At 39.4% G+C, this 70,000-nt stretch overlaps 3 protein-coding genes, 1 long non-coding RNA gene and 1 pseudogene across 7 annotated transcripts; all 5 read right to left on the reverse strand.

Moving 5' to 3' along the window:
- Window positions 1-20,458: 20,458 nt before the first annotated feature.
- On the reverse strand, window positions 20,459-21,259 carry LOC148724903 (uncharacterized; annotated as a pseudogene).
- Window positions 21,260-23,779: 2,520 nt separating this feature from the next.
- LOC148724904 (uncharacterized) lies at window positions 23,780-31,178 on the reverse strand. 4 transcript variants are annotated; one of them, XM_088731254.1, is made up of 9 exons: window positions 30,905-31,178; window positions 27,508-27,540; window positions 27,186-27,227; window positions 27,044-27,100; window positions 26,359-26,396; window positions 26,040-26,073; window positions 25,677-25,718; window positions 25,470-25,554; window positions 23,780-24,998 (listed from the first exon to the last, which is right to left on the reverse strand). In XM_088731254.1, exons 1-9 carry the CDS (start codon window positions 31,161-31,163, stop codon window positions 24,992-24,994), a joined length of 597 nt encoding a protein of 198 aa, XP_088587380.1. In that variant the 5' UTR covers window positions 31,164-31,178; the 3' UTR covers window positions 23,780-24,991. The 4 variants fall into 4 exon arrangements, with proteins under 4 accessions (XP_088587380.1, XP_088587381.1, XP_088587383.1 ...); XM_088731255.1 differs by lacking the exon at window positions 27,186-27,227; XM_088731257.1 differs by lacking the exon at window positions 25,470-25,554 and having other exon boundaries at window positions 25,706-25,718.
- Window positions 31,179-31,821: 643 nt separating this feature from the next.
- On the reverse strand, window positions 31,822-39,376 carry LOC148724905 (uncharacterized). The gene is made up of 10 exons (XM_088731407.1): window positions 39,370-39,376; window positions 38,587-38,661; window positions 38,439-38,492; window positions 37,372-37,409; window positions 37,069-37,195; window positions 36,016-36,228; window positions 33,483-33,557; window positions 33,335-33,388; window positions 32,268-32,305; window positions 31,822-32,091 (listed from the first exon to the last, which is right to left on the reverse strand). Exons 1-10 carry the CDS (start codon window positions 39,374-39,376, stop codon window positions 31,822-31,824), a joined length of 951 nt encoding a protein of 316 aa, XP_088587533.1.
- Window positions 39,377-40,368: 992 nt separating this feature from the next.
- LOC148724906 (uncharacterized) lies at window positions 40,369-42,926 on the reverse strand. The gene is made up of 3 exons (XR_015991029.1): window positions 42,892-42,926; window positions 42,526-42,625; window positions 40,369-41,332 (listed from the first exon to the last, which is right to left on the reverse strand). It is a non-coding gene; the product is annotated as an uncharacterized LOC148724906 (long non-coding RNA).
- Window positions 42,927-43,228: 302 nt separating this feature from the next.
- On the reverse strand, window positions 43,229-53,689 carry LOC148724907 (uncharacterized). Its single transcript, XM_088731408.1, has 8 exons — window positions 53,448-53,689; window positions 50,134-50,408; window positions 49,496-49,619; window positions 48,573-48,632; window positions 47,691-47,748; window positions 45,148-45,466; window positions 44,188-44,314; window positions 43,229-43,555 (listed from the first exon to the last, which is right to left on the reverse strand). Exons 1-8 carry the CDS (start codon window positions 53,448-53,450, stop codon window positions 43,472-43,474), a joined length of 1,050 nt encoding a protein of 349 aa, XP_088587534.1. The 5' UTR covers window positions 53,451-53,689; the 3' UTR covers window positions 43,229-43,471.
- Between the last annotated feature and the right edge of the window lie 16,311 nt (window positions 53,690-70,000).

Genomic DNA, 70,000 nt, shown 5'->3' on the forward strand with positions numbered 1-70,000 from the left:
TCTTGAAATGGTATCATTTATACCTCTCCACGTTTCTTTGGAGTTGTTAATATTTTCTTCAAAATATAACGTTCATAATAAAGGTAAAGGTCTCTATTTCTCTAAACAACATACGCGTTTTAGTTACAACTTTTTTTTTTAAGGTTGAAATCAGACAGGCGCCTCTGGCAGCCGTGTTTAGTCCGTAGCGATTTCACCTAACCAACCCAACCCACCCCAGGGAGGACGTCCATCACACAGTAATCTCGTGCGTGGGAAATTAACGTCTCCTACCCCAACCCTGCAGGAGACGGGACCTCCATTTATTCGTCCCTATCCGAGAAGACTAGAATATCTAACCATTTCTTGATGTTAAAGAAAGGAAGCATATTCTTCTCAATTAATTTTAAGACCCTGAATGTTGGTCCGGCCGGTATTGAACTCTCGACCTCCCGCACAGCAGTCCGGCGCTCTCCCGATTGAGCTAACCAGGCGGCGGTTAAACTAGGCGGCGGTTAATAGTTCTTCTTGCTTAAACGCATTAGGCTAGTTAATTTGTTTCGGTATAATTTATAGTTCTCCCAGTCAGCATTAAAAAATAAATTATTTTTTATTCGTATTGAAGTTCGAATTCCTTTGGTGATCCATGGTTTTGATAATATTTTTTCCCTGCGCCTGGAGAGAGTTTTCATCGGAGCATGCTTATTTACCAAGGAGTTTATTTTTTTGTAAAAAGTTGTGAATGATTTGTTTGCGTCAATGTTTGAAAGAATATCCCATTCTGTTTCTTGTAGTTCATAAAGAAACCTATTAGCATTGAAATTGGAGTAGTCGCGAACTTTTTTCCTTTGTTTCGAGTGGTTCAATAAATAAGGTTGTGTTGTCACAATACAGACCTTGGTAACTGGTCCGTAGTGTCGGTTACTATGTTGCCGCATAAAAAGCTGTTTTATAAATTATTTGAAAAAATATTATCGATTAACATAGCTGACTTTCCATAAACCTTCGTGGGCTTATCGACAGCTGGCAATAGCGAAAAGCTTTGCGTTAATTCTAGCAGTTCTTTAGAGTATTGTTCGGCTCAATCCCCCCGCGTGTTCATTGACTCGACCTAGGCTTCACAAAATAGTGCTCCTTCGACAAAGAAAGATGTCCATGTTCATTAGACTGATTAGAGATCACGATATTTGACAGTTATGTGTTTAGCTGCCAAATTTTTCAGCAGGGCGACTTTTATTCAATGATTGATAGACCAGGGAAAATACCGCGCAGCTTTCAAAAAGCCAGGTCACCTTCAGACTCCTGTTCAAAGGCTTGGCAACTAAGTAGTGAACTGAAGTGGACATCACCACCGGTGCATTGAGTTGGACAAAGTACTAACAAGCTTACAAATAATGAACTAAAACTGATAAACTGAACTGAAAAAAAAAGTTCATTTGAAATATAACAAATTCAACTCACCTCGTCACTTGACATAATTTCATAGACGAAATTGTTGCTAAAGAAATCAACATATATTTGTAAACTGTTTTAGATGTAGATGTCACAATAAAACAAAACAGCAAAGCTGATTGAATTCAAAAGCTCACCAGTCATCCATGGTTGCACCAAGAGAAAGAACGTAGAGAAGAGAAGGAATTGTATTGTGGAAGACTAGGACGAGTCAATTAACACGCGGGAGAATGAGCCGTAAAAAATGGCGAAGGCAATTAGTGGCAGCGAATGCAAAAAGATGTATATGCACAAGTCAGCTAAGTTATCGGTATTTTCCTTCTTTTTTTTTTTTAACTTTTTAGTCGGCTTTTTTCCTCCTTTCATTGCCAAGGTAATATTTGGAATATTAACATTAAAACTTTTGCCACCACGAACAAAAAAACAACGGTAGGTCCAGTTGTCATTGTATTATTGTCTTTTCATGGAGGGTCCGTAGACCGGTTCGTACAGGGGTCCGTGGACCAGGTGCGAAGGGGGTCCATGGACTGGGGGTCAGTGTTTTCGGGTTACCCGTCTCGATTTGTGTTCTCAGCCTCATCCAGCGGCTTCGGCTGATAACACTTACCTCGACCTTGATTATTCCGGATATCACAAATGCCTCATCCAATAATTGTTTATTATCATGTGCTCGCTCTTCGTAACCAACATAATTCTCAGAGTGCTGTGTTGTGAAAACCGCGTTGCAAAGATTCTTGTCGTATACGCTCACCCCATATGCAAACGCACACGCCGTTCGTGGTAGGCCCACGCTAAATAATGTCGAGTGTTTTCGGAATGAACCGGTCCACGAACTTCATAGCTTGAAAGCTAGCAAAATGTGCAAAGTTCATACTAGTTCTCACGAGATAACAAATGAGCCATATGTGAGTTCAAACTATGAAAATACTGGCAAAACTGTGACGGCCGATTTAACAACAAATTATGATTCTGAGAAGAACACCTCACGTGCAGAAGAAATCAAGAATGTTCGTGAACACAACTTCGAAGGTGGCGCTAACAACAGCGAATTGGATTAAGGATACTGACATAATAGTAAGGTTAAATCTATAAGTTTTGCTCTTCCGTTAAATATGTAACAGATGAACTGTCGGGGGACTGGACACGAACTGGTCGAGCGGAGTGCTGAAGAAATTTGCAGGCATGTTATTGACGCTTTTGCGTTAAATGTTTCTGACGAGCTCACGTGGTCTAGTGGTGATAAAAGGTTGAAGTGGGGCTCTCAGATTCGGCAATGCATCGCGTTTCTGTTGCCACTTCACATATTTCGTGCACCAATCTTTCACGTCTGTGGACATTCCTGGTCAGAAATATCGATCTTTCACCTTGTTCAGAGTTTTCGTCTCACAAAAGTGACCAGACTCATCGTGTAACGGGTAAATGGCATTTTCACGCATCGTCTTTGGAAGGACTACTTGCCACTGCCATTCAACTTTGTTTGTAGGCTTCCATCTCCGGTAAACTACCCCATCCCTCAAACTGCAACGGCCATAATGGTTCTGCCATAATCCCTACAATCCTCACTAAATAAATTACTGAACTCCAAGAGTAATTCTTGATCGAACTTGATCCACCTGCTCCGTTGTTAACTCTGATTCGGACAAATCAATATCCGGCAACTTCCGATTACTTGCTTCACCAGGTAGCACCGTAACCTCGCCGACCACTTCCGGTGATATCAACTCCTCAAGTTCAAACATAAATATCGCTGCACACTCCATCTGTAAATCTGGTCTCATGGGGTATCCAACCCCCAATGGTACCCTAGCTTCAATTGTCAAGTCAGTGTTGGCCACATTAACAATTTGCACTGTACAACACCCCTTTTCTACTGCTGATACGGTTCTTGCAACTGCCAATCCATCTTCATTAGCAAACACATTTTGAGGGTCCACTAAGACATTGTACTGCCATCCCACTGTACCATCAGTCTGCCCCACAACAAGTTTCTCTGATCTGGATGGTATTTGTGTTTGGTCACATAATCGCACCATACCCGGTTCTGGGGCTAGTTCCTCTCTGCTCAACAAAGGAGCTGATCCGCCGTTAAAACGCAAAATACCCGCTCTTATATCCACGACAGCTCTATGTACTAAACAAAAAGTCCATCCAAGAATCATTTGCTGGGTCATCCCGCGTACCACAAACATCTCCTGCTGTATTAATTCATCATTAAGGACGAAATCCGAAACAATCTCTCCCAATATGTCCAATGTTTGTCCAGCCACAGTTGTAAGTCTACGAGTGTTTGGTGTAATCCTTTTTCCTACTTTGCGACGCCATCGACTGCACACATCTTCATTGATCAAACTCACCCCCATGCCCATGCCACCCGAGCCAGTGTCGCACAGAGCAACTATATCCTCGCCGACAAGGTGAACTTCCACAGACGCCGTAGGCATTGACTTGTTCCCCTTCGCAAAGTTGCTCAACGTTGGTTTGTTTACGTAATGTTCTTCGCCTGGGTCAGATGGGGGTGGCTGGGAGGCGAGTCGACCCTCACTCACTTCCCCACTCTGTTTCCCCGGTTCCCGCGCGACACTTAATAGAGCCCTGCATATGCCCTCGACGGCCACATCCAAAGCAAGTAGTCTCCGGGCATTCTCTCATGCAGTGGCCCAGCTTATGGCAATTTCTGCATTCGATTGATCTGGTTGCCCTTCCCCGTGGAAGGGGTATCCTGCCTTGAGAGGCCTCCAGTCGTGCAATTCGTTCCTCCAGTGGCATCTTATTCTCATTACAAGTGGCGCCCATTTCTCTTTCCAGATTAGCAACACGCTCATGCAAAGCTGCAACTTGTGCCTCCTGTTTAACCTACATAAATTCCGGCTCCTGTTTTTATGTCCACTCCAATGGTCTTTGCTAGAGATCTTACTTGTTCTTTCTCCAGGACTAGTATACCCAGTTGCTCTAAAGTAAGTGTATCCCCGGTTTCTGTTATTGATTTTTATTGGGTTCAATACTTGTAAAGTAAGACTTGGTGTTTCGTACATAATCACAATTATTACTGTACAAGCGATCGTGAGTGTTGGTTTGCACTTCGCATGGAGTTGTATGTGCTTAGTAGAAGACATGATGAACACTGTGATCTACTAGAAATAGTTGTCAACATGACTAATGCACATGAACATAATGATGTTACAGTGTCAATAAAAGTACAACAATTCAGATCTCGTCATGCAAATTATGTATGTTATAATTGTACTCGTGTTTTGGGTGAATGTCATGGCTATAAACGAAGCCCGAGTGAACGCTCCTCGAGCGTCTAGTTTCCTTTCCTTTTTTCTCAACACACTTCTATAAATACAAAAGTCTGTACACTAAATGTAAAAAGGAATATTTACTGAGATGTCATTGCTGTTATCGCTTGGAAAGAAAAAAGGAAAGAAAAAATTTCATCCACATACCTTTATAACAATAAAGTAATTTTTTTGGTCTGGATTAAAAATAAAAATCATTAAACTTTGAAAAGTTAACTACCCAGAAAATTAAGTTTGCGCAATTTACACAATTGCGTCTGAACATCCCACAGACATCAGTCATTAATTGTGAAATACCATTTTTTATTTTTTCTGTGAGCCAGAGCAATACTGAGGGTTAGTGATTGTTTAGTCTTCTCAGATACACCTAGTACATCCAGCCATATATAAAATTAGTTCAAAGGAAATCAAAACTGATGTTCATAGAAGCATCATTGTTTTCTTTTGCTAAATGCCCCTCTTGGATTAATTAGGCCTTAGTATTGAAAACCACTCATTGATATTTGTGACTTTAGTAAGTGAATTTATCTTGGTTTGAACCATTTGTTGTTACATTCTTCATTCTGTTACATTTTTCCTCTTAAGTTTATACTCTCACCTAAAGGCTGAATAGTGAACTAAGAAAATTAAAATGAGTCATAAGACGTTCATCAATATGAAGTATTCCATACTAACTAGTACATATGAAAGAAAAAGTACTTATTTACGAATTAAAATCTCACCAGAACAGTCTTGTCGTCCTCCCTGGACATATGGGACTGGTTGGCTAATCAAGATAGCTTCACAGACAGCACAGTATCAGCCAGAATTCCAGTATTCTTTTTCAAGTTGATATTTAAATTTGATCGGCAGAACACAATTATATACTAACAATGTGATTGGACAAAGAAACCTGGACAGGTAAAGGAACCTCATCAACATCACTGCCCCTATTGTTCTTGCAATTTTTCTTCAAAACACATTCCTCATCTAGAGGGGGTTTTAAATTTGATTTGTCTATCTACAAGTATGACTTCCTTTGCACTGATGAGGGCACAATGAGGACTGGGCCCCTCTTCAGCATCTTCAGTTGATCATAGTTAGATAAATCTTCAAATTTTCAATCTTTACAGTAGGAAAGCCATCTGTTATCCCTCGCTACACAACTCCTTTATAACCACTTATATATAGATTTAGCCAAGCCTAAAAGCGGAGCTCCCAAGTTCGTAATATTAATGATAACATATAAAAGACGTGCATTTTCCAAGACTCGCCTGAGACACCCCTCCCTTCGTTTTGATAGTCTCCCCTACCCTACCCGTGCAATCTGAAGGTACGTACGTACGTACGTACGCTCGGTCAACCGCGTGACAACCAAACGAAAAGAGGTTGACCATATTCCATGGGTATGGGGCTCTACCCCACGCGTGCTTTGCATGCGTGGGAACCCCGCTACTACCAAACTCTAGCTTGGAAAGAATAGAATTTATTTCCAGAAAACAGAAAAGGAAACAAAATTGAGATATTCACTTCAACAGATGGGCCCGCCCCACTGAGTTATAGTGCTTGTTTAACTTTTCTATACTTTTTCTTGAAAGTAATCCACTTTATCAATGACTAATCCAGCCCAGCTTGCACAATCCCATAGAAAACCATAGTAAGAGCTGATGCATGCAGGGCCAGACAGGTAGAAGTGAGTCAGTCCAGAAAAACCCATCCACCACTGCTGCCCTCATGTTGGTTTGTTTAAAAAACTTAAAGGATAACTGAAATGAGAGAAAGAGTCATGTTATTCAAGGAACTGGGAGTTTCTTGTTTTGACTTGAAAAAATTATAGGGAAAGTTTTCATTGCAGGTTTTTTTGTGTGTGTGCTCATGTGGCTGTGCAATACAAGGTCTTGCTGTTGTTGTTTTTTTTTTAAGAAAGGAACAGTAGCCGAAAATATAAAGGCAACAAATATACTCTGACAATTTGCATAATAATGGTAGGAGATGTACTCAAACAGTGTTTACACTGAAACGGAATAGGGGGGCTTATATAAATGGGTGTTTACACATTAAAGGCATGCGCACTTATTAACAAAATCAAATTTGATGGGGCTGCTAATTAGAGGGGGCACTCATTAGAAAGAGAGCGTTAATTTGATGTGTGTATAGTGATATTTTGAGTCTGCAAAAATTTTCAAGCTTTAAAATTCCAAGAAGATTGTAATTAGAGTTAACATGTTTTATGACATAAATTAGCCACAATGCATGCTCTCATTGGTCAAAAGCCTATTGAATATTTGCTTGTATACCCATAGAAAACGGAAACATCTTCCATTCCTATCAATGGCCACACAAGGGGTGAATTCTCAGATTTTAATTTGTCAAAAGCCTTTGGTTTGGAGGAAACAAAGAGAACTCTTTTGACGCCATAAACTCCGTGTTTATGGCGTCAAAACTGTACGGTTTATAAAGGGAAAGAAATTCAGAAATTCTTGACTAGAATTCCCCAAACTGCCCGTCAAGAAGGATACGTTGGAATGTTTTTATCTTAAGAAAATTGTAGTGACAAACTAACTGGATTTTCATCTAGATATTTACTGATTTATTTACTGGTGAGGACAAAAACCAATTGCAAAATGGATGTGCACTCAAGATTTGCGGCAGTTCTGTTTGCTATCTGAGATTTTAGCTTTTATTGATAGTTTTTGCTAAGTTTAAGCATTTTAAACTTTATGCAAATTTTCACAAGGACTCCAAGATTAAATTCAAGCTGAGTCAATAGAAACAAAGTTTGGTTGAGGTAAAGGGTGTACTGTGAGTAGACAAAATAGCTGGACAGTGTTTCAATGAGTGCAGACAGCTTGATGTTGTTGTCTTCCAATTTTGTCGCTTTTGTTTGCAATGTTTGTGAAAGTTTTGTTTGTGATGTTTGAAAAGTTTGTAAATCATGAGGCACAGCCTTGTGGTTTACAAACTTTTCCCGTGTTCACCCAACATCCCGCATAATTTATCAGCCAGTAAACCATAAGAAAGTATGCTATATTACTTAACTCCACTGAAGAACCTATTCACCCAGGTTACCTGGTAGCTTAACACCAGAGCTGCGGCTGCTGCTAAATCTCATGTAATTCATTCACGGACAAAACAGCAGGAACCAATCCTTCTCAAGGCTTGGAGCTAAAATCTGGAACAAAATCCCTTAGTCTTTGAAATTAAAACCAAAGCAGTCATTCAAAAAACACCTTCCGACTGAATTGCTGCTGATTTGAGTAGATGAGGAGGTGTATGCTGATGTATATAATCTCGCTGATAAACTATTTCTTAATTAAAAGCTTAATATTTTTATTTGAAAAGCTATATATTCGCCTTCCTTTCAAAGTATTGTTCTAATTTAATTCCTTTCATTTGTATGTAATGATCTTGTTCTCTCCGGCTTTATGTTTTAGTCTTTTAGCTGTGTGTTCAATAAAAGGTAATTGTAGCCTTAATACCCATACTGTTATGCTCAACCGATAGACTATCCATCTAAAGAAAAGTCAGGCAATACGGGCAGTTTATGTACAAACCATTACTCACCGAGACATTTCCAGCATTCTCAAAGTAGCAAGGGTTGTTAGAGCCCCGAATTGTTTTTCTCGGCGATGGCGATGAGGGATCCTTGGGGGATGCTTACGAACCGAATCTGTTTATTTTTCCTAATACAATCTCCTAGCTCGTTGTGACAATCGAAATGGAAATCCGGTGACTTCATCACTTACAAGCACTTCTAAACAGTAGACAAGCGACGTATCCCTTTTATAATGAGCTCCGGAGCGGCTGATTACAACAACACGACCATTATCAGAAAATTTTGGGTATTCTTGAGCGACATTTTTATTTAGCATTTTTGAAGAAACTGCTCGAAGAGAAGACTCGATCGGAATCTATGGTGGATTCAGGAATATTGAAGTGACGAGGTCTGATCATAAAAGTCATCAAATTTCGTGTCTTTTTCAAAACGAGATAAATTCCAAATTTGGTATTGGACTCATTGGAAAGACTGTGGTTTACTTGAGAGACCGCTGGTTACATAGTCCATTTCCTTTAAAACTTTCCATTTTCCTTCTCCTGTTTATTTTAATTCCAGGGGCTTTTCGTGAAGATACAAACAAGCCGAGTATACGGCCCCATTTTATACTCGCGCCTGGCAAAGCTGGCGTCGGACTTGTCGCAAGGAGAATCTCGTTCCCACTTTTAATCTCATTCGCCCCGGGAAGAACTGCTTGCTGAGTTAACCAGTCCGGTCTCCTACGCGCTTCCAGAGAAATCTAGTCGAATAGCCACGTGTCAAGTAAAATCCACTATCGTTATATTCGCCAGAGAGCATTGAACTTTTGTGCTGGTCAAAATCACTGCTGCTTAGAGCCAAGATATCGGCTCTCCCAGGTATTTAATTTTCCCAGCTTATTTTCTTAATTATAATCAGCTCAAACGGGTACATATTCCATCCAAAGATCTTGTAGCTTATTACTGTGCATGTATTAGATCTGCGAGAGACTACGCATTCCCAGAGTTGCATTACGCATTACCTAGGTATCTACAAGTTGAACTAGAGAGAGTCCAGAGGAGGGCTCTCTGGTGCATTTTCCCGAGGATATTATACGAAAATAGCCTTCAGCGTGCTGGAATAGACAACCTACGAGATCATCAAGAAAAACTGACTCTGCAACTCTTTCAGTCGACAACTAACAACCTGTTTAGCGAGATCTACGACCTAATTCCAGCCACCAACAAGCCAGCAAACAACCTCAGAAAGAAACGGATATATCAACTGCAATCTACCAAAACGAAGAGACTGACTGTGTTATGGTCTCTGTTCTCTTCGCCGCGCAAAGGCTCTCGGGCTAGTTCAAATTCGTAATCGCTCTGAGGACGATTGTTTTTTCGCTTGCACAGTACTACAAGGCAGTTTATCGTCGTTATAAGTCTAGCGATTCAGTTTAGAGGTTTACTGCGTGGGCTAGATATGTAAGTACACGATCTTTTAGTTTATTGTTGCTTTCACCCGTTTCATTTCATCTTTAAGGGATCAATTCAGGTTGAGTTAGTTTCCTCTCAGGAGCACGTGCTTATGCTTTTTAGGAGCATTCTAGCATATGTTACGCTATAAATCTTTTGTTAGTTTCACTTATATTGTTCCCTAGTCGTTTAGAACTAATAAGCTTTCACGTTAGGATTATTCGTTGTTTGCGTGTTGTCTTTCATAGGACCACGCATTTTCTTTCTTCGTGTCGTTATTTGTTAGTTCTGCCCGCTATATAAACTCCGTGCAGAGGTTTTCCTTTGTATAAAATCGCTGTTGTTTCCTCATATAATCCCGCATTTGATAGTAGTTACCTTTTAGTTATTCCTTTTATATGTTCATAGTAGTTATTTTGGTGATGTAATTATTTTTAGTTTACGAGAATCATCGACGTTGGTACGAAATAAACAATCGATCACCGCGATAAAAACTTTCAGCGCCTTCATTGCTGGTTCTCATGTAAAATATCCCCATTCGAATCTTGACGCTCGGCCGATTTAATTTCGATCGCCGCAGCTTTAGCCACAGACTGACTCATTTATTATAAGTGCAGCAACGAACTCATGTATAATTAAATGATGTATGGATTTTTACACTTTTTGTTCCAAGGAAAAATTGGTAGATAAGTGTTTGCGCTTTATACGATTTTTTCCGCAATTTGTTATAAATTCACGCAATTTAGTTGTAAGAATGCAGGATGATTTTAATAAAACGCCGTTTATGTATGCATCTATCCGTTTAGATTCTCCAGAGTTTGTTCTAGACGTTATTCGGCGGGGGTTCAGGCTTCCCTTTGTGAAGTATCTGCCCCCGTGTTTTTTGCCCGATAACAAATCAACCTTTCGGTATTCAGAATTCGTTACCCAGGCAAATAGGTGAGCTCTTACCAAATGGCTGTATCGTTGAACACAGTATTCCTCCTTTCTGTGTTAACTCATTAGTAATTGATCTAAGACACTTTAACAGTTAAGTGGTCAAATTTAAGTTCAAGTATGAAGATCTTCGCTCTTTGTCTCAAGTGTCGAGGAAGGCCACGGTTTTTTTACATGGGACCTTAAATTGGGGTAGAACCACGTGGGTATCTGTTCAGAGCATCAAGCGTTACCTCGGCTTTACGTGGTCAATCGATAGCGTGTTCTTTTTTTGTGTGTGTGTGTGTGTGTGTGACAGTTTTGTCTTTCGGCCTTAGTGGCGCTTGTTATTGTTTTACCAAATTGTTGAGTCCGTTGATGAAGTCCTGGCGTTCCAATGGGCATACCAGCTTTGTTTATCTTGAAGACGGTTTTGGAAGCCAGCCGGATGTGTGTTCTGCTGTCGCGCCCGCAACTTATTCAGAACAAAGAGCTAGATTCTGCAGGTCTTCTCGTTAATGAAGAAAAGTCTCTTTAGCAACCTACGCAGATAGGCGAATGGCTGGGTTTTGTAATCAATACAAATGCAATGACTTTTCAAATTCCAGAAAAGAAGGTCCTCAAGCATAAAAATCTTTTGGGCACCGCAATCACGGACGAGTAACTTTCATATCGCAAATTAGTCAGAATAGTGGGCTCCACAATTTCGGTTTCCATAGCAGGGAGTTCTATTTCATGTTTTTTCACTAGACAAATGCACCCGGCGATCGAGTCTCAGTCAGGATGGGATCACGCCTATCGTTTCCCTGCTGAACACTTTTGGAAGAGTTGAAATTCTGGTACTCGAACATCGATTCATTTAATGGTTACTTTCTTCGACCTCCGGCTAATACGTCTTTTGTCATCTTCTCTGATGCAACTGATGTTGTCGCCTTTGGCAGATTTTCAGCATCGTTGGACGGTTTCACGGCCACCGGTATGTTCACGTCTGATGACCTTGGCCAAAGCTCTACTTTTCATAACCCGAAAGCTATCTACTCTATGTTACTGTCCTTCGCGGACCAGCTTATGCATAAGAAGGTAAAAATTTCACCGATGGTCTGAGCGCTGACAGGAGAGTGTCCATAGGTAGTTCTAAAGGGCACCTTCATTCGGTTGCATTATCTATATTTCAGGTTTTTTTTTTTTTTTTTACATGAGATATATCACTCAAGTCCCAGTGGATTCCAAATCACTGAATGAGAAAGCTGATCAGCTCAGTAGGTTTGTTGATAAAGATGAATCCATCTGTTTTCCGTCTAGTGGTTGCTAAGTAGGATTCCCACGAAATCGACCGTTTTGCAACTTATTACAATGCTCAGCTCCAACGATTTAACTCGAAGTTCGCTTCCTCTGGCTCCATAGTGGGATGGACGCCCTAGTGCAAGACTGGAGTGGCGATAACAACTGGATATGTAGCTCAGTCAACCTCGTAGTCGATTCCGTCCATCATCTGACATAATGTGCCGGTTGCGGAACCTCGATCATTCCAGAATGGCCCTCGTCGTATTTTTGGCCTTTTCTACGCTAGGAATGTCAAGTTAAGCCGTTCGTGGTAGAAGCTTTTGCCCTCCCAGCGATAAGCAACCTTCTGGTAGAAGGGCCCGGACAGAGGCAAATTTATCTATCCGTCGGTCTTCGCGGCTGACCAAAATTCAGAATGTTAGCACTACGTTTAGACTTTCGGTGAGTTTCCTTTTCTGTATCCACATAGCATGTAAACGTGTCTTAATTGGCGTGCTTTTATGATTTTTTTGCAGTTTTTGAAGCATGTGCTGGCCCTATTTGGTCCGTGTTTTCGGCCTGATTTGGCCTGTGTTGTTGGCCTTATTTGGCTGATGTTTTTGGCCTGATTTGGCCCATATTTGTAGCCTGATTTGGCCCGTGTATTTGTGACCTGATTTGGCCCGTGATTTTGGGCCTTGTTTGGCCCTAGTTTTGGCCCATGTCTTTGGCCTAATTTGGCCCGCGATTGTGGCCTGATTTGGTCCGAAGTTTGAGCTGGCGTGGTGTTAGCAACCTTGCTAGTTTAGCTCAGTGGCATGTTTTTTGAACGTTTGGGGATTTTTTTTCTCTGGCGTTGCATTTTATCGCGTCATTGTCTTCTTTGGGATTAGTGCGATATTGTTTTCTAACTGTTCGTTGTTCTACTACATGTATTATTTATCATAATTTGCTGTTATTATCGATCGCCTGTTCAAATTAAATGGTTTTGAGACAGGAGTCTCGTTGTTTTTGTTTCAGACGTTCTTCTTTCCGGGATCTGGTATGAAGCATCAGGACCAATCGCTTCGTCGTTTGGTTCCAGGCCTTCTGCATTTGCAGCCAGAATCAAAGGCTCCATTAACTGTGTCTAAGTATAAGTCGGGCTGGTAATGGGTGCCTCCCCCATTGAAGTTGCCCTCTACGGAATTAGATGGGGTCATACTACAACCGAAATGGAGTTGTGCCCCACTAGTCATCCACTCGTGAAGTCATCTGCCGAGGGAGCAAAAAGAAAGCTTGCTCGTCTACTGTAGCCCAAAGAGTCTCTGTCCGTCGAGACAGCGCAAGCTATTGCTGAAGTTAATGTTAGGAGTAATTCTCTCTCTGACGTCTGCTTTTTATTTACTCTGCTTATTATTATTACTCATTCACGACATCCATACAAACGACTCATTCACGACATAAACATCACAAACGACCGAAAAAGAACGACCTAACTTTACCGACAGATCGAAACAGACCAATCACGACCGACTTACGTCACTTGAGTCTTACAGCCAATAACATCACGGCAAAACCAACCGATCATCTCACACGAACTGGAATAAGAACATTCTACTGACAACAATCATTCACTTGACTCTGATGATGACTTCCGCACAGGTTGTCGAAACGTCAGTCACTACCACCGACAACAGTCCTTCTCGGGACCACACTCACCCGGACGATCAGACTACACCTTCACATGTTACCCCCGGGTTCAAACCATTTACTGCAATATATACTCTATCTTTACCAGGGCACAACGATGAACATGTAAAACGTTTCGAGCTCTCATCGACAAATTTCTTCAGTGTTTCTCCCGACATGATAGCTAGATCATCTGCCACATCCACATTTTCGCGTGAAACCTTACGTCATTCAGATTTTCTGGTATGTGATTCGTCTGTTCAATAGACCGCGACCAAACCGCAAGGACAATGAGAAAGGAATGCAGTTCGGTTTTCAGCAGCCGTTCTTTTGGGGGAGCGTTGCGTGACATCCAAAAAAAAAAACGGCTGCGAGGGAGACTATTAATAGGGCAGCGGCTCTACACAATATCCGCGTTCTTTGTCCTGTAATTGCAGTCTACGCCAGAAACACCTATCGCCATTCCGCCCGGTTATTTATCACCGGTGGTAAAGAGATAACATCAGCCTAGGGAACAACTTATTATTGCTATCAGTGGTGATCACATGACAATTTATGTTGCTAAGCGCAAGAATGACCAATACCGAGGTCATACTTCCTATCATTCCAGATCAGCAGTCTACTTGTCAGGTTGCCATAACCGAAAAGCTCATTAAGCTCTTGCCGCAGTCGTTTGTTTCCGGATATCTGCTTGTGAGTCGTATAGATAAGGCCATGTCTCGCGATTTTTTCCACTCTAGCAAAAGGGTTTTTGTAACTACGCTTGGAGATTAATTTAAAAGCACATAGAGCTTTTCGTGGACGGTGTGTCCGAGTTCGGTATGCATAGTATTTTAATACAAACATAAAAAGTTTGGTGCCGCGTCCGACCCCGCTTTCAGGCGTATTCCAGGTGACACACAGGATATAGAAGCGGGGTGGAAGTGTCCTTCAAAATGTAGATATATTGAGCACATAGTTGATGACCGTTTAAGGTTACCGTGCACCTTCAGGGGTGTCTCGCGTGAAAGCGATGTAGCGCGTCCGGTTTAAACTGTAGATATCTAAACCCCTATGTCAAATTAAAGCTTATGGGACTAAATACGTTTTTTTCAAGAGCGATTTTTGTACCATCACTCCACATTTTTTTAATCCTATTTCAAAAAATTTTCTGTTATTTTTTGCTGAAATTGAATATGGCAAATCGCAGACACGTTTTTTAGTGCTTTGGCCCCGGAAACGGAGGAACACATTAACTGAGCGAAAAACAAACGTTGCTTTAACACGTAACGTTCAAAAGGTGATTCGGACGCTCGCATTTAGAAGTCGTGAAAAATTCGACAATTAATTTTTTTTTCAAAATTTTTAATATAGTCTGATAGCCAGTCCTATAAGCTTTAATTTGATATGGGGTTTAGATATCTACAGTTTAAGCCGAACGCGCTACATCGTTTGCACGCGAGACACCCCTGAAGGTGCACGGTAACCTTAAGGGTATCAAGAGCGCTTTTGCTTTAATTGAATTAACTATTCTAATAGCTGCTTAGTTGTAGTCTGCTTATACAGTGTCTATTTAATGCAGTAGTCCTGACGGGGAACGCAAGTTGTGTCTGGCCCGTCTCAGATTTCCAGCCCTTTTTTCCCCCTAGAGCTTTTGAGGACAGGTTTTTCCTGGTTACCATGGCACGCTCGCTAAAATGATTTTATCAATTCTTTTGCATCAATTTGCATTATATGTTGCCGATTAAAGCGCGGATATATGGCGTTTACCACACAGGCCATATTCCATTATTCTCCATGATTTGTAGTATCTTGCACTCATTTTGCGTATTTAAGTTAGTGCAGAGATATGTAACCCTACATTTCAGCGATTTCTGTACGTTTTTTAAAGCCTTCCACGAAAAAAATGGATCAGCTCTCGCCTATTCCCTGGCACCCAATATGTTCATCTTTTTATCACAGGACTCGATGGCATTGCAAAAGTTTTCTAACTGGTAGCTTCGTTTGCAAAGGAAGAGGAGGAAAAAGCTACAAGGACAATAGCGGTAGCTCCCGAGTTATCGGTTGCTATTCTCCCTTGCAGTTCCCGACATTTTGCCCTTTACAACTCTCTATCTTACCAACTTATATAAACAACGTCTTTCATACATTTAACCTTTAATGACACTCGACTACGAAAGTACATGTTTTAAAAATTTGGCTGATACAACAACTTTTCGAAGAATGTTACCGGGCTAAAAATTAACTCCAGTGCTTGGTGGCCAATCGGGCAAGTTTCCTTGAATCCTTCGTGGCCCATCCCAAAGTGAAGTTGCCCTCGATTTCCTCCAGTTCAAAGTGAAAAACTTTAATAAACGCCCCATGGCTTTTATTCAAGTTCATTCAAGCACGAAACTCTGGATAAGTCCGGAGTTAGGTGGCAACCACAAAATCAAAATGGCGTCTATATGCAGTGACTGAATGTGGATCGCTCGTGAAATCACTGTTAAAACGGCTCAGAATTTCCACTTAAGCACTAAAAAATTCACTAAAATGGACTATCTTAGAGGCCAGGTAAAGAAACGAAGAGAAAGGTAGTCCAATTAAACTACATACTGAGTTTCGTATATGAGCACGATCCTTCGCAGTAAAGCACTATTTGAGCAATAGTGAAAATCAGACCTGAAAAAAATTTCAGGCCTGTACGGGACTCGAACCACTGACCTCTGCGATACTAGTGCAGCGCTCTACCAATTGAGCTAACAAGCCAACTGGGAGCAGGCCATCAAATTAATTCGATATAAACCCGTAGATGATAAATCAAACAACAACAAACATATGAAACATATGTGTGAACTGCGGTTATGAGACGTATATGAGCACGATCCTTCGCAGTAAAGCACTATTTGAGCAATAGTGAAAATCAGACCTGAAAAAAATTTCAGGCCTGTACGGGACTCGAACCACTGACCTCTGCGATACTAGTGCAGCGCTCTACCAATTGAGCTAACAAGCCAACTGGGAGCAGGCCATCAAATTAATTCGATATAAACCCGTAGATGATAAATCAAACAACAACAAACATATGAAACATATGTGTGAACTGCGGTTATGAGACGTATATGAGCACGATCCTTCGCAGTAAAGCACTATTTGAGCAATAGTGAAAATCAGACCTGAAAAAAATTTCAGGCCTGTACGGGACTCGAACCACTGACCTCTGCGATACTAGTGCAGCGCTCTACCAATTGAGCTAACAAGCCAACTGGGAGCAGGCCATCAAATTAATTCAAATTAATTTGATGGCCTGCTCCCAGTTGGCTTGTTAGCTCAATTGGTAGAGCGCTGCACTAGTATGGCAGAGGTCAGTGGTTCGAATCCCGTACAGGCCTCAAATTTTTTTTCAGGTCTGATTTTCACTATTGCCCAAATAGTGCTTTACTGCGAAGAATCGTTCTCATATACGTCTCATAACCGCAGTTCACACATATGTTTCATATGTTTGTTGTTGTTTGATTTATCATCTACGGGTTTATATAGAATTAATTTGATGGCCTGCTCCCAGTTGGCTTGTTAGCTCAATTGGTAGAGCGCTGCACTAGTATGGCAGAGGTCAGTGGTTCGAATCCCGTACAGGCCTCAAATTTTTTTCAGGTCTGATTTTCACTATTGCCCAAATAGTGCTTTACTGCGAAGAATCGTTCTCATATACGTCTCATAACCGCAGTTCACACATATGTTTCATATGTTTGTTGTTGTTTGATCTACGGGTTTATATAGAATTAATTTGATGGCCTGCTCCCAGTTGGCTTGTTAGCTCAATTGGTAGAGCGCTGCACTAGTATGGCAGAGGTCAGTGGTTCGAATCCCGTACAGGCCTGAAATTTTTTTCAGGTCTGATTTTCACTATTGCCCAAATAGTGCTTTACTGCGAAGAATCGTTCTCATATACAAATTCTTAACTGTCCGAACTGCATTCTCTGCCTTTCCATTCGACTGAGGATAGGCCGGCGAGGATGTCTTGTGCTCGAACATCCAGGCCCTGGAGAAAACTGAAAACTCGGCGGACGAAAACTGTGGACCATTGTCTGTGACCAGAGTGTCTGGAACTCCAAATCTTGCAAATATGGCTTTCAGTTCCCTAATGATGGCTCGGGAAGTGATGCTGCTCAGGCGGGCCACTTCAATAAAGTTGCTGTAGTAGTCGCAAACAACTAAGAACACCCTGTTATCGAATTCACAGAGGTCATCGGCAATCTTTGCCCACGGGCGTGCAACGAACTCGTGTGACTGCATTGGCTCCTTTCCTTGCTCATTGCGATGGGATAGGCAGATATCGCACTTGGAAATATATTCTCACAGTTCTGTGGCCATACGTGGCCAGTACAGGGTTTCTCTGGCCCGGCGCAGACATCCCTCAATACCAATGTGAGACGCGTGCGTCTTCTCCATGAGTTCCTTTCTCATCACTAAAGGAACAACAGTCTGCTGACCTTTGAAGATAAGCTCGTCCTGGATAGTTAACTCATCGCGCACGTCAAAGTAAGGGCGAACACATTCGGGTGCTTGAGCTCTATTTTCCGGCCATCCGCCTCTGGTCACTTCCCGTAACTTCTGCTGTACTGGGTCATCTGCGGCTGCATTTTTCAGCTGTTGCCAGCGGTCAATGGTCACTGGGAGCCAGCTACGGTGGTCAACGTCTTCCAACTCTCTGGAGAACTCGGTGGCATTCACTTCTGGTAGGTAGGCGCGACTTAAGGTATCTGCCAGCAGCATTTCTCTTCCTTTCTTGTATTTCACTTTGAGACTGTACTTCTGCAGGCTCAGCAACATTCTCTGGAGTCGTTTGGGGGCTGATGCCAGTGATTTCATAAAGATCGCCTCCAGGGGTTTGTGATCCGTTTCTACATTCAACAGGTCTCGGCCATACACATAGGCGTCAAAACGATCGCAAGCAAAGACTATCGCCAGGAGTTCTTTCTCAATTTGGGCATAGCGTGTCTCGGCCGGTGTCAGGGCTCGTGAGGCGTATGCAACAGGCTGCCCATTCTGCATCAGAGCGGCTCCTAGGCCGGACTGGGATGCGTCGCACTGTAGTGTAACTTCTTCCTTGAGATTATAGTAACGCAGAACTGGGGTGCGCGTAACCATTTCCTTTAACTTCACAAATGCAGTCTGTTGAGGTTCATTCCAAACCCACTGTACGTCATTCTGTGTTAAGTCCCTTAGAGGCTTAGTTGTATCGGAGAGATGTGGAAGAAACTTGGCCAGGTACTGAGCCAGTCCCAGAAGACGTTGTACTCCTTGCTTGTCTGTAGGGGGTGGCATCTCAACGATAGCTCGGACTTTGGCGGGATCTATTCCCAGTCCCTGAGCAGTGGCCATGTGTCCAATGAAGAGTACTTGTGGCTGTCGCAGCTTGAGCTTCTCTAAGTTTAGGCGAACATTTCTTTCCTTGCATCTTTGGAGGAAGAGCAGAAGATTTTTGTCATGATCCTGAGCCGCTTCTTCAAACGTGTCACCGTAACCGACTGCAATAAAATCGTCTGCCACCACCTCAATACCCGTCATGCCTTCAATAAGCTCGTGCATTTTCCGTTGAAACACTTCCGGAGCTGATGAGATTCCGAATGGCATGCGCCTCCAGCGATACCGACCGAAGGGGGTCTGAAAGGTCGTCAGGTATGAAGATTCTTCATCAAGGTTGACGTGCCAGAACCCATTCCTGACATCCATAATTGTGAAGACCTTTGCTCCATGGAGGCGTGTCGCAATGTCCTCAACTGTCGGAAGCTGATAATTTTCTCTCTGTATTGCACGATTCAGATCTTTGGGGTCCAGACATATGCGCAACTTTCCATTCTTCTTTGGTACTGCGACAACGGAGTTTATCCACCTGGTGGGCGTGGACACCCTGTGCTACACCCGGAGTTGTTGGAGATGCCACCGAATCGGAAACCAACAAAGTAGATCAAGAGCGTACCTCTAACGTAAGAAAACCAAAGAAGAATATGCGGAGAAGACAACAGCAAAGTCAACGCGGACGTAACTGGAGAGAGTGTGACAATTGTGGATATCAACATATGGAAAACTTGGAATCCTGTCCCGCACTCGGTAAGGAATGCCTGAAGTGTGGAAAGAGGAATCACTTCATAGCGAAATGCAAGTCCAAGGAGATCAAAGCCTCCGATTTAGAAGACGAAGAAGCCAGCGAAATGTACCAAACAGACGAAGCAGCCGTGGAGCTTGATGATTCACAACTGGTCACTATCCACCCGGAGCTACGACACCCTGTGCTTCTAAATCATCTAATGCTTCCTTAAGCTTGGGCCTTAATGCCACTGCGATGCGACGTGGAGCATGCTGTACTGGGGGGATCGTTTCATCTAACTTAATCTTGTATTCACCGTCCAGTTGGCCTAGGCCATCACCAAAAACGTCTGGGAACTTTGACATGAGCGCCTCTTTGCTTAAAGGTGAACGCGGGGCATCCACTGCAAAAACCGAAGCACTTCCAGTCTCAGGCCTGTGGACAAGGTCATTATCTTTGTACTGGATAATACCCATAGCTAAGCACGACTTGATGCCAAGGATAGGACGTAGTTTAGCGTTGTTGACTAAACGGCAGTCCAGACGGAATGACCTTTCGTTTCTCCAGACGCGGATGCTGACGCAACCAATGACCTTAACTTTCGAGCCCCCATAGGCGACAAGCGATGCCTCGGTGTGAGTTACCTTTTCAAGTGTTTCGTCTTTGGATGCCTTCTTATAAATATGTAGTGGCATCACGTCACACTGAGCGCCAGTGTCCGGCTGAAAACGAACGAAGTTACCCGACTCTAATTTCAATGTGACCAGTTGTGAATCATCAAGCTCCACGGCTGCTTCGTCTGTTTGGTACATTTCGCTGGCTTCTTCGTCTTCTAAATCGGAGGCTTTGATCTCCTTGGACTTGCATTTCGCTATGAAGTGATTCCTCTTTCCACACTTCAGGCATTCCTTACCGAGTGCGGGACAGGATTCCAAGTTTTCCATATGTTGATATCCACAATTGTCACACTCTCTCCAGTTACGTCCGCGTTGACTTTGCTGTTGTCTTCTCCGCATATTCTTCTTTGGTTTTCTTACGTTAGAGGTACGCTCTTGATCTACTTTGTTGGTTTCCGATTCGGTGGCATCTCCAACAACTTTCATTTGGGCATGCATGCTTTCGGCGGCGCGACAAATCTCGTCTGTTTTGGCTAAGGCGAGAGCAGCCTCGCGAAGTAATCTCTCCCGGACTTTTGTGTCGCGTATGCCAAAAATCAAACGGTCTCTGAGTATTTCGTCCGGAGTTATGGTATTGAATTCGCATCCCGCGGCGAGTTTACGAAGTGCGGTCTTGTACTGGTCATATGTTTCTCCTGCTTCTTGTGATCGGCGGTTGAATCGGTAGCGCTCAAAGGGGACATTTTTTCGCGGTTGGCAATATTCGGCAAACTTCGTCAAAACCGGGGCAATCTTGTTCTCGTCGCCCTCCTCGGTCCAATCTGTAAACGTGGAATAAACATCGCGAGCCTCTTCGCCTATGACTGTGAGGAGAGTAGCAACTTGGACTGGTTGGGCTTTCTTGTTAAGTTCCGTAGCCAGAGAATAGCTTGTCCATGCTAAGTGAAATTTCTTCCACTTCTCTGCGGCGTTTTGATCGTGAAGTTCTAGGGGTGCCGGCGGCGGTAAACTAAATCCTGATGCCATACTAGTAGTCTTCCGTCCGTATGGGTCCTGTGACCTCTGCCACCATGTAAGAAACAGCAAATAGAGGTTTAAACGTTTTTTATTAAAAAAATCACACTGCCAGCACGACCGAACTACGTGCTCTCCTCGAATGACACAAGGTCCCCGCACATGCCCGGACAATGACGCATACAAAAGCTGATTGACAGAATCACAATAGAGCATTATAAAAAAGTCACGCAACTTGTCACAATATCCAAATCTAAAGGGCTGTACACGTGAGGAATGGTTAATATTCCTAAGGAATAACTTAATTAGCCCCAGGACTCCACGCCATTACCGGTTTGTCATTGACCGACGCGTCAGTGTCATATGATCATTTTGTTTCGGTCGTTCGAGTTGTTTTGTTCATTTCGTATCGATCCTGTTTGTACCTTCTTTTGCATGGCCTCTGCCGCCAGTAAACGCCAAGGCAAGGCACCTTCTTTACCGACGGGTTTTGGTTACGACCTACCTTCACTAAATCGGCCGCCTCACAGCGGGTAAAGCGTTCATGTTAGGTCCATATCATGTCCCAATAACTAATACACATCAATACTACGTATTATTACGTTCATGTATGTACCACGATATGTCCTACATAACCTTGTTCTATCAGTTACCTTTGCTCTCCCTCATTAACCCACACCTACCCTAATTTACCCATGTTCTACTACGTTCACCCCCATATACCCTTGATTAACCATGTTCTACCGAGTTCACCCTCATCTACCCTAGTTAACCCATGTTCTACCACGTTTACCCCCATCTACCCTTGTTTAGCCATGTTCTACCACGTTCACCCTCATCTACCCTAGTTAACCCATGTTCTACCACGTTAACCCCCATCTACCATAGGTAACCCATGTTCTACCACGTTCACCCTCATCTAGCCTACTTAACCCATGTTCTACCACGTTTACCCCCATCTACCCTTGTTTAGCCATGTTCTACGACGTTCACCCTCATGTACCATAGGTAACCCATGTTCTACTCCTTTTACCCTCATCTACCCTAGTTTAGCTTTGTTCTATCACGTTCACCCTCATCTACCCCAGGTAACCCATGTTCTACCCCCTTCTATTGCCATTTATCCTTGGTTAGCCATTTTTCTACCACGTTCACCCTCATCTACCCTAGGTAACCCATGTTCCTTATTTTGAAGCCGTGTTACACCTCGTAGGAATGATGGCTTATTACTTATCGAAGCCCAAAAAGTAATGGATTAAGAGGCGCATTGAAGAACAAGTCGACAGCCTATAAAGGTCACTTGGAATCTTGAAAAGGCCGAAGGGATCAGAATTACCATCGTCGACAGGAACTCTGCAAATACGTGGAACAAGGACAAATTTTTATTCGTTGCTTTTTGCAAGTGTAATCAAAGTTACAAATCTAACTGATGTTGAGCTATCTGCTGGAAACAGATATCTTATTAACCAAGCGCGAGGGCCCTACTGGGAGAATATCGGACCGAGGTCTTGAGAGTACGGACCAAGCGTAGCGAGGTCCGTACAAAATAGACCGAGGAATGATATTCTTCCAGTACGTTCCCGAGCAAGCTTGGTTAATACGAGATTTATTATATGACTGAAGTTCGAAGGGACACAAGTGCGGTATCATTAGGTACCATTCGAGAAAATGCCCTTCCAATACTGAGAGAATATTTACCGGCAATACAGCATTTTCATTGTTTGATTTTAGTTATTGGCCCTCTGACTGCCCGAGTCTTGTAATAAATTTCCTTATTATACACTTTTGTAATTAGTTCAAAAGCATCATGACAAAAGCCCTTTAATCTTTCATCTGGATAAGCTGCACAGATAGCTGCCAAGTTGACGCACAAACCAAAAAACAATTCAGTGTACGCTCGTCTCAATTCGGGCTTACATAATAAGTGCTGTGCTCGATTGATTTTTCCGCTACGATGCCTCTATCTGCTACGTTCGGTTCATTTACAACCTTAAGAATGACCCCCTCGCACCACTTAAACTTTTGAAAATTGGGAAAAGAAGCGTTAAGTAGCGCTTCCAAAGTAGATTGAAAATCCCTTTACATATTCTTTCATTTTCCTCTGAATGGAAGGAGATAAAAGCCACGAGCAACCCTTCTAAAGCTGTACTTTATTCATACTGTTCCTATAGACTTAATGCTATCTTTTTCACCCTCTACATCTCCGTTGCTTCTTTCTCTCCAGCGTAACATCGCTCGTTTATCGTTTTATCTTGTAAAAAGTTCTTGAAGTAAAAATTTGCCTTGATTGTAATACGTTTCAGGTTTTGATGGACATTATAAGGGACTAGATATTCGATTGATTACGCACTTACAAAAGCATTGATTAATTTTTTTTCCGGGGAAAAGATGCCTACCTAAAGTGCATTAATTTCGCAAAAGTTTAGATAAGAAACCTCGGGAATGGTGACGGGGTTCTTAACGATAACAAAACTCCCACTTCGAGCATTTATGCAATTTACTTACCCAAGAGAGAAACGCCCCTGGTATCACGACGACTAAGTAAAGTTACAAAGTAAAGTAATGCAAGTTTTTATTATTAAAGTTACTGTTTCTAACTGAAGTCAATGGAAGAAGTCTTGGAGTGATATCCGTTAGGAAAAATCTAATCACCTAAAAGTATGACCTAACACAACAAAACTATTTAACTACGGGTCACTATTATAAGCCGGCCAGATCTTTTTTTCTTTTTTACAGAGGACATTTCGCCACCAATCAGAACTTTAAACCAGATCGATCATTTCTCAGGCGGTACTGTATGTTCTGGTAAAATGTTTTTAATTGTTACTAGTACAATATTTTGCAAAACGAAACGAAACGAAACCAGGCGAGATGTAACGAGATTAAAACTATAATGCAGATATATTTTCCAATAAGTGAAAGGTGACTTTCACGAGGATTTGGATTAATCTTCAATCAATGAGAAGGATTTTTATACATTTTGCAAAGCAATAAGATAAGAAGATTTACTATTTTTTGAAATCAACTATTTTCACCCTGCGGAGAAAACGTGACGCCTTTCATGTCACAAAAATACATTTAACCACGTCAAATCATTATTTTACCGAGGACTTTTGCCTTGGTTTTATTTCTTAAATCGTATCTAAGTAAATACGAAATGTACCATTTTCACCCTTCAATAACAATCTCTTTCTATTCAGGTCATACAAATACGTTCAAAAGTCACTATCCGGGGGCAAATATGCTATTTTAAAGAACATCAAAATTCCAAGGGGCAACTATCAGACCGATAAACCCTCTATTGTCTTTATTGTTCACCACCAAATTTTCTTCCTCGCGGTAATTGAAAAACAGCCAAAACCCACTACATGCGGATCACTCAAATATGTATTCATGCGTACAGCCTATCACAAATTTCATTAATTCGCAACTTTACATTGGCTAAATAATACGTTATACCTGTCAGAATTGAAAAATAATTGTTTTACCGATCTGCCTAACTTCGCGGCCGTCAAAGCATTCAAATTTTTTTCACTGATTTTCCGCGGGCTACGGACCGATAGTGTCTCTCCACGGATTAACACTATTGCTTCTCATTATCAATTTAAACCAGTACGAATCGGATAACATTTAGTGGTGAACTTTAATTCCCCTCAGCGGGTAGTAACGATGTTGCCATTCTCGTTTACACGATAGGTTTTAATTAAACGCAATATCGAATTAAGAAAGATCTTGGCCATCTCCACCTGCATTAACGTTCAGTATCTTCATTCCCTATCAACAACAACAACAACAACAACGACAATCATTACTTCTACTCTTGTATTTGTCAAGTTAAAAAACAATATTGAAAAAAAAAAGAGTATTGGCTATCTGGAATAACCATAGGGACTAGCGGAGCCAGGTACTCAGTAGACAACAACATTGAATGAAAATGAATTACTGATCAGCAACAACATTATAGCATCAAATACATATTATACAAAATAATTTTTTATCAAGGCCTATAAAGGTCTACAGAATTTAACAAACAAATAACTAAGAAGATAATTTAGGAAAAGACAGAATTGCAATCTAAGATGATATAAATACATATCTCTGATAATAATTCAAAACGAGATCGTATTGCACTGATTCCTTTAATTTTGAAAGACTCTTCACTCATAGACTTCCATACTGTAGGACCTTTACATCTTATATTGAACATGCCATAATTTGTTCTTGCTTCATGTAAAGTTTAAGTACCTGATAGCAATCTTTTTGCGAACTTTTTTCGCGGGAAGATCCTCAGCCGGAGTAAGCGCATCTCTTAACTTGTTCTTTCCCCTTCCTGAAGACAGGTTTGTGTCAGAAGGAAAAAAAAAGGAAACGGCGCATATGACATTTCACAACGTAGGTTTTGAAAGATTATACCGAAGTTCTAAAATCTTTTTTTACACGTTTTTTGCATACCTTTGCGCTCTTTCATCTTTGATACTTGCCTTCTATCAGTTGCTGAAGAAAAGAAGAACTATATCATGTAACAAAAAATCTACTTCCTGCTTCTCATACAACAGAATCATTAGGCAATGATGAAAATGCAAAACCGACCGGTAGTTGACATGTACGAGTGAAATTTCCAGCAAACGTTCCACATTTGCACACCCTCTATGCGTGACTAGATTATATACTCAATGAAAAATGAATCTAGTTATTTTTATCTTTTCGTATACTTTCTGCTTTTCAACCTCCACATTCTAACGACAAACTATTCTTCAGCAATGAATTAAACCATGAAGTTTCCATCCTCCATAGTTAAATACTATGGATTTTTACCTGAAACTTTTGAAGACATCGGGTTCCCCACTTTCTATAAACAGTGGACAAAAACATCATTTGGTCACATCGTTTGTGCAGATATGGACTTTGAGAACAGCGATGATTAAATTGCTTTGATCTCACCTCACAGCAAAGTTGTAAAAGAAATGGTTTCTTCCCCTTTTTTCCATGGAATTCGTTTTTCGATTTACAGTAATTTTATAATAACAAAGATGCACTCACGTTTCTTGCAGGATATAAAAACGTATAAAAAAGAGATTAGATCTCCCGGAACAGGACACGTATTTTATGGGTGTACCATAACAAAAAAGAATACCTTTTCTTTCTTTTCAGTATCACGCACAATTATCACGTCTGAAAAAGATTAAGAGATGTGTAACAATCAAAAGTATACATCATATAGAGATCGTGGAGCCAACGATAGATCTTCGCCAGTTTAATGGAGAACACCTTGCTTTGTGACCGTGTGAACATTATTATTGTTGCTTCTATATTTATGTTTAATATGGCTAATTTTAATTGAACAATCCATCAAATAATAAGGGGAGAAGGAGATCAAGTTCATCAAAATTCCTTTAAGAGTACTTTGCTCAGCATCTATTGATACATCACCTGAAGGAAAAGCTGACATAGCTAATAAGTGGCATGAAAAAACTACATCATTGTGAGGTTTATCGCATTACTTCAATCTCTCATTACTCAATAGCTAGATTTTTCGCTAGGTTTTTTCTGAAGTTTCAACGTGAGGAAGAACTTATAAAATGTTGTCATATTTAGACGATGCAGGTGTGCATGCTTTATAACCTTTACCATGGGGTTTTTAAGTGAGCTATTCATAACCCAAGGAATGTATGATTCTAGGGCACCCCGCACTGAATAAGAATATTGGAAAAAGCTTGCATAAAATAGATTCAAAACTTCATCCTGTGATTAAACAGATATCATACAAGTAACTTAACTGAAGGCAGGGAATACACTTGACGCTGAAAATTGTAACTTGCCTTGAATATCACTCGAGGAACTTGTCTCGCCTGTATCTGTTCCTGTTGGGGACTCAACTAGAAAAAGAAGCTTCTATAAGTATTCTTTCTTTCTTCATTTTACTTTTCAAACCCGCATTTTACTTTCAGTTGTATAACTTGCCCTGAAAATCGCTAGTTGAGCTTGTCTCGCCTTTATCTGTACCTGTTAAGGAATCAATTTAGAAAAAGGAGCGTCAATGAGTTATCTTTCTTCCTCTAGCGAATTTTTAATCCCAGGGTTATATTTCATCTGTTCGTTTAGTCAAAAGCTTCCTTTTGGATAGTTATTTAAACCAAATAAAACACTGCCCAGAAGACAATAAAAAACTTAAATTTTTGTGAAATTTTTTTAACGTACTTTCACTGATAACAAGTCTGGTTTAGTTGTTTTTATGGTAAAGTACTTGTACTTAGGTCATTAAATTCAATTGAGATGCACGTACTAGATGCGGTACTTGTAGTCAGTGATGAAAAAGCTGCAAAACAAGAAAATAAAGCAATGATTTGGCAAACCATAAATATCACAGAAGCGTAATGTACTTATGTACTTGTTGTGGTGTGTAGTCTTTAATAGTTTGGTCAAAGCAGTTTAATGAAAAGATTTTAAAAACATCAAAAAGGCCTTCAAGGTAACAATATTCTCTTAATGCAGTAAATGGTTTGAACCCGGGGGTAACATGTGAAGGTGTAGTCTGATCGTCCGGGTGAGTGTAGTCCTGAGAAGGACTGTTGTCGGTGGCAGTGACTGACGTTTCGACAACCTGTGCGGAAGTCATCATCAGAGTCAAGTGAGTGATTGTTGTCAGTAGATGACTTCCGCACAGGTTTTCGAAACGTCAGTCACTGCCACCGACAACAGCCTTCTCAGGACTACACTCACCCGGACGATCAGACTACACCTTCAAATATTCTCTTAAACCAGCAATAGTCTTCTCAAGAAAAAAAGGTGACAACCGATATAAACTGGTAGAAAAGGAACAACAGTTGCCGACAAGGGCATTTCTCTTTCAGTTCTTCAGGGTATGGATCCTTTGATTTGAAACATACCTGCATCGTCTATCACCCTTTAGATGAAAACAGAAAAGGTATAACTATATATTTTCAAATTGCAACGTTTTTTAAACGTGTGTATGTATTTTTTGATTCAAAAGAATGTATGACATTTTTGGACATTTTTAAGGGATGCACACTTCGTGCTACTGTATCGGTTGCAAAAATGTGTACGGTGCCAGTTCTCGCCCTACCTTAAAGCCGTCAGGGGTGAAGAGAAAAAGATCACTCGGAATCCATAAAAGGCTAAAATGATCAGAGTTCCTATCATCGACCGGAATGCCGCAAACATGCGGACCATGGACAAATTATGAGTCAGTTTTATTAGCAAGCGTAATAAAAGTTATAAATATAACAGATGTTGAACCATCTCCGGAAAACATTTCATCGATATACAATTTTGTAATTAGGTCAAATTTATCAGGGCAAAAGCCCATTCATCTGTTATCAAAAACAGCTGCGCAGATAACTGCCAAGTTGACGCACATGGTAGAACATGGCACGTGGTAGAACATGGCTAAACAAGGGTAGATGGGGGTAAACGTGGTAGAACATGGGTTAACTAGGGTAGATGATGGTGAAAAGGGTACAACAGGGGTTACCTAGGGTAGATGAGGGTGAACGTGGTAGAACATGGCTAAACAAGGGTAGATGGGGATCAACGTGGGAGAATATGGGTTAACTAGAGTAAATGAGGGTGAACGTGGTAGAACATGGCTAAAAAAGGATAGATGTGGGTAAGCGTGGTAGAACATGGGTTAACTAGCGTAGATGATGGTGAAAGGGGTAGAACAGGGGTTACCTAAGGTAGATGAGGGTGAACGTGGTAGAACATGGGTTACCTAGGGTAGATGGGGGTAAACGTGGTAGAACATGGGTTAACTAGGGTAGATGAGGGTGAACGTGGTAGAACATGGCTAAACTAGGGTAGATGGGGGTAAACGTGGGAGAACATGGCTTAACTAGGGTAGATGAGGGTGAACGTGGTAGAACATGGCTAAACAAGGGTAGATGGGGGTAAACGTGGTAGAACATGGGTTAACTAGCGTAGATGATGGTGAAAGGGGTAGAACAGGGGTTACCTAGAGTAGATGAGGGTGAACGTGGTAGAACATGGGTTCACTAGGGTAGATGGGGGCAAACGTGGGAGAACATGGGTTAACTAGGGTAGATGAGGGTGAACGTGGTAGAACATGGCTAAACAAGGGTAAATGGGGGTAAATGTGGTAGAACATGGGTTACCTATGGTACATCGGGGTGAACGTGGTAGAACATAGGTTAACTAGGGTAGATGAGGGTGAACGTGGTAGAACAGGGGTTACCTAGGGTAGATGAGGGTGAACGTGGTAGAACATGGCTAAACTAGGGCAGATGGGGGTAAACGTGGGAGAACATGGCTTAACTAGGGTAGACGGGGGTAAACGTGGTAGGACATGGGTTAACTAGGGTAGATGAGGGTGAACGTGGTAGGACATGGCTAAACAAGGGTAAATGGGGGTAAATGTGGTAGAACATGGGTTACCTATGGTACATCGGGGTGAACGTGGTAGAACATAGGTTAACTAGGGTAGATGAGGGTGAACGTGGTAGAACAGGGGTTACCTAGGGTAGATGAGGGTGAACGTGGTAGAACATGGCTAAACTAGGGCAGATGGGGGTAAACGTGGGAGAACATGGCTTAACTAGGGTAGACGGGGGTAAACGTGGTAGGACATGGGTTAACTAGGGTAGATGAGGGTGAACGTGGTAGAACATGGCTAAACAAGGGTAAATGTGGTAGAACATGGGTTACCTATGGTACATCGGGGTGAACGTGGTAGAACATAGGTTAACTAGGGTAGATGAGGGTGAACGTGGTAGAACAGGGGTTACCTAGGGTAGATGAGGGTGAACGTGGTAGAACATGGCTAAACAAGGGAAAATGGGGGTAAACGTGGAAGAACATGGGTTAACTAGGGTAGATGAGGGTAAACGTGGTAGAACATGGGTTAACTAGCGTAGATGAGGGTGAACGTGGTAGAACAGGGGTTACCTAGGGTAGATGAGGGTGAACGTGGTAGAACATGGGTAAACTAGGATAAATGTGGCAGAACATGGGTTAACTAAGGTAGATGGGGGTAAACGTGGGAGAACATGGGTTAACTACGATAGATGAGGATGAAGGTGGTAGAATATGGCTAAACGAGGGTAGTTGGGGTAAACATGGTAGAACATGGGTTAACTAGGGTACAAGAAGGTGAACGTGATGGAACATGGCGAAACAAGGGTAGTCATTTACGACATTGTTAATATGACTCTCGAAGTTCCTGAAGACAAGTTGTCATGCGCCTCCGAACTTATTCTTTCTTTCTCTTTCTTTCTCCTCGGGCCCCGGAGGCCTCTCGTTTTGTTTTTTTTTTTTTTTATTAAAGATGCCCAAACATTTTCTGTCTCGTTTGTTTGTGTGTTGCGAGAGGGGTGTGGCAGGGGATAATTTGGTGCTTATTCTAGTAAATACAGTAATCAGATACTAGTTGGCACCTTGGTATGTGCCATGAATTATCAGAGTATAAATTGTTCTGATGCTGTTGATTAGTAAGGACCTTAAACTTAACAATGGGCAGAAAATCTTCAGAGTCCTCCTTCTAATGATATTACCACGATCACTGGCATATATGAACATAAAACTTACTCCTTAAAACTTGTAAATGTGCCTTAATTGTTATAAACTGGAGCATGTAAAAATTTTCTTGACACTAAATGATTATCATTTGCGAGAAGTAAACTTTAAAAAACATGTGAGATACCCACCTGGATTCTGCTTGACAGATGCACTCTGTTTCCACCAATCAATGCTGTGTTTTCCCATTAAACCATACAGCTTGGTAACCCCTTCAATACCATGCTGTACAGCCTCAGAGACAACCCTGTTCATCAGGTCTATATAACGGACTTCTGTTTCTCCCAGAAACGTTTCAGATTGTGAGTACACGCGTACTTTCACAATTCCAGGCTGGTGAGCAGCTGAAGTGAACACAATACAGAAATCAAAGGAGTTGTAAATCTGCATGTCAAGAATAAGACTAGTCCTATGCATAAGTCTTTATAAGTCTATGACAAGTCTTTAAGCATTTATTTATTCATTAATATTTTTGGTGGTTGGTTTTTTTTTTAAGACTTGACATGGCTTGCATCACTTGCGTGGGGGAATGGCCTCCAAAGGAAAACCTTTAAAATTTCCTTTTATATCTAATTGCAACCAAATTGTGAGGATCAAATTGCAAATAACAATCACTGGCACAATTTAAATAAAATTTCATTCATACAGCTGTATATGACTAGTAAAAGTATGGATTCAGCTCTTTTTCAACTATAGTAGGGTAGATGCTACAGACGGTCTAGAGAGGCAGTTAGTAATCTCCTCAATAGCAAGGAGGTCACCATGGAAATTAAGCAATAGCCCACCTCAAGGCACCAGTTAACATGATACCAAAATACTGGTGTGTGGAATTGACACAATACCAGGGGAACAGAACAAGTAAAGCAGGTAAGAAACCAATCAAAAGCACACAGCAATAAAGCTGAAAATCTCCTTCCAGCTCGCCACATTTCATTGACGAAATTGCTGTACTGACTTGGTTTGAACCTTACCTTATAAAATTTTGTCCTCTTTTTTCCAATAACATACTTGTAATATTCAATCTATACCAATTTTCATACATTACAATTTACTTAATATAGAGATCCCACATGTTGAAGTGAATGTGACATGGTCTTTTGAACACAACTTTAAACATCCAACTTAAACTACAGACTGAGGCTGTTACATTTTTTATCTCATTCCTAAAACTTGAATTTTGCAAATACTTGCCAGAAATTATCCCAGTGAGGTTTAGAGTGTTTAATTTCTTCAACTCTACACGATGTTCTCCAAAATAAGCATAATTGATGTCTTCTAGCAGCACACCCCCCAATGCAATAAGGAATTCTGTTCCACCCTGCCTGGATGTAACACGGAAGGTTATCAGAAAGTCTAGTTCAACTGTGTGGTGGCAATATCATTAGAGCTTCCTCAGATGATATTACAAAATTATTAAAATGCAAACCAAAGGGTCTGCAGGTTACTTTCAATATCGTAAAGAAAAGGTTGAGAAAAAAAAAGACTAAAACTAACTTCCAAAGCGCTTGATGAAGGGATCATCTTCTGCACCACTGTAATGAAACAATTATACATATTATTATCATAATATCACTGCCACCAAAATTGCATGAATTTCATTCACAGGGTCGCCACTGATCAGGTATGCAAAAGTTGCCAAACCTTGCCTTTCCTCAATAAAAATGATCTAAAACGATTTTGGTTTATTACGAACCAACATAATGACAAGCTCCCCGCTGGCTCGTTGGCTCAGTTAGTAGAGCCCATACTGCACTGGTATTGCAGAAGTCATAGGTTCAAATCCTGTACAGGCCTGAATTTTTCTCAGGCCTTACTTTCACCAATGCTAAGTAGCCTTCATTACTGAAAAGATCCCTTTTATATTCCTTCCTTGCCTTTTCTCTTTCTCTCGAAAGAAACTCTTTGGGGCTGCGTCGGTGGAGTAACGAAATAATTTGGATATATCAACAAAGTTGAAATGGTAAATTGGCAACCGTAACGATTACAAAAGCTGACGTTTCGAGCGTTAGCCCTTCCTCGGAGCGAATAGAGGAATTGTGGGTTGTGTGTGCTTTTAAAGGCAGAAAATGGAGCTACGTTATTGGTGGGAACATGGCAACGAGAAAAACATGAATAAATTAGTGGAATGAAAAGCGTTCGTTGATCCCTGTGGGATTTAGACTGCCGGTTTGAAAGATGAGCTTTTGTTCAAGATTTTTACGGCTTTCCGTGCTACCCAAGTGCAAGGAAAGACCGCAGAATGCCATATGTTACTTGAATGATTAGGTAAATCTAAATCCCACAGGGATCAACGGACGCTTTTCATTCCACTAATTTATTCATGTTTTTCTCATTGCCATGTTTCCACCAATAACGTGGCCTCATTTTCTGCCTTTAAAAGCACACACAACCCACAACGTCAGCTTTAATTTGTAATCGTTACGGTGGCCAATTTACCATTTCAACTTTGTTGATATATCCAAATTATTTCTTTTGGAAACAACTGGTAGTTGTTTCTAACCGTTTGACTTTAAGAGCTCCTACAAGCATCATTTGATGATGAAAACTAAAGATGAGCATACAGTTTACATGTTCTTCACTGTTGATAGCCTCAGCACTTTCCTGTCTTGAATCACCTGCAAATATTAGAGTGAAACTGGTTAGAGACAGGCACTGAATGGCGTATGTAGTACTAGATTGTTGGAACATCAATTGAAAACAAAAGCTTACAGCTTTCTGGTACAGCATTGCTGTTTTCTTCCTCATTTTCCAGTATTGAATGAGCTATTCCATTTGGAATAAAATCTAAAAAAAATTAATTGACATGAATTTAAGAACATGTTTTATGACAAGTATTTCCTTAGAATACTAATAAAACAAACAAACCAACATGTTGCCTGATCAACCCGACGAAATCCGAAATAGGCAAAGTGAGCAAAGAGATCCTCAACCGCATCAACACCAACATCGCGAGAAAAAGCAACTTCAACCTATGGAAAAACACCTCAGCCGTTATCAACTGGTTTCGATCTATAGACAACAAATACAACTCTAACTTCATCTGCTTCGACATAGAAGAATTCTACCCATCCATCAGCCTAGACCTCCTAAACAAAGCACTCAACTTCGCATCTGATTTTGACAACATCACCACCGACGAAAGGAACATTATTATTCATGCCAAAAGCTCGATTTTAATCCACAAACAGCAACCCTGGCAAAAAAAAAGGCAACACCACATTTGACGTAACCATGGGCAGCTTCGATGGCGCCGAAACCTGTGAACTTGTCGGAAACTTCCTCCTGTCCCAGCTACAGAATCTCAACATAAACATTGGTCTATACCGAGATGACGGACTTGCCACAACCGACGCCACACCCAGGGACACTGAAAATATCAAAAAAGAGATATGCCGCATTTTTAACGCTAACGGACTCCACATCACCATATAAGCCAACAAACAAGTAATCAACTTCCTGGACGTCACATTTAACCTCAGCCAAAACACCTACCAGCCATATACCAAACCCAATACCACACTACAATACGTCCACCGCGAAAGCAACCATCCACCGTCCACCACGAAAAACATCCCCGCCGGCATCAACAGACACTTATCATCCCTCTCATCCGACAAAACCTCCTTCGACCAAGCCGCTCCTGCCTACCAGAAAGCATTAAACACCAGTGGTTACAGCTACACACTGCACTACGAACCAACGCACACACAAAGTCGTAAGAACCACCAACGCAACAACATCCTCTGGTACAACCCGCCTTTTACCCAGAACACCAGCACTAACATCGGACATAAATTCCTCGCACTGATTGAGAAACACTTCCCCAAAGATCATAAGCTCCGCACAATTTTCAACAGAAACACAATCAAAATTAGTTACAGCTGCATGGACAACACAAAACAAATCATCGACAACCACAACAAAAGAATCCTCACCTCCCACGTAAAGACTAACGCCACCACAACAACCGACACCTCTACCGCAAACAACAACAAGAAATGAAACTGCCGACAGAAAAACTCATGCCCTCTAGACGGAAACTGCCTCCAACAATCCGTCATATACAAAGCTACTTTTACGCGTAAAGACAACAGCACGACAGACACATACATCGGGCTCACTGCAAGCAACTTTAAGTCGCGCTACAACAACCACACCTCATCATTCCGACCACATGCAGCCCAAGCCCACTACTAGAAAAGTGGATGTGACTCTTACCATGTTGCGTAACGTTTTATATTTATAAAGGTTTGTATGGGATGTTATCGGTTTGCCTTAATGGGGTTAAACGTGGGGTAAACTTGGGAGAACATAGCTTAACTAGGGTAGATGAGGGTGAACGTGGTAGAACATGGCTAAACAAGGGAAAATGGGGGTAAACGTGGAAGAACATGGGTTAACTAGGGTAGATGAGGGTAAACGTGGTAGAACATGGGTTAACTAGCGTAGATGAGGGTGAACGTGGTAGAATAGGGGTTACCTAGGGTAGATGAGGGTGAACGTGGTAGAACATGGGTAAACTAGGATAAATGTGGTAGAACATGGGTTAACTAAGGTAGATGGGGGTAAACGTGGGAGAACATGGGTTAACTACGATAGATGAGGATGAAGGTGGTAGAATATGGCTAAACGAGGGTAGTTGGGGTAATCATGGTAGAACATGGGTTAACTAGGGTACAAGAGGGTGAACGTGACGTAACATGGCGAAACAAGGGTAGTCATTTACGACATTGTTAATATGACTCTCGAAGTTCCTGAAGACAAGTTGTCATGCGCCTCCGAACTTATTCTTTCTTTCTCTTTCTTTCTCCTCGGGCACCGGAGGCCTCTCGTTTTTTTTTTTTTTTTATTTTTTTATTAAAGATGCCCAAACATTTTCTGTCTCGTTTGTTTGTGTGTTGCGAGAGGGGTGTGGCAGGGGATAATTTGGTGCTTATTCTAGTAAATACAGTAATCAGATACTAGTTGGCACCTTGGTATGTGCCATGAATTATCAGAGTATAAATTGTTCTGATGCTGTTGATTAGTAAGGACCTTAAACTTAACAATGGGCAGAAAATCTTCAGAGTCCTCCTTCTAATGATATTACCACGATCACTGGCATATATGAACATAAAACTTACTCCTTAAAACTTGTAAATGTGCCTTAATTGTTATAAACTGGAGCATGTAAAAATTTTCTTGACACTAAATGATTATCATTTGCGAGAAGTAAACTTTAAAAAACAGGTGAGATACCCACCTGGATTCTGCTTGACAGATGCACTCTGTTTCCACCAATCAATGCTGTGTTTTCCCATTAAACCATACAGCTTGGTAACCCCTTCAATACCATGCTGTACAGCCTCAGAGACAACCCTGTTCATCAGGTCTATATAACGGACTTCTGTTTCTCCCAGAAACGCTTCGGATTGTGAGTACACGCGTACTTTCACAATTCCAGGCTGGTGAGCAGCTGAAGTGAACACAATACAGAAATCAAAGGAGTTGTAAATCTGCATGTCAAGAATAAGACTAGTCCTATGCATAAGTCTTTATAAGTCTATGACAAGTCTTTAAGCATTTATTTATTCATTAATATTTTTGGTGGTTGGTTTTTTTTTTAAGACTTGACATGGCTTGCATCACTTGCGTGGGGGAATGGCCTCCAAAGGAAAACCTTTAAAATTTCCTTTTATATCTAATTGCAACCAAATTGTGAGGATCAAATTGCAATCACTGGCACAATTTAAATAAAATTTCCTTCATACGGCTGTATATGACTAGTAAAAGTATGGATTCAGCTCTTTTTCAACTATAGTAGGGTAGATGCTACAGACGGTCTAGAGAGGCAGTTAGTAATCTCCTCAATAGCAAGGAGGTCACCATGGAAATTAAGCAATAGCCCACCTCAAGGCACCAGTTAACATGATACCAAAATACTGGTGTGTGGAATTGACACAATACCAGGGGAACAGAACAAGTAAAGCAGGTAAGAAACCAATCAAAAGCACACAGCAATAAAGCTGAAAATCTCCTTCCAGCTCGCCACATTTCATTGACGAAATTGCTGTACTGACTTGGTTTGAACCTTACCTTATAAAATTTTGTCCTCTTTTTTCCAATAACATACTTGTAATATTCAATCTATACCAATTTTCATACATTACAATTTACTTAATATAGAGATCCCACATGTTAAAGTGAATGTGACATGGTCTTTTGAACACAACTTTAAACATCCAACTTAAACTACAGACTGAGGCTGTTACATTTTTTATCTCATTCCTAAAACTTGAATTTTGCAAATACTTGCCAGGAATTATCCCAGTGAGGTTTAGAGTGTTTAATTTCTTCAACTCTACACGATGTTCTCCAAAATAAGCATAATTGATGTCTTCTAGCAGCACACCCCCCAATGCAATAAGGAATTCTGTTCCACCCTGCCTGGATGTAACACGGAAGGTTATCAGAAAGTCTAGTTCAACTGTGTGGTGGCAATATCATTAGAGCTTCCTCAGATGATATTACAAAATTATTAAAATGCAAACCAAAGGGTCTGCAGGTTACTTTCAATATCGTAAAGAAAAGGTTGAGAAAAAAAAAGACTAAAACTAACTTCCAAAGCGCTTGATGAAGGGATCATCTTCTGCACCACTGTAATGAAACAATTATACATATTATTATCATAATATCACTGCCACCAAAATTGCATGAATTTCATTCACAGGGTTGCCACTGATCGGGTATGCAAAAGTTGCCAAACCTTGCCTTTCCTCAATAAAAATGATCTAAAACGATTTTGGTTTATTACGAACCAACATAATGACAAGCTCCCCGCTGGCTCGTTGGCTCAGTTAGTAGAGCCCATACTGCACTGGTATTGCAGAAGTCATAGGTTCAAATCCTGTACAGGCCTGAATTTTTCTCAGGCCTTACTTTCACCAATGCTAAGTAGCCTTCATTACTGAAAAGATCCCTTTTATATTCCTTCCTTGCCTTTTCTCTTTCTCTCGAAAGAAACTCTTTGGGGCTGCGTCGGTGGAGTAACGAAATAATTTGGATATATCAACAAAGTTGAAATGGTAAATTGGCAACCGTAACGATTACAAAAGCTGACGTTTCGAGCGTTAGCCCTTCCTCGGAGCGAATAGAGGAATTGTGGGTTGTGTGTGCTTTTAAAGGCAGAAAATGGAGCTACGTTATTGGTGGGAACATGGCAACGAGAAAAACATGAATAAATTAGTGGAATGAAAAGCGTTCGTTGATCCCTGTGGGATTTAGACTGCCGGTTTGAAAGATGAGCTTTTGTTCAAGATTTTTACGGCTTTCCGTGCTACCCAAGTGCAAGGAAAGACCGCAGAATGCCATATGTTACTTGAATGATTAGGTAAATCTAAATCCCACAGGGATCAACGGACGCTTTTCATTCCACTAATTTATTCATGTTTTTCTCATTGCCATGTTTCCACCAATAACGTGGCCCCATTTTCTGCCTTTAAAAGCACACACAACCCACAACGTCAGCTTTAATTTGTAATCGTTACGGTGGCCAATTTACCATTTCAACTTTGTTGATATATCCAAATTATTTCTTTTGGAAACAACTGGTAGTTGTTTCTAACCGTTTGACTTTAAGAGCTCCTACAAGCATCATTTGATGATGAAAACTAAAGATGAGCATACAGTTTACATGTTCTTCACTGTTGATAGCCTCAGCACTTTCCTGTCTTGAATCACCTGCAAATATTAGAGTGAAACTGGTTAGAGACAGGCACTGAATGGCGTATGTAGTACTAGATTGTTGGAACATCAATTGAAAACAAAAGCTTACAGCTTTCTGGTACAGCATTGCTGTTTTCTTCCTCATTTTCCAATATTGAATGAGCTATTCCATTTGGAATAAAATCTAAAAAAAATTAATTGACATGAATTTAAGAACATGTTTTATGACAAGTATTTCCTTAGAATACTAATAAAACAAACAAACCAACATGCTGCCTGATCAACCCGACGAAATCCGAAATAGGCAAAGTGAGCAAAGAGATCCTCAACCGCATCAACACCAACATCGCGAGAAAAAGCAACTTCAACCTATGGAAAAACACCTCAGCCGTTATCAACTGGTTTCGATCTATAGACAACAAATACAACTCTAACTTCATCTGCTTCGACATAGAAGAATTCTACCCATCCATCAGCCTAGACCTCCTAAACAAAGCACTCAACTTCGCATCTGATTTTGACAACATCACCACCGACGAAAGGAACATTATTATTCATGCCAAAAGCTCGATTTTAATCCACAAACAGCAACCCTGGCAAAAAAAAAGGCAACACCACATTTGACGTAACCATGGGCAGCTTCGATGGCGCCGAAACCTGTGAACTTGTCGGAAACTTCCTCCTGTCCCAGCTACAGAATCTCAACATAAACATTGGTCTATACCGAGATGACGGACTTGCCACAACCGACGCCACACCCAGGGACACTGAAAATATCAAAAAAGAGATATGCCGCATTTTTAACGCTAACGGACTCCACATCACCATATAAGCCAACAAACAAGTAATCAACTTCCTGGACGTCACATTTAACCTCAGCCAAAACACCTACCAGCCATATACCAAACCCAATACCACACTACAATACGTCCACCGCGAAAGCAACCATCCACCGTCCACCACGAAAAACATCCCCGCCGGCATCAACAGACACTTATCATCCCTCTCATCCGACAAAACCTCCTTCGACCAAGCCGCTCCTGCCTACCAGAAAGCATTAAACACCAGTGGTTACAGCTACACACTGCACTACGAACCAACGCACACACAAAGTCGTAAGAACCACCAACGCAACAACATCCTCTGGTACAACCCGCCTTTTACCCAGAACACCAGCACTAACATCGGACATAAATTCCTCGCACTGATTGAGAAACACTTCCCCAAAGATCATAAGCTCCGCACAATTTTCAACAGAAACACAATCAAAATTAGTTACAGCTGCATGGACAATACAAAACAAATCATCGACAACCACAACAAAAGAATCCTCACCTCCCACGTAAAGACTAACGCCACCACAACAACCGACACCTCTACCGCAAACAACAACAAGAAATGAAACTGCCGACAGAAAAACTCATGCCCTCTAGACGGAAACTGCCTCCAACAATCCGTCATATACCAAGCTACTATTACGCGTAAAGACAACAGCACGACAGACACATACATCGGGCTCACTGCAAGCAACTTTAAGTCGCGTTACAACAACCACACCTCATCATTCCGACCACAGGCAGCCCAAGCTCACTACTAGAAAAGCGGACGTGACTCTTACCGTGTTGCGTAACGTTTTATATTTATAAAGGTTTGTATGGGATGTTATCGGTTTGCCTTAAAAGAGAGAAAAAAATGTCTTGTTTTGAGATAAAATGGGCTTACCTTATTGCCTTGTTTTTTTCTTTGTTGATTCCGAGCGTCTCAGGCCATTTTGAAGCGTTTTCGGCGAGTTAGCGCTATGTTAGTTGAACACCAACATAGCGCTAACTCGCCGAAAACGCTTCAAAATGGCCTGAGACGCTCGGAATCAACAAAGAAAACAACAAGGCAATAAGGTAAGCCCATTTTATCTCAAAACAAGACATTTTTTTCTCTCTTTTAAGGCAAACCGATAACATCCCATACAAACCTTTATAAATATAAAACGTTACGCAACACGGTAAGAGTCACGTCCGCTTTTCTAGTAGTGAGCTTGGGCTGCCTGCGTTCCGACACGCAAAACACCGCAACTCCACCGAACTCAGCAAACACATCTGGACAACAACATCAATTATTCCTTCACCTGGCGCATCCTATCTTTCCACCTGCCCTACAACAGCTCAAGCAAACGATGCAACCTATGCCTTAAGGGGAAATTCCTAATCATCTGCCACCCAGACCTATCAACACTCAACAAGCGTAACGAACTCGTCTCTTCGCACCGATACAGAAACAAAGCACTCTTACGCAACAGCTGACTTGACACTTTTCACACTGCATAAACCATGTTAATTAGCAATTAGTGTAATATATAAGCGATGGTATCGCATTATTCTGCCATTAAAATCCCCTGATGAGTGGGCAACCACAAAACAGGTCTGTAGGGATGCATATGTAGTTGTTTTTTTCCGACTACCACATATTATATATATATATATATATAGTTTATGGTGGTTATGCTTTAAATTGAGTGTTAAATAATTTTTAAGCAAAGGACATCCCAATGGTCTACTGTATGCTCTAGGAAATTGTACAGTTCAAAGCTTGTAAAGGAGTTTTGAAACATGGGATTTAATAAAAGCCACTTCTACAACAATGGATTTTCAGTTTCTGTTATGATTACTGTCATATCTAAACACATGACAGTCAATTAGCCACATTAGATTCAGGACACTTGCTTGGTTTCTGTTGTGAGAGTTTCAACAGACTTAAATCTTGACTACTTCCAAAAAAAAAAGAAATTAGTGAAATTAGTAACTTACTCCATTCTCGAGAGCTGGTTTGGTTGTTCCCCCCACTCTCTGCAACAGGGAAAGCTACAGAAATTGGAATAAAACAGATTAGTACCATGAAACCAAATAATGGTTGTAAGAAGAAATGTGTAATTTGCATGTCAATAGTTGACAAAGACCAAAAAGCAGCAGTAAATCCCCATCTATTGAAGGAGACGATGTAAACGGGCACTAGAAATATGGTTGTAGTGAAAATAAAGACCGGTACGCCAAGAGCTATTAAGACCCCAAAAAACAAAGACCTGTAAATGAAGACCGAAAAACCAAGACCCCTTTATATTCTATGTTGAACATGATCTTTTTTGGTTTCTCGTCAGCTCAAGTTTAATTCATTTTGAATGCATTAAAGCATGCAATAAAACATCAGTTTTATTTAAAAAGAGCCTAAAAACAAAGACCCAAAAACAAAGATCCCTAATTTTCAAAATAACATGCCAACTTTGAAAAGAGCAAGCTCTCCAGCTCGACCTCCAGATTAGTCCAAGATTGTGGCTGGCAAAAAATTTTCATTCACCAAGTTTGAAATCTTGGACAATATAAATAACTTCTGAATGAAGTTGTGATGTGTTCTCCATGGTGTTTGTGTGTGATTGCCAACACAGATTTCAAATTTTCAGGATTTATCTATAAAGCTCTGTTGAAGCTCTTTTGAAACTTCTATGAAAAAAAAATTGTTGCTAGTATAAATTGTGTTTCAGTTTGTAAAAATGCTACAAAGTAGTTGAAATCTTTTTATAGGCTTGTTCCATATTTAAGTGTGGAATTTTGAACGATCACCTTCGATCTTGTTTACCAGAATTTGGACGATCTAAAGCAGATCATAATCAATGATATGAATGATTGAGCTTTACTTTGATCTACAATGTATTTTCCTCCAGTTTTTGTTTGACACTGATTCAGCTGGGAAAAGTCTTGCAAAGCCTTCAATTCTGTCTTTTAAAAAAACCTGAAATACATTGCCCATGTAACTACACCTCCTAACTCTGCCCAAAAAAACAGATTTTGTTGTGATCTAACAAGCCATATACTTTACAAGTTCTGGGTGGAATAGGTCAACAGTGAGAGGGCTTGCCTCTCAAAGTTATAATATGTTCAATTCCCAAACAAGATGTCATAAGTAGAGTAGGTTTGTTCTTTGGTTTGGACCTTGTTGCTGTTGTTAAACCAATCATTAATTGTATTCTTTATCAATAACTGGTCTGTCTTAATTAACTTACTAGGAGTGACTGTCAAAGATGAGTGACAAAGATATTTACTGAACAACATCTCTTCAAGAGATGGCGCCTCTACCATGTCCCGCTTTATAGGGTAAAAGAGCTAAAAGACAAACACGGAAAGAAAATTTAAAACCATAATACTAAGCCTTCTAAAAAGTGTAATCCTTTTAGAATATAACTGTATGCCTTTCTTGAGTTTTTGCTTGTGAAAAGGCATTAAAGTTATACTGAGTTCATTCAATTTCATAAATGTAACCACAAGCCACATGAGTCGGTCACAGTCTTAAACCTATATTAACTCAAGTAAACCAGACAAATTAATAAAATAATGCTTTAAATGTTGTAATATGCCATTACCACATGTACCTGTACATCATAATCTTCTCTGTTGTTGACAAGGAGTGGACCTCCTGAAGTTAATTCATGATAAGTAAGTAATAGACACAAAATAATACATTATTTTAACTGTCAAGTTTATCATTTTATTTTTATTCATGTTTTTATTTTTTACATATCACACATAAGATTACAAAATTTAGTAAAAAAAAGAAAAATCAAAAAATAGTAATATCAATAATAAAATACTAATAATAACAGATTAGTATTGTGAGAAAACCTAAGACAAATTATTTGGCTGACCAGTAAAAATTACAATTATATCATATTTTCATGATGCACTTCACAAGGGTCCAATTGTGAAGGTTTTCAATCACCAAAATGCAATCACAGGTCTGGAAATCCATAATGTTAAGTGCATTACAGCAACCAAGCAGAACAGGTGACTAAATGCATGTAGTTTCCTCATATTTAATTTAGTCATGTTTCTCTTTTCTCATCATATTTTTATCAAGCATAGAATCATGTTTGAGGATCAGGTTTTAGGCTGCATATAAAGAGGTTTTAGGAAATTGTGTTTCCTGAAAAGTCAAACTGCAGTGAGTGTCAATCAAAGACAATGTGCAAAAAGTTGAAGTAACATACCATCATTAGATGAATCTATGCCTGAGTCATAGGTATCTGAAGAATGTCCCTGTAAAATAAAATTTTGAAGCATTCAGTAAAATATGCATTCATTTTGGTTTAAAAATGTAGCACACTCTGTTGGCTTTCTTTCAAATAATTCTAAATGAAAATCATCATCATCATCATCATCACCACTACCTTAATCACAATCATTATGGAATAGATTTTCACAAAAAAGGCAGTTACATTCTCCCACAACAATAAAAACTAGTTGTTACCCTGGAATCAAGGATAATATATTCTGCCTAGTCTGCAGATTGAAAATGTCTCTGGAAAGCCCATTTTCAAAATAGTTTGGATATATCAACAAAGTTGAAATGATAAATTGGCCACCGTAACAATTACAAAAGCTGACGTTTCGAGCGTTAGCCCTTCGTCAGAGCGAATAGAGGAATTGTGGGTTGTGTGTGCTTTTAAAGGCAGAAAATGGAGCTACATTATCGGTGGGAACATGGCAACAAGAAATTAATTTATTCGTGTGCAATTTTGAAGACCTATGTATGACTAAAGAAAAATACTTTGTAAAAAATGACTGTAGTTGATGAGTCAGCACATTAAGTGTGTATTTCAGCCAAAAAATAGTTGTAATAATAACAAAGATTATATAAGTTTAGTTCTACTTTAAAGTGGTTTACTCACCGCTACTATGCCATGAGAGCAGCCACCCCCTTCATCATGCTCCACTGGAACATTTGGTCTTACAACATGGACTTCATGTCCTTCTGAATCATTGCCTCTACGATCTTGTACCATTGACTCACTGAAGCTAAAAAAACAAAAAAACAAAACCAAAAACAAAAACAAAAACAAAAGACACAGAAAGATTAATGAATGTTTTCCTCTTCTGCACATTTTATTTGGTACATGCCTGTCTTAATTATCCAATTGAGCTACAGCCTGCTACTTTTGTGCTTAAATTCTACTTAATGTAGTCACCAAAATACACTTATCATTTCCATGCCAAAGTCAAAAAGCATGGCAAATGGTAAAAAAATTCCAAACCTCCATATTGTGCTCAGAGATACCCCAGATACCCCCAGATGCTGAGTTTTCAATCACAATATCACTATGGCAGTTTTGCCAAGATCTGCTCCTGAATTCTAGAATAGTCACCAAAACTGAAACAGACACTGATATCCATAATACAGAAGCAGATCTGGGTAAAAAAACCATATCACATTTCTAAGTTCTAGGGTAACTCCAATCAAAATATGAAAATTAAGTCAATTTTCTGTGACTTATTCTCTCATGCCTTCTAGAAACAAAGTTGCTTTAAGCTCTAATTTAGTTGTTAGGTAAATAATTTTATACAAATTCAATGGCAACTTAGGTTATTTAGACTTATGCTGTTGAAAAATAAAAATTGTGTACTTTACACCACATATTTTTCCCAAATATTTTAATTATTACTTGCCATTTTCATTCTACCACTGAAAAGTCATAAAAAGAATGAAAAACATCAACTAGCATATACTGTTTAACTTATTTACAAAACTATTCAAGCTGAAATTACAAGTAGGTTTGCAAAACAATAACAGATCATTACAATGAGAGACGACATACTTTTAATCACACTCCTCCGAAGCTTCTCTTACCTACCTGACATTCTGTACATTGTTCTGAGGGAGGTTTGGAACTCCATCAGATAACACAGCCTCAGTAGCAGGTAGGTGATCCAACAGCGATAAGTCTGTGGTATGCCTTGCCAAAAAGCTTGGAGGTATACTAGTTGCACATGTATACTGCTGGTTGACTTCAGAAACAGCTAACTGTGGATAACTTTGACTCCCTTTTGCTGTAAATGTCTCCATCAAAGCCTGTTTATGAGATGTCTTGTTCACTTCATCTTTCTCAGAGATTTTAACACTCTCAAATTGAGATATAAGAGTGGTAGTCCTTGTCTGCTCTTGTAAATCATCTACAGACAAAAATATCATATATTTAAGTTTATTTCAAAATATTTAATTTTTTTCTCCAATAACTGAATTTTCTTGAGCATGATGCATTACATTGACTTTTACCCATTTACTTCCTGATCAAAATGATCTTTTTATAGGCTACCAAATAATGAGCCTTTTGTACATTCATGTGTTTCTGACAACTCAAATAGAGTATCCATAACTAGTTCTGTTATCAGCAGTGTTCCCCTCTTTATACCCGTCATAAGTTTCATTAGAACATAGCTAGCAGAGTCTTGCAATCAAATTCATTATACGTGAGCGTGCCCAAAATCCCAATAGTGCACGCTAATAGCGTCAGCAAATCCAACTTCACCAGAAATTTTTCTTTTCGCGCGAGCGGCCATTGTTAGCGCGGGGAAAAATAATATATTTCGCGACAATAATGGTTACAAACAGAAACTCGGCCTACTAGTCCGAAAACGAAGACAATGTTTCGACCTTTTCCCATGGGTTAGAGTTCTTAAATGAGGCAGAAAAAGAGAAAAACAAAGGAAAAGGAGACTCGGCATCAGCGCCGTCACGATTCGCTTCAACTGATATTGTTGTCCGTTTTTCGCGTCAGATTTGATGCACAATTCCACCGGCTATGTTCTAAATCAATTGGTTCATGCTTTCAGCTGTGCCCTATCGAGTTATGGAGCACGTGGGAAGTTTGGAGAGCACTCAAGAAGCTAGAGTTGCCCGAGGCTTTTGCCTCGGGCAACTCTTACGCTTCTTTCGTGCTCTCCAAACTTCCAGCGTGCTCCATAACTCGATAGTGCACACTAAAGCATGAACCAATTGTTAAGTATTACATGGCTGTAATCAGCTTCACTTGTGCAAAATCAATTATCATGGAGAGTGGACAATACCTTGCTATTTATATTGTCTCCTAGCTATGGGTTACCTTTTTAATAATAATAATAATAATAATAATAATAATAATAACAATAATAATAAAAAGTCTTTATTCTATCATAAGATAAAACTACATATCTTATGTTACAATGAATCTGGAAAAACTACAGAAATCTACATACATATTATGAATTAAAAAGTATGTCATTACAATAAATGGAGCTTAAAATAATATCAACCTATTTACAAAGGTGTTCATAAAGCGCTGTCTATTAATTTTTGGGCGCTCACAGCCTTTTTTCCAAAGATTGTGTACCTATATCTTTTGGACACGAATGATGTCTTTCAGGGGGTGGCAATCCGTAGATTTTAGTTTCTTCAAAATGTTTCGGTCTTGTTTGTTTAAAAGGTTCCTGATTTAAACTGGAAATGAGAAAAAACCGCATTTATGACATCGGTCGAAAAAATTTTGTACAACTGTGTATCATATATTTGATCATATATTTGATCCCAAGACAATTTTTTTTTTGACCCACTATTTACTATGCAATAATTAAATACATGAGAAAACTTAATAAATAAGGGTGCAGGACATCCTAAAAAACCATAAGGGCTTGCCAGATAAAAATCCCATGCCAACTGATACCTCTCAACCAATTTCTCACACATTGCTAATGTTTAAACAGGACTGAAGTTTCAAATTATATGTTAAAGAACTACTTACATTCACTCATTATAGAGAAACTAATAAAGAGGAGAACATGAGGGGGGGGAGGTTCAAAGTACTGCAAAACCACAAACAAAATAGAACAAACTGTTTATTAACCATTATCTGGTATGTAATGTTTATTTTGTTTGACAATTAACCACAGGTTATTAAAATGTAGTAAAGAACAAACTGCAACACCAGAAATGGTTTATTTCACTGAACACCATGAATTTGAAATTATAAACAATGCACACTGTAAGGTCTGAGATCACTGCAACACTTCAATGCGAGTTGTTCTTCACCTCAATACCTCATTCAAAAAGGGGTCAACACCACAACACCAAAAACCCCAATGTCCCCTCAATAAATTAAAGGTTGCAAGGGAAAAATGTGACTTATTGCACAATATTTCCATCTCTACTCTGTGAACCCAAGAACTGCTGAAAGCAACACTTCAGAATGTTTGTTTAATGCCATGGGTGAGACACTTATGAAACAAGGGGCATAATGGTGAGTTGCTACACATTAAAACACTAGTAACATTATAATCAACTTGTTGGAAGTGTTGGTTGCGGTGGTAATGGCAATGTCATTTGAACCAATTTTGTTAGATCACACTGGTGAAAGTGTAATACCTGCTCCTGACTGTCCTGAGTCTGAGGAGAACTGGTTGGAGTCTTGTATTTGGTCTTCCTGGAAAAAAATTGAAAAAAATATATAATCAGATTGTAGAGCATTTCTCCTTCTATCCTTAATCTTTTTTAACAAATCCCTGAGTCTAACAGATTAGTCAGCTTATATTAGGAACTTGTTATATATATTACTGTTGCTGTAGTAATATAAGCTACTGTTATCAATGATGAAAAAGTCTCCTACCTAGAGCATGTTTTAGTTTACTCTCATGTGATTTGCAAGGAAATAAAATTTATCTCAAAAACCTTGTATGCATTATAATTTGTCAATAAAAGAAAATTTGATTGAGTGATGGTTGCAGAAAAAAATGGTCCAAATTTATAAGGTTTGTTTTTTAACAGAATATCATTATCAACTCAAAAAACAAGCAATTTTATTTATTTAAAAAACAGAAATGCTCTAGCTCTAAGCAGCAAAAGCTCAGGAGTTTTTTTTCTTATTTCACAATGGAATGACCCCAATTCCTATAGATAGGTAAATGGGAGACTTAGCCAAACCCAAGTCAAAGCTGCCAAATTAAAGAGTATATTTTTCAACTCCAGGCAGTCTCCATGTTAAGTTAGTATCTATATGCATGATGCACGATCCTCGCAGTAGATAGCGCTATTTGTGCAATAGCGAAAATCAGACCTGAAAAAAATCAGGCCTGTACGGGACTCGAACCACTGACCTCTGCGATACTAGTGCAGCGCTCTACCAATTGAGCTAATAAGCCAACTGGGAGCAGGCCGTTAAGTCGATTCATAATAAACCCGTGAAAGTGATAAATGAGATAGAATAAATATATGAAGTTCATATATTTTGAACTGCGGTCTTCAAAATACCTTTGTCAGAGGAAATTCTGAGTCTGAGGAGTAAAGGCCTGAGTCTTCACCTTTCTCTTCCTTAAAAACAAGTCAAAATGTCATTTACATAATCCTTATTTCAAGCAGTACATTCCACATATTTCATAAGGAAGCTTAAAATGGATTTTAAGAGGTACAGTTTATTTAAGTCGAACGATAATTCTGTAAAATTAAGTAACAACAGTGGAGGGCAGCAGGGAAGTCACCATGGCAACAAAGCCAAACTAACTTAGGTACCTGTCAAAACAAACACTAAAAAAGAGTCTGGAATCAATGCTTACCAATTAGTGGAAAGAATCGAAAGGGAGGGAAACAAAGCAAGCAAACCTAGAAACCAAGTAAAGGCACAGAAAGTTCCCCACAAACCTCCCTTGAGACCCCACATCTCACAAGTGAGACTGCTGCATTGACTTGGTTTTAACCTGGCCTAGGCTACAATTAGTCTTATTTACCATACTTATATCTACGCATGACATGCTAATTTAGGTGGCTCTGAACTGTATGTACAGATTTTTATAAAAGTTTGAAGGAACATGCAAAATGTGGTAACTATTTTGTAAAGAACAGCTCCCCTCCATCAACTGTGGGCCAACAAATAACTGACAGGCCATTACCAATTATGACCGACAGGTGATACGATGAGGGTTATTGGAACAAAACTTTGAATGTGCTGTATGTATCTTATTCTCAAAAAGCAAAGTATGTCAAATCACACCACAGTGCTTTGCAAATGACCTTTAGGGCCATTATATGTCCCAAATGTGAAAATGGATATTCCAGTAAATCTCCACCTGGTAAAGTGACACAACATTAACCAACATAAGGCATTAAATACAGAGCAAAGTAACACAAAGAACTACTTAAGACTTTGCAAAATGATGTACTGTCTGAGTAAGACGAACCTTATAATAGACATACAACACACTATCTCCCTTTATCATACTGTTTGTATATCTTCCACTCCAGATACCACACTCCTTGCCAAAGTCAAGTTTCGCTTGCCCAGTTGCCCTGGCAAAATAAAATCTGCAAAACAAAGTTAATTATAAGTAGAGAGGTCAACATAAGTTGTAATAGGTGAATCAAGGATGAGGCATCAAAATGTTTAGCTGCATGACTTAATGTAATGTGTACTCTCTTAAATTTATTTTCAGGTAGTGAAATAAATCACTTGTTCTGTACTTGAATGTTGAAGATAGAGATTGCCAGCCCTTGGGGACCTTGTAGTAGTTTTATGATTACAATTATTGTAATTACAAGTACCCTATATTTGCAGCTTATTAACCATGGATTATCTCCTAATTTATCAGTGAGCAACTGTTAATTGTTATAGGTAATAGGGCGTGGTAAAATGCAGACTGCAGACTACAGACTGCAGACTGTGCAGATCATACTGAGTGGGGAATTATTAAGAATTACTTATTCATTTGATAATTAACCTTCCAGTCCAGTACACCTATCATTGTCCCTGAAAAACTTAGTAGACAATGCAAGCTTCTAATATTAAGGACTTTTAACTCTCATGACAACAAAATATTACCTTTCAGTGCAGGCAAGAATTGGGAAAGTAACCCTGAGCTTCTGCTCCATTTCTTCTTTTGTTGAGCTTACTGTAAATAAGATTTTCCCGCGTTTTGTCTTATCTTTCTTTATCTTTGCCAAAGTTATTGTTGTTGGCATCCATACTTCGCTTGATCCAGGCTTTCTATTGACATCCTCCTCTGTTATGAGCGTTACAGACTTTTCAATGACATCACCAGCAGCTTTCCTCTTCCTCTTTTTAGGAGGACATTCGCACTGATTTGTAGCCATATCCTTTTGAAAAATGAAATTTAATTAACTGAAACAGTAAAATAGGGCATGTCTCAGCCCAACCCAGCTTGTCAAAGAACGAAAAATCCGTATTCACAATTTTAAACCAAAGATTTCTAATATTTGGTGAACCCTTGCCTAGCAAAGGCAGAACAGTCTACTCTAAATCAGTATGAAGGAATGATGCTATTTCTTTCTCTGGGAAGATATCAGATAAAATCATCCAGAGACTTTGGGTGTTTTCTCATATAGAAAGGAATTGAAATATCTGGAGGTAATAAAGAGAAATGGACTACTAAAGCTTACAGAGGGGTCAGTAAATAGAACCACTGACTAGATACCCTTTGTACCAGCATTCTCTATATACACCTCAACAATTTGAATAAAAACATTTAGCTACATTTCTTAACATCTCACTAAAGAAGAAACTCTCACCTCCTCTTATATCCTGGGCAGGCAGTGTTTCAAACTTCTGCTTTCTATAGATTGCTCTTTTTAGGAGCAAAGTGTGTTTGGGCTTCCACAGATCTAGTTTAGGCACAAATGGTTAGTTATTTAGAGGTCAACGCCTTGCATTTGAGTATTCTCTATAAAAGGGTTGATTTCATTAAATTCATATCCTTCCACTGTTAGCTTTTGGCCCTTAATTGACACTTCACAAAAATAACTGTGCAGATAACAAGTTCCCCTAAAATGAGGATTAAACTTTGTTTAAATAAGGGGCATAAATGAAGTTTTCAACCACTACATTTTACCAACAACTAAATTGATCCCAGTTTGGGCTTTCCACACATTGGAGAGTAACTTGTTGATGACAACAGCTAGTGTAGAGCAGGCCAGCAGCCCTTAGAAATCAAAATCCAGGCCTGAAGTCTAATTGTCCAGTCAAACCTATATTTTCTCAGACACAACCCCATTTTGGCCAGAAAAACATCCATTGCATCTTATCACTATAAAAGTGCCCTCCTTGACATCATATTTAAATACATTTAAATATGAAACAAGTAAATTTTCAGAGCATTTTCTGACTGTACATGAGTATCCATCTCAATGCAGGAAAAGTGGTACAACCAAAACAGTCTGTGAAATCAGTATTACATCTACATCTTTTATATGGTTAAATTTTCATACTTACCTAGGTTATGAAGTTAATGAAATTAACTCAGGCTTGCAAACTAATTGATTCTCAAAGTAATACAAGCTAAACAAAGTTTATTTACTGCGACAGAAACACAAATAGCATCCTTGTCCGCTGATTTGACATAATTTGAGCTCAGAATGACTAAGCTTAAGCATCACATTGTTTCACTGCTACATCTTATTGAAAGGGGCAAAGCAAAAATGTGCAATCACATACAGCCAGAAATCTTACAACCAATACAAATCCCTTATTAAAACTTCTTGGTCTGGTACTTAAGTATCTGTCTTCTTCTCAAGTCTTTGAACCTTAAAATATTAATACTTGAAACTCTACATATTTTCCTTACCATTATAAATGACTGGAAAAATTGTCAATCATCTAAGGACTGGACAAAAACTTTTTTTGACTGGACGTTGTTCATTACGCAGCTCTGAATGGGCCCTTACATGAAGAAAGCTCAAACCCCCCCCAAACAAAAACAGTTTAGGGCCATTGAAGAAACAAATGCCAAGGAATTTTTCAAAACATTTCTTCCTATGCAGAACAATTACATCTCCTTTTCAAAAAGTAAGGGAAACACTGCCTACCAACCAAAAACCAAGAGGCACGTGAACTGCAAATAAAGAAATTGAATTGCAGAAAAAGTAACACAATGTACTACTCAACTGGCACCTTAAGCAGGCACAGGCTCGAAAACCCCGTCCAAAACTGAATTTTTAGAGGCTTCTTTTTCTACAATTTGTTAAATTTCATTTTACCTAGAAGGACTGTTTTGTCAGGTCTTGCGAGAGTTGAATGATTTATTCATTGGCTTGAGACGTAACTGAAAAGTTCACATTCAGTTAACTTTAGCATCTCTCAGTCACTGTAATTGTGTTGAAGTTGTAAAAACGTTTTAGCTTTAGTCTTTAAAAAAATAAATGTTAATTTGCAACCGTTGATTACACCTCTAAAATTCGATCCGAAAAAATTTCTCTCCTTCCTTCTGTTTTACTGAAACCAAGCAGTTAATAAGCACGGTGAAAATTTTTAGAACAACGTTACGACGCTTATATAAGAGCACAAAGGGGCCATACAATCTGTTTGTGTAGCCGACTGTTGTTTTATCGTGAATGCACCAGATTTACCGTTTGCCTCACCTATAGTGATATACTGCTGACTATGTAAATAAATCAATGATAAATAAACGTTGAATTACTTTACCTGCTGTGTATAGTCCTTTTGCCTCAAAAATGTTTTTTTTAGCGATTTTGAAAAAGTCTGTAACGACGAACTCAGACTTTTTCACTCAGCAGACAATTTTATCTTTTTGCAGCGGTAGTAACCACTGAAATTCTAATAACTTATTTTATATGTGGAGGGAAAAACCCCTTCATCGATGTAACAACTTAAAAGTGCAATCATGTTCCCAAGCTCTTCAACGCTTTGGTTGCAATTATGAAAGGCACTTACCGCGCCAATAATCATATCTAGCATGAAGCATAAACATGCACTAATAAAATGGACACGTGATCAGTGCTACGAGAACGCATGTAACATCCGCATGACCCCTGCTGGCAGAGGATTTGATAGTAACACAAGCAGACAACAATTTAGCAGCATTACGGAGCCGTGATTAACTTGAACTGGTGGGCAACAACCAGGGAAATTTAACCAAAACTCGAGTATGTGCGTAAACATCAATCAAGTAATGTCATATGCTCTCTTCAACTTCGACATGAATCCTACGATGAGATTGTGTTTTCCACCTCTATTCCATACGCGTCAATATGATAAAATTATCTTGACGAACATTTTTGCTGAACAAATCACAAGAGTCAACACCCTGTCTCATAGTCTTTGTCTGTGATACTCTGAAATTACAGCTCTAAAACTTCGCAGAATTTGTGTTTGAAATTTACCATTGCGGCCGGGCTAAATCCTCACTTAGCGTACAGATACAAGAATCGAATCTGGCCTAAAATAAGGACGTTATCTAATGCCAGGCAATTCTAAACACGTCTGCGAGGAAAATCGATAAGTACTTCCGTCTAAAACATTTTGAAAATGTTTCTTAAGGTATCGATCCGCTCTATGAATTCTGATCGAAATTGATGAAAAACCCCTACAACACTGCTCACGTAGTCAGTCTAGAACATTTGCGTGACTTTTGTTATGTGACGAGCAGGGGATAACTTAGAAAATATGAATGATCACATGACCAACCTATAACAACAAGCGGACAAAAGAGATTTTATCAGTTGTTACTCTTGGTATTTCAGTTTATCAAGGCTAGCAGCTTGGTGTTTCACCATTTTTTTGAGATCATTCACCACTTTTAAGGTTACCGTGCACCTTCAGGGGTCTCCCGCGTGCAAGCGATGTAGTGCGTCCGGTTTATAGGACTGGCTGGCTATCAAACTATACCAAAACTTTTGAAAAAAAATTAATTATCGAATTTTTCAATACTTCTAAATGCGAGCGCCCGAATCACCTTTTAAGAGCTGCAAGTCAAAGGGAATTTGTTTGATTTCTCTCAAATTTTGACAGTAGCTAGTTTTGCATATAAACAACAAAAAGATGTCTCCGAATTTTTTATTTCTCAATACCTTTTTTTCAAGAGCGTTTTTGTACATTCACTCCACATTTTTTTTAATCCTATTTCAAAAGTGTCCTGTAACTTTTCACTAAAATTGAATATGGTAAATCGCAGACACTTTTTTTTAGCGCTTTGGCCCCGGAAACGGAGGAACACAATACTTAAGAGAAAAACAAAATTCGCTTTAACATGTAACGTTCAAAAGGTGATTCGGGCGCTCGCATTTAGAAGTCGTGAAAAACTGGACAATTCATTTTTTTTCAAAATTTTTGGTATAGTCTGATAGCCAGTCCTATAAGCTTTAATTTAATTGGGGGTTTGGATATCTACAGTTTAAACCGGACGCGCTACATCGCTTGCACGCGAGACACCCCCTGAAGGCGCACGGTAACCTTAAGATCTTACACAAACTGAGATAACCGTGACCTGCTGCAAAGTCCTTCTTGCTGAAATTTCTCGTCGCGGTATTCCACTCCGAAATCAAAGCAATATTAAAGCGTAGAAGATTTTGTGAGGAAAACTGCAATATAAATAATCTCATCGATGCTTATATACGCACAAGTCGCCGACTTCTAGCATACAACATATATACTAATATGATGCACGACATTTCGGTCAAAACTTCCGCCATAAACTTTTGAAAGAACTTCCCCAATAAAAAAGATATTGTTGTCCTTTTACGGGTCGGAAATAAGTACAAAAAGAACTATGATGCTATTTCTCACCTTTAAACGCTCTTGAAGCTTCAAAATCAGCCTACGCACTGATGATAAACTGCTTCGACAACCTTCTTAAGAGCGATTAGATAAAAGTTGTTCACGTGGTCAGTCTAAAACATTTACATAACTTTTGTTATGACGAGACAAACAGCGGATGACTTCGAAGATATGAATGATCACATGACTAAGCCATAACGCCACACGGACAACAGAGATTTTAACGCAGTTATTATTCTGAGTATTTTATTTCATCAAGACTAACAGCTTGGTGTTTCACCATTTTAATGCTCCAAAAAGGCGGCAACAAGGACAAGTTCAGTAGAAATAATAAAGACATTGTTCAATGAAAGGCAACTACAAATGTTCATGTCATGTTCCGCAAAACACAGTTTCTACGATCAAGCGAGCACGAATCGATGGTTAAATTCAGAATAATATGAAAACCTCATTCGTCTGCATATTACCACGATATATTTATTTTTGCCCTTTTTTCTTCAGAAAAGTTTCGAAGTCGCCAAATTCTAGTATACAACATGTACTCATGTGATGCACGACATGTCCGTCAAAACTTCCACCATAAACTTTTGAAAGAATTTCCACAACAAAGAGATATTTTTGTCTGTTTACGGGCCTTACTGGTCATGTGATCAACTTGTTTTCGCATTCCGGAAGGTAACGACCAGCAGGGCCGGGTCGTTCAAAGCTGGGTAAGATAACAAAGGGTCTGTGTGAAATCCGATTTCAGATTTAAAGGCTTTAAAAGAAAACTCCTTATAGCTATTTTTCGCTACGATTTGGTGATTGGATGCTCTAAACATAATAGGGAAAATTTCTACGAAAAAGGCTTAGAAACCCGGATTGAAATTTAACTTTGAGTTAACGCTAATCGGCCCTCGAACAACTGGGCCAAGGCAAATGTAACCATAGTTAGTAGAGGGGAACACAGGAATGCGTCAACGAAGTAATGGCATAATTGCTAAAATACGGTTTCTTAGGTGGAGCCAACACGAATCGGTACTTCATTTTAAAATATTTTTCGTACTTTAGCTATTTCCGCGCTCTTAAAGCATATTTTCTGCCCTTTCTCTACAACAAAGACGAATAGGAATTGGTATCCAATATAAAATTATTTTCGTACTCCAACTGCCTCTGGGTTATCGACAAATCTTTTGAATTCCCTTTCTCTTTAACTATGACGGGAAGCCTAAAATGTAAGTGTTTTCCACCTCTATCCTTTTCATACCCTTGATTATATTTAATCGATCGTGACGATATAACGAACTGATAACAAACACTCAGTCTGAATTTCGATCACGGGAAGCCGACAGTCCTGAATCAATTCTGTATCAGTGATGAACGTTTTTCCAAAACAAGCCTCAAGAGTCTGAACCCTACGACATAGTCTCTGTTTCTGATACTCTGAAATTACACATCATTGTAGCTCTAAAACTTCGCAGAATTGGTGTTTGAAACTGACCAAAGCGACCAGGCTAAATCGTCACATCGAGCATAAAAATACACGAATCAAATCTGGCTTAAAGTAAAAGGATTTATCTGATGCAACGCATTTCCAAACATGTCCGCGACATTTCCAAACATGTCTGAAACACTCGATGCCCAAAATCTACCTCAACTACTACATTGCTTTACGCCAATTTAAAAAAACTGCCCTGTAGTGCCTATCGAGCACTTTCCCGAACAGAAAAAACCAAACCGAATTTCTGATTCTATTCCTTTACGACCAGAATAGTAATTGTAAAAACCCTTCCCATTTCTCACCTTCAGAGGCTAAGCTCAGCTCGATCCGCTCTATGATTTAAGATCGAAATATTGCTCATGTGGTTAGTCTTAAATATTTGCGTGACTTTTGTTACGACGTGACAAGCAATGGATGACGGAAGAGGAAGTGGATGAATGATCGCATGACTAAGCTATAACAACACGCGAACAACAGAGATAGGAATACATATAATAACATAATACGTGATTATCTCTCTCTATAAACAGGGAGATTTTATGCCACAATCGTTCTCGGTATAATCATATGATTAATTATGTATGCAAACTAATCTAAAAAATTAAAAAATCAAAAAGAGAAAGGTAATGTATTTTTACGTCTACAGTATATCTATCACCGACTGAAGCAAATTACACCGTCAGTTTACGGCGTTAAACCCTACATTACATATATCACCGACTGAAACAAAAGAGGCCGTTAATTAACGGCGTTAATCCTATACAAGAGCCAATTAGGGCTCTTGTCCTATAGTATATACATTACCGACTGAGATGAATTACGCCGTTAGTTAACGGTGTAAAATCTTCCAGTATACTGCATTATCCAATGTTCTATCTTACGCCTTAGCTTGCTATTTCTTAGCACAGTTGCCTTGGTAGGTCTTAGCTTGAAAAGTGACGGGGTGGGTGTTTGTAAAATATTTCTCGGGGTAGTTCGACACGACAAGTCATCGATTCATAATTGGTTGTCTGAGAAGTATGACAAAAAATAGAATTAGAACTAAGTTCGTCATTCTTCGAAAATTTCGTCGATGGAAATGCTAAAAGTGGCAGAAGATAGTCAATACAATGAAAATAGAAACGATCGATTCTCGTGAGTTTGTTGTGCTACAAACACAATTTGGTTTTCTTTACATACATACATGCATACTAACTTTATTGGAACTCCCTTAAACAGGGCTTTTCAGTCATAATAAACTAACTAAACATATTTACACAAACAATTTAAACTAAAATTATTTCTTATAAAACACATTTTTAAAAAGAGTCTTAAAACTATCAATTTCTCTCACATTCTTAATATTCTCAGCTAGCCCATTCCATTCCCTTGGACCCCGGTAGTAAAACCCCCTTTGTCCCGTTGACAGTCTACATCGGGGAACCACAAAACTATTACATCCCCTTGTGCTCCTAATTGTGAACTCCTGAACGTTTAACAAAAAACTTAGCTAAATAATCTAGCTGGAGCTAGACCATTTACACATTTAAATGCTAAGACCAACTTATCAAATAGAACTTTCTCTGTAACATCTAACCATCTAAGAGATCTCTGATCCTGAGAGATATGGTCAAACTTCCTTAACTCTAATACAACTCTCGCTGCAAACTTCTGCACCAACTGTAATTTGTGTAGATTATGTTTAGACGTCTCCCCCATACTGAGGAACAATAAAATGATTTACGGAAAACAAAGCTCTCGTAGTAAACAACTCATATACCCAAAGTTACCCATGTTCTACCACGTTAAACCTCATCTACCCTAAGTTGGCCAAGTTCTACCACGTTAACCGTCATCTACCCCAAGTACCCATGTTCTACCACGTTCAGAATGGCAAGGATGAAATCTTAAAAATTCCTTAAAATACTTTCATTAAATTCTTTTTAAAATCATTGAACGAAGCAGCGTCTCTAATGGATTTTGGAAGCTCGTTCCATGCCTTGGCTCCACGAAAGCTGAAGGATCGTTGCCCTGTGGCGAGGCAACATTTAATCAACTCCAAGCCGTTACGTGTCCTTGTAATTCGGTTATGGATCTGGGAGCGTTTCCTGAACCTCTGTGATAGATACGCAAGAGTGTCTTCATTGGGGCTTTTATACATCATGACAGATATTAAACTTTGAGTCTATAGTTTACGTCAAGGCATCCTAATGATTTTAGTCCTTTAAAGTTGTGATTGTATTTCTTCAGGTCGAGGAAAATTCTTGCTGCAAAGTTTTGAACAAAAATGTTTTTCTCTGAGTTATTACTTCATACTATGGAGCGATAGAATAGTTTATTAAAGACAAAAGCGTAAAGTAGTACGATAGTTTTCTTATCAAGCAGGTTTTTTTATGTGATTAATCATGATTAACTTGAAGATACAGCTTGAAGAAATTTTGTTGATGTGGTCATTGTGATTCAAACTATTGTCGAGGTAGACTCCAAGGTCCTATGCCGAGGTGACAGGTTCAATGTTCTTACTCACAAGAGTTACGGTTTTTTTTTTCAGCAAACAAAAGAGTATACCCTTGATAATTGAGCATCGTTAGTTATTGCTCACTGCACCCCTAAAAGTGTAAGTAATTTTGTTGGACTCCTTTCTCTTCACACTTTCTGCTCTGAACTTCAACCATCGTTCCAGCTTTCTATTCGTTACCACCACTCAAATTAACTTCAGATCTTGTTTTTTATAAGTGACCTGAAGGAATCAAACCCTCAATCTCTGACCGTCCTTTCTTCACCGGCAGTGCCCTAGCAGTGTATCGTCTGAACCTTTGTACCATGCAATTTTATCAAATATTTGAGACAATACGCGTGTTCTAATACGTTAATAGGTGTGTCTAAACGAGAGCATGTAAACACGGTTGTGAGGTATCGCTTTCTACGTTCCCTCAGGAGTATTTTATAACAGCAACAGAGGATTTTTCCCTCTGTGTTTACACAGCCTAATCCAAACACTCGGGGGGGGGATGGGAGGACTCCACGAATCGTCAAAGAGTCCTGGTTGAACAAAACAGGTGAATATAGTTGGTTCAAGAGGTCAACCTATTCACGTCTTTAGTGGAGTGTCCCAAAGCAGGGTGTATGAACAGCCTCCACCGGACTAGACGAAGTTCATCGCCAGATGGGTACAAATGGCGATGCTCTAAGGACAGTTGCATTGGAAGGGTATCGATACGCCATAATCGATGGCTTTACGGCAGTAGAGTTTCCATTAACAAGCTATTAACCCTGTGGTACACTTAGGCACATAATTTTTCAACTTCTCAAGCAGTGCACGAAACCTCAGTCGACGGCGAAACAACACTAACAGAAATGGTGGTAGACTGCGGGTATTAATTAACAAGAATGTCGTTGGTATTATTCCAAATGAGGGCTGCGTTTGTTATTCCTAAAATGTTTTTGCAAAGGCGGGACAGCTTCGCATTTTCTCTGTTTCAAGGTTTGACTTTATAAACTAACAAGTATGTCCTTTCTCCATTAACAACAGCAAAACGCTCACTAAAAATACTTATTCTTAATCATTTCGTCCAAGACCATATGCTCATTTCAATTTCTCTTTATTGTCGCGAACAAATACATAAACTGAAACTTGGCTTAATAACTTGGATAATAATTATTTACGTCATCAATGCACATAACTGACCCGACCATAAAAGCTATACGCCTCTAATAATATACATAAAAATTAAATTGTTTTCAATTTCGTATAATATGCCTATTTCCTTTTTTTTTTTTCAAATTCACCCAAAACAATTCTTTAATAGGGCATGGTGTCATATATGAAGACTTTTCTAACACTCGCTAAGCATATAATAGATCTGAGTTTGCAAACTTTCACATTTTTGCGAAATTTAAAGTTACTGACCTTCCCCTTCCATTTTGGTGCTTTAGTTTTCGAAATTGCAAACAAATGTTGCTTACAAAAAGCAAAATATAACTTGTAAAATATTTGGGTATCATCCAGGTCATTTCAAAATTGACCCTAGCGTTAAACTTAGTAAAAACAAATCCGGACTCTTAGCCCTGTAAAACTAAGTTTGTGCTCTATGCATCCTTCACCTGACTGCAGGTAAAGGCGTGTGAGGAATTCCTTAAAGTTACGGACCATGTTCTGCCATATGATAGGTAGTCTTTACAAATATAAAAATTATCTATAGTTATGTCAAACCCACCAACTGTTAAGTATCATAATGTCCTTTTCAAATAAGTTCTGTAAAACCAGAACAACCGTAAATATTTCTTGGAGCCAAAAGATGTAAAATGTGCTTCGTTGGAAGGGCAAGTTCGCAATTCGGTCAAAGAATTGAAGTAAAATGAAAGGTTACCCAAACGACTAACGACATCAATAGAAATAGAAGGCAACAAAGTCCTCTGACACTCTGTGCTCAATTTAGGAACTACCGCAATGATTGAAGTATTATAATATTTCTAAGGATACATAAATTTCCAAATAATACACCTAAAAAAAGCACCAATAATTTCATCAACCTTAAAATTGTGTTCTCTGACGATAGTTAATAACATAATGGTTGCCACTCCACGTTACAAAATATCGCCATAGCATGGATGCGAATTGAATGCGAGGCTAAGTAATATTGTTTCGTATCTCTTGGTTCTCGCTCAAAATGAAAAACAAATATATCAATGCTGGTTTTTTTCCCGTATTGTCATTGAATTACGCGATTCAAGGAAAATCCATTACCTGACGAGGAAATTCGGCGCTAAATCATGATTCCACATCGTCAAGTTATGAAGTTTCCTATAACATGCCGCAATGAAACTTCTGAGGTTCGGCCTGCCAAAACATCTTTTTCTTGGCTTATGTCTACAAGTTGTGACAGCTGATATTAATTATGTTTGACAGTTGGGTCTGAAGCATTTCTCTTCCCCCCCCCCCTCCCTCCCTCCTCTCCCGAGTGTAATGGAGAACTTGTGATATATAGATATATAGTTTTCCTATATATCACAAGTTCTCCATTACACTCGGGAGAGGGGGGAGGGGGGGGAAGAGAAATGCTTCAGACCCAACTGTCAAACATAATTAATATCAGCTGTTACAACTTGTAGACATAAGCCTTTCTTGAAACAATTTGATAGCACACGTGAAGCAAAAAATACCGGGGAGCAAATGGATCATTCATGCTCAGTTATCTAAATGAATCTGAAAACGACCTCTTCAAGAGTCAGTCAACTTTCGTGCACATTTGCCGGGAAACATGTACTTAAAACGTTTTTAGAACATAGCTAGCAGAACCGCGCAATCAAATTCAATATTTGTAAGCGTGCTCAAAATCCCGATAGTGCACGCTGACAGCGTCAGCAAATCGCTTCGCCAGAAATTTTTTTTTCGCGCGAGCGGCCGATTGTTAGCGCGGGAAAAATAATATATTTCGCGACAATAATGGATACAAACAGAAACTCGGCCTACTAGTCCGAAAACGAAGACAATGTTTCGACCTTTTCCCTTGGGCTAGAGTTCTTAAATGAGGCAGAAAAAGAGAAAAACAAAGGAAAAGGAGACTCGGCATCAGCGCCGTCACGATTCGCTTCAACTGATATTGTTGTCCATTTTTCCCGTAGGATTTGATGCACAATTCTACCGGCTATGTTCTAAAACAATTGGTCCATGCTTTCAGCTGTGCACTATCGAGTTATGGAGCACGTGGGAAGTTTGGAGAGCACGAAAGAAGCATAAGAGTTGCCCGAGGCGATAGCCGAGGGCAACTCTAGCTTCTTTCGTGCTCTCCAAACTTCCCGCGTGCTCCATAACTCGATAGTGCACGCTAAAGCATGAACCAATTGTTAATTGGTAACTGTCGCACCTTAGCAATGAAAGTACAGCACCTAAGTATACTGATGTCGAAACAGAGCTTTTTGCTTCCGCGTCAAACCCAATTTAGTTTCTTTTTCTGATAAAAGGTCCTTAAGCCACCGAAGTATCTTTCGTGGGTGTGGATGAGGCTTTTTGGTCAGAACTTTTGTCCATCTTTAGATATACCTCGTCAGGAGGAAAACAGGCTCCTTTTGTATTTATAATCTGGGACACTAAAGTTAATCCCCGTGGCAAATATTAAGAAAATTATATCATTATTTTTGTATAGCCTTATGCCCAGATGGGTGAAGAGGATATTGTGATTATTTAGCTTCAAAGTTGCATACCGAATTTCCCCGAATAACTGCTCACGCTCAAATAAGCGCCCCACCCAGCTTCTTCCCACACTTTCTGAAATAGTAAGGAAACAAAGGAAAACTGTTTCTGTTGCCATTTTATTTAGAAATTTTTAAGGTTTAACTATAGCGGGGCCAGTATAGGTTGACAGTTTCTGCATAAGCGCCCCCTCTATTAAGTGCCCTCCTTCCAATGAGTACCCCTACTTTTAGCCGAAATTTTAAAGAGGGGCCTGGGCGCTAATTCGAGCAAAAACAGGATGATAAGAAGTTAAATTTACTTACTCGGAATGAGGCCCTCTGAAATAGTTGGAAATGCGATTTACTTGAACCGTCATCTCCCGTAATCAGAAGTGGTTCTCCAATCTTCACACCAGCGACATCAACAACATCGTCGGTGTCTTCCCTGTCAATCAGTTGCAAAGCACCGGGAGATGGATAAAGCACACAATGTTCTCTACAATTAAGCTTGAGGTTCAAGAGTTCTACAAGCTTGGATACGAATGCAATTGATTCATTTTGGTTCCCGCTACATTTAAGGCTGATAAGGCATAAGATCTCATCAGATGCATAGTCTTCGTGAATCCTTTCAGAGGAGATTTCTACGTAAGAAAAGGCATCTTCAGTGTCTCTGCAGGAACCAGCAGCACAGCGTAGGTCCTGAAGAATCTTGTTCACATTCTGCAAACAAATGCATTTTTAAGTGCCCTCGAAGTGGTTAATTCTATAACAAAACTTTTAAATGTGAACGTCTTAAGAATCCCGGCAGGATTTTTGCAAAAAAAAACAAAAGACAAAAAAAAAACAAAACCTAACACTAACTAACAAGAACAACGACCACATCGATAACAAAAACCAAAAATGCAACAAAAAAATCAGACAGTACCCCAAAAATATCATTAAAAATTATCAGAATCCTTCAAGTCCCGTGGCCAAATCAGACTTTTGAGAACCTGATGCGCATTATTTAAAAAAAAATTGACTCCATGATCAATTCTGCCCTATATGAAATTATACGTATTTCTAAGTGCGAACAGTTCTAATGTTTCACAACCTCTTTCTTGGGATCTATAAGTTTCTAGACAGCGAGGTATTCCAAATCGAAGTAAAACATAATCAGAGAAAGCCGCCTGCTCACCTGTCGCGGACGTTTCGTGTTCCCTTGAAAGACAAATTCATCTCCCACTTGAACGTACTTGACAATTGAACCAACTTGAACATTTTCTGCTTTCACCTCCTCATCCTCCCAGGTACCTATGAGATCTTTCGTCAGCAGTTGATAAGGTTCACCTACACCGGATCCTTCTTCATTGATCTTTCTCCCATAAATAAGGCTAGTAGCACCCCCAGGGTGAGTGTTTATGATATTTCAACAACTACGCAGTGACCTTGTTTGGCATTGTCTGCAGCTGTTAATGTCAGTCTGATCATACGTTGGCTGAGAGGTATAAAATCGTGATGCATTATGGAAGATTCACCAGGTGATTCTTCCATAATGCAATGCTTAAACTTTTCACATTTCGGGCTAAGATGTAAACAGTTTAAGCCAAGCTCAACATCTGTCGTTGACTCTTTTCCACGTTTGGCTTCTTCAACGATGTCTCTCGGATTAGTCATCTCTGTTTGCGTCGTAAACTTCTTTCCAGGCCTTTTAGGCAAAGTTACGGTCTTCTTTCCTCTCAGCTATGAGAAGAGAAAAAAGTACATCATGGATAGAGGAAGCGAAGTGTAAAAGTATTTTATCGTTTTTTAGCAATGGTTCTATTTATAGGACTCTGTGGCCTTTGCAGAAAGGAAAGGAGGTTCAAGTAGGGTAAGGTAAAAGGATAAGGGTGGGAAAGGTGAAAAACGCAAATGAGAAGGCGAAGGAAACTAAAGCATTAACCCTTGATTGTAGAGACGATTTTCCATTTTATCAAATTCGAGAAAAATAAAAAGTTCCAATGAGGAGTCGAACCTCAGAATTTTTAGTTTATTTTTCTATGTTCCACGTTCGCTACAAGACGAAAATCATCTTTCCCCTTTCACTTATGAGCTTAAAGTTCACTAAACCCTCTGTAATTTATTAATTGTCACCCTTACAACATGTATTCGCTAAATGTTTCCTAGTTCAAAGTGTTTTTCTGTTTTTCAGTCAAGTATGAGCTGCCAGACTTAAATTGTGATACCGTCTCAGTTCAAGTTGACGCATGTACATCTATGATTTTTTTTTGTTGCACAGCAAGTGTTTTGAATATCATTAATATTTTTATCATTCAATCATTACACATCCTACACCAAGTGTAACTTGTAGATGAATTCAAAGTGACTTCAAGTCAAGTGAATTCAAGTTGACTCACACCATCCCGCTCCTAATGCGGATTTTTGAAATTATTGAATGAAAACGTTTACAAGAAAATAGCTTCCTAACTTCCAAACATACCTGTATATCTACATCTCTTTCAAGTGATAATTTAGTGTCCTAAAGTAGGAATAAAATCGGTCAATAAATAAAATTATCATTCGATGCACTTAAGCTACACATTATCATTCTTAGTATGTAACCCTCTCAGCATCATGCCCAGGCTTAGCACAACGAGTAAACACTGACACCAAAAATATATCCATAAATGCAAAGAGGGAAATTACGCTTTCACCTTGGTAAGGTAAATACTCTGGAACACAGCACGGGTAGGGATGCACCAATTAACATGCTGTACAAAAAGAAATGCTTTCAAATTCATAAAGTATTTTAAATTCAGCCAAGGGGCTGCAAGCAATGAAACATTCTTAATAACACATCTGCGTTGTAATGAAGAAGATTACGGAAGTTCAGGTAGTAATTTCATATAAATACTGCAGTGTGTACAAAATGCACATGACATGAAGCTCATTTCCTAAAATGTCCCTACGTTATTCCATTTGACGTACATGTTTATGTTCAATATTGAGGATAAATATGGTTGATTAGAAAATGCGAAATTCCTACTACAAAATTAAATTTCTTCCGAGGAGCAACCAAACGTACCCTGGCATCAGCTTCGAACTTTCTCCTAAAACTAAGCCGCTCCTCTTTTTCCAGCCCTTCTTCTTCGCCCTGGAAAAATAATTAAAAACACTCATGAGCTCAACAGTTTCACTTAAGAAACTAAAGGTAATGCAGCTCCGCAATAGCAGATTCTGAAGAAAGAGTGGATTTGAAAAGCGACTACTTCAAGCAAGAAAGCAATGCCTCTCAAAATAACAACAGAATGCCGGAGACAGAGCAATATTTGAAGCTCAACCATTATCCTCTACGGCCTAAAATTAATCTAAATTCAAATCCGTAAATCTGCCCCGGCTTCAACCGACTATTCTTTTTATAGAGTTTGATACTTGGAAAATAATCTTAATTAGCCCCATAAATGAAACAACACAATGACCCTACTGATAAGGCTTTAACGTCTCCCTTTTAAAGCTAACTACGAATGATAATCTGAACACATGTACGAGAATGACATCTTCGTGAATTCAAGAATGCATTCATCTGAACAGCAACTATCTTAAAGAAAGAAAACACAATACGAAGATACGTGAGGATGCATTTCCTTTAGAGAAAAGTACCTGAATGCAGTCAAATATCCCCATGAGCCAACTGCACTCAGCAGGTCTTCGTGGCAAGAGAATACCAGGAGTATTTTGTGCGCAGAATTTATGCCACTGGGCGAACAGGGCACCTTAAATGAAAAAAAATTACGATAATCCTAACAAAATACTTAGTTTTCCACATGTCTTTTCAAGAAAAGCAGCAACAATAATCTTTACACACCATGCCAATAACGTCTTAAGATGTACAGCACCGAGTTTATAGGATATGCCACACAACTATGAACTGCTATAAAAGGTCTGATTTAGAACTTTGACTAAACTTTACATGAAAAATACAATTACAATATAATTGAACTTAATACGTACCGATGGCATGATCGTGAAGCGGAACAATTCTTCGACCTTCAAAAATTGAAAAAAAAAAAAAAAATTAGACCACGAGTAGTACCATCTTTTCGGCCAAGTCCATTGCGCGAGTCAAAAAAAATTCATTTAAAAAAAATTAATGTTAGCGTGCTGCGGGAACTATTGGAGTGAAGCCGATGCGCCGCGGGAGCTCCATGAGTGAGCGCCATCTGACTCCTCGAACGACAAATCCGATACGTTTTATGGCTGAAAAATGAAAACTGAACTTGGATTGCTTTTTGAAACGGTGACCATCATATCAAAATATAGGTGTTCATTTCCAAAAGGTACTATTAAATAGATGATTTTGGTTAAGAATCTTTCACTTATCAAAAATTTTTAACACATCCCCAATTAATTTTCTAGCCGTAAATTTCATGAACAACGATTCAAGCATGGTGAATCTAATGCACGCGTCTCATAAACTCAAGACATTCATGTATTTTGCGCTTCTAAACAATGTAACCCTTCCTTGAATAAAGCATCAGTCTCAAAATTTTTTTGGCCTCGTTTGCCTTATTTCTATCCAGGTTAACTAGTGGTTCGCAAGCATCTCCTCTTACGACTGGGGTGGCACTGTAACGTGCCCACTCAGACCTCTACCGACTCGTCTCAAGTCTTCCCGCGGCAGAGAAACGCTTGACCTGCAGCGCTCACAATGAATGGCTAAAGCAATGATGACTTTCGAGTGCTCTCCGGTGTATTAGCTTAGGAAAAACAATGAGCTTAAAAAGTCATCCTGACTTCCCAACAGGATGTCATGAATTCATCATTGAATTTCCTTAACTTGAAGTCAGTGGAACAGTTTTCTACCTTCAATAAATTAAAAATCGAAACTTTGACAAAACTCCATTCACCTAGACAACTGAGGAGTATCGCCTTGAACTACAGTTCACTAACTAGTACACTGTGTGTATTAATAATTCCAGGTGGATAGAGGTGCCGGAAATGGAACAACGTTGTGACCCTGATGACAGGGCTTCTGTCTAAGCCACATTAACCTGAATTCAAGACACTTTGCGTGTAGCATCCAACTAACATATGTTAACAGATGTGAAATATCATTCACAGTAAATATAACAAAACCTACTAATAGTTTACTACTTGGAAAATAATCTTAATTAGCCCCATGATTGAAACAACACAATGACCCCATTGATAAAGCTTTAACATATCTCTTTTGAAGCTAACTACAAATGACAATCTGAACGACATCTTCGTGAATTCAAGAATACATTCATCTGAACAGCAACTATCTTGAAGAGAGACAACGCGATGAGTAGATACATGAGAATGCATTTCCCAAAAAGATCTGATTTTGAACTTTGACTAAACATTACATAAAGTATACAATTATAATCCAAGTGACCCTAATACGTACCCGTTGCATGGCCAACTTGAGACGTATACGTTCCAGGGAAAAATATGATATCAATCTAATAAACGATTCAAACATATGTTGAGTCTAATGCACGCGTTTCATAAACGCAAGACATTCATATATTTTGCGCTTCTAACCAAACAGAGCCCTTCCATGAATAAAGCTTCAGTCTCGAAATATTTTCTGGCTACGTTTGCCTTGCTTCTATCCACGTTTTCTAATGGCTCGCAAACATATCATCTTACAACTGCGGTGGCATGGTAACGTACCCCCTTAGACCTCTCCTAACTCGTCTCAAGTCTTCCCGTGGCAGAGAAAAGCTCGACCTGAAGCGCTCATAATGAAGGGCTAAAGGACTGATGACTTCCGGATGCTCTCTAATTAGTAATTTCCCTAAAGACAAGTAAATGAATGTGGTCAGATCTCCCCCATGGACAAACAGCACTGGAGTATTTTTCACGCAGAATTTATGCTACTAGGCAAAAAGGGCTCCTTAAATGAAAAACTCAATGAGATAGAAATACAAAGAGCTAAACTTCTCTTATTGAATGAACTAAAGAAGCCAAAGCTAAATGGTAAAGTCTGCTCGTGGAATCAACAGAAAACACAATGGAAAGTCTGTCCTTACAGTATTATGCCCTCCTTTTTTTTATCAGAAATCTCATTCGTTTGCTTCACTCACCCGTTCAATTTCAGATACTACCAACTGACTAACGCACTATACCCAGGCTTAGCACAACAAGTGAACACTGACACCATTTTTTTAAAGTACATCAGTTTAATACATTAAAGCAAAATGGAGAAATAATGTTTTCACCTTGGTTGGGTAAATATTTTGGAACACGGTATGGGTAGGGATGCACCAATTAACATGCTGCACAAAAAGGAATGCTTTTAAATTCATGAAGTATTTTAAATTCAAATGAATAAGGCTGATAGTTTCTAATAATGCGTAATCATGCGGGAGACTAGTTTTTCCACACACGCGCGAGCACGCACCAGCATGGCGTGATGCGCAGCCCCTATGCGCTGTGGTAGAAGCGGGCACCATGTTTAAATGTCGTTATAAAAAGTAAAGGTGGAAGTCCTCTTCGGAGCGACCAATAAAAACTTCACGGAGAAATACAGCATCGCATTGTAAATAATGAACATGTTTAGGACAGATGTTCGACGTTTTTATCAACGTTAATCATTCTTTCGCGTGAATCAGCGGACGAGAGTATCTAAAACCAGCTATAACATGTTGCAAATGACAGAGAAGTAAAGCAGTACATCGTTATAGCATTTTTGATTGCTCCAGTTCTCATGAAGGAAGGTCTGGCAATCGCTATTTGGTTGATATTAACACGATTGGAGGTATATGTTTGTAGTTACTTCTGATCAATTGATCGATATCATTTCTCATAACATAGCATTCTTTCAAAACCATCACTATCAAGAATGCTAAAGCTTTTAAATGGTACACCCCCTTGAGTGCCTAACTGCACGCAAAATCGAAAGGGAAAAGGGGGATTGAAATTGGATCATTTACCGAATTGTTTGTCAGAGACTAGTTCTTAAAAATAATGTTCATGTACCTGCATTGTTGTATTGTGGGCGGATGGTTTTAGGCCAGCTGTTTTTGGTGTATCAAGTACTTTTTCCAGTCTACCAAGCACAGATATCTTGTCTCACCTACAAAGAAAACTATTATTAAGCCATGACAATAAGTATTGGGTGGAGTAAAATTAAGGATTTAAATATCATGTTTTCAGACGTTTCAGAAATAGTCAGAGGCGCACAGTGACAACAGTTACATGGGAAATTTATGAAACCTCTGAAACCACAAGCGAATTTATTTATCCTTAATTTTACAAGGAAAAAAGCAATTACTTGTTTTTAACATAAAGGGAAATATCATTTTTCTATTGAGGTCAAAAATACGCTCTGTTGCCATTTCAGCGTTCAGTTAGTGTCAATGAACAGTTAGACGCACAAATCAGCTGAATTAAATTTTAATTGTGGTATGACAATACTAAAGGAAGAAACCAGCCTTTCAGTAAATCAGCATTAAGTAATTTTGCCCTCTACTTTATACTGATAATGACTTGATTGCATTGAATAGATTTGAGTCACTCACTAAAACTGTACACTAC

This window comes from Stylophora pistillata, chromosome 8 (assembly GCF_964205215.1).
Source record: "Stylophora pistillata chromosome 8, jaStyPist1.2, whole genome shotgun sequence".
Classification (NCBI taxonomy): Eukaryota; Metazoa; Cnidaria; class Anthozoa; order Scleractinia; family Pocilloporidae; genus Stylophora; species Stylophora pistillata.

What these genes read in the sequence shown, in the direction of transcription:
- LOC148724904 (XM_088731254.1), bottom strand. Translation starts at nt 31,163, where the DNA reads ATGCAGATTTACAACTCCTTTGATTTCTGTATTGTGTTCACTTCAGCT. An exon ending in ATACTGAAAAGAAAGAAAAG is followed by an intron (nt 26,074 to 26,358) that starts GTATTCTTTTTT and finishes CACTGTTTATAG; the next exon opens with AAAGTGGGGAACCCGATGTC. An exon ending in AAAGATGAAAGAGCGCAAAG is followed by an intron (nt 25,555 to 25,676) that starts GTATGCAAAAAA and finishes ACCTGTCTTCAG; the next exon opens with GAAGGGGAAAGAACAAGTTA.
- LOC148724905 (XM_088731407.1), bottom strand. An exon ending in CAATGCTGTACCAGAAAGCT is followed by an intron (nt 38,493 to 38,586) that starts GTAAGCTTTTGT and finishes TAATATTTGCAG; the next exon opens with GTGATTCAAGACAGGAAAGT. An exon ending in CTTCATCAAGCGCTTTGGAA is followed by an intron (nt 37,196 to 37,371) that starts GTTAGTTTTAGT and finishes ACATCCAGGCAG; the next exon opens with GGTGGAACAGAATTCCTTAT.
- LOC148724907 (XM_088731408.1), bottom strand. An exon ending in TGTTGTATGTCTATTATAAG is followed by an intron (nt 48,633 to 49,495) that starts GTTCGTCTTACT and finishes CTTGTTTTTAAG; the next exon opens with GAAGAGAAAGGTGAAGACTC. An exon ending in AACAATGTACAGAATGTCAG is followed by an intron (nt 44,315 to 45,147) that starts GTAGGTAAGAGA and finishes TTGTTTTTTTAG; the next exon opens with CTTCAGTGAGTCAATGGTAC.